The 72,089-nt window shown below is 45.5% G+C and overlaps 1 protein-coding gene and 1 long non-coding RNA gene across 3 annotated transcripts; both read right to left on the bottom strand.

Moving 5' to 3' along the window:
- Positions 1-6,944: 6,944 nt before the first annotated feature.
- LOC149328647 (uncharacterized) lies at positions 6,945-13,163 on the bottom strand. Of its 2 annotated transcripts, none has more exons than XR_016285693.1 (3): positions 12,930-13,163; positions 11,943-12,146; positions 6,945-7,899 (listed from the first exon to the last, which is right to left on the bottom strand). It is a non-coding gene; the product is annotated as an uncharacterized LOC149328647 (long non-coding RNA). The 2 variants fall into 2 exon arrangements; XR_016285692.1 differs by having other exon boundaries at positions 6,947-7,899; positions 11,943-12,123.
- A 10,992-nt stretch (positions 13,164-24,155) lies between these two features.
- LOC149328648 (BPTI/Kunitz domain-containing protein-like) lies at positions 24,156-46,607 on the bottom strand. Its single transcript, XM_089559048.1, has 4 exons — positions 46,499-46,607; positions 31,677-31,829; positions 25,620-25,784; positions 24,156-24,220 (listed from the first exon to the last, which is right to left on the bottom strand). The coding sequence occupies exons 1-4, from the start codon at positions 46,605-46,607 to the stop codon at positions 24,156-24,158; spliced, it is 492 nt and encodes a 163-aa protein (XP_089415174.1).
- Positions 46,608-72,089: the final 25,482 nt, after the last annotated feature.

The raw sequence follows: 72,089 nt of genomic DNA on the forward strand, positions 1-72,089 counted from the left end.
CAGAACATACACCTGAAGGTATGTCCAACTAATACAGGCACCATTATTTCCTTTAAAAAGTAGTATGTTCTTTCTAGAGCATTTACATCATTATCATGTTGTTTCGTTTTGTGATATTTCCGTACTGCAATTTCCGCTGTGGCTTTAACTGGAGTAGCATTTCAAAGAACACATTCGGGCCACTTTGCCTGTTTTATGGTTGCACGTTAAGCTCAGCTTGACTACTGCTTCGTTTATATCCTTACTTCTCTTCCTGTCCGGCTTCTGATTTGGGTTATTTAAGGCTGTGACAAAAACATGTTTCCTCAACTCCCTTTTAAATGTGTGTTAGACTTCATATTTGCCTTCTGAGAGTTCCTTTCTTGTGGTCAACCTACAAAAAAGTTGTCTTGGATAGGAACACAAAACTAGTATTGAAAATAAACAAATATACAGAGTGTGTCAATTCGGATAGCAAGTGACTTACTAAAGAAAGAATTTATAAACTCACACAGCGCTTCCTTTGGCACGGTTTTTTATATGCTGTTTTGCATCGAAACACACATAAAACACGGTAACTTCGAAGCCCGTTCACTAATATGCAGCCGTTTCATTTCTATGCTTCTGTATTTATTTTCCTGTTATTTAGTAGTAATTTATTTGTCATGATTAGGCTTCCAAGGATCATAAAGCTTTGTAGCTCAGTGTGCAAAACTCCCCTTATTATATTTACATTAGTTTCGTTTTATTTCGCTTAACAGGCTGTCTTCGCAGTTCCAGCGCAGTAAATTTTCGGCCTGCGCAAGGGCCAAACCGGATGGTCGTGATCGAGCGTCGAAGCAACGCTTTCAGGTATCACTGTGGATGGGCATCTCAGAGTGGTTCAGGTGCAGGTGCTGAATTCAATATTCCCATGTAACTTTGCCACCCATGTAACCCGTTCAGCAAGGGAGAGAGAAAGAGAGTTGAGTTGTTCAATGTTACTGGTGGAATTAGCCTTGCTTATTCTGCCGGCAATTGCTCCACCGTAGCGTCACGTATATGTTGATAATGTCCTAAAACCTGTCAGATTTCCCCCTATGTAGCCAGTCGCTTATAATAGAACATAGGCTACTCCCGCAGTCACCATGTGTGCACATACACTCACAGCACAACAGGATACACTCCAGAAGTCACCATCTATACACATATTCAGTAACAGTAGAACATAGTCTGTTGCAGAGTCACCATCCATGCACACATTCACTCGCAGAAAAACATAGACCACCCCAGAAGGCTCATATTCAGTCACAGTAGAACACAGTCTATTGCAGAGTCACCAACCATGCACACATTCACTCACAGAATAGCATAGACTACTCCAGAAGACACCATATACACACACATTAAATCACAGAAGACCATAGACCACCCCTGCTGTCAGCATTTAGAGTAAAGGTCAGTGCCCTGCAGGAATGTTAAAAGAAGGCGTGAAGCCTCTATTCAGCATGTCTGATTTCCACTCGGGTAGACAATGTCTTGAATTGTACTGTGAAAGGCTCCTGTCCTCTTGAAGGAAGTGAACATCACATTCCTTTCCGCGTTGTACTCTGGGAAGTACATAATATAATGTTCTATATCCTCGCACACACCACATATAGAACATACAGGAAACGATGCATCTAGGCAGGAGTACGAGCACAGCCCGTTCGAATTCGATACCCGTTAAGGAGTCCTTCCGCACTCTCGTTGGTGTGCCTACGGACGCTGCTCGCCGATGGGGTTTCGAGTTGGCTCGTGAGCGTAACCGAAGTTTCCTCCGCTGCACATGCGTGTGATAAGACTCAGAGTTTCAATATCATAAATATTAATACCTCTTTTGCATACACTGGTTGGTTAGTTGGTTTTGAGGATTGGAAATGGAGCAGAAACTGTATCACTTGTCTTGCTGGGCACCCAAACCACGGCGGAAGTTAAATGACAAAGGACGGAGTGAAAGAGGAAAGGAAGAAGCTTCTGTCTGAATAAGGAAACTGCTTGTTATAGTAAATGAGATGCCTATCTCGGGTTACCTTACCTATGTTCCAGATTACACATCTTAGCATCATTCTGAAGCACACTATAGCTAACTACATCATGCTGAAGGAAGAGGTCGTTTAATGGGGCAGGCTGTGCTGAAAGGTTGGCTTCTGAATCAGAGCACCTATATTGATGAAAAATTAAAAGGTGGTGTGTCGTTAGAGTATTAAATTACCGAAATTTGAATACTGTATCGATTATCAACAAAACTTAGTTGCATCACAGTGAGGGGGGACTTGGAAAAGATCAGGAAAACTACATTCAAAAAAAGATTTCTTAGCTTCATAGAAAAACTCACCTGAGGAAGGCGCCTTTTAAAGATAACAAGAGAATATGGTTGAACTGAAAGCAATATTTACGACGGCAATTCCGACCAACCCTCCACCTCCGTAGCTCCACCTCCGTAGCAAACTGGAGCCAATTGCATTCTAAGAATTCGGTCTCTCAGCGACAATCTCGTACTACATTTGCTCTCACTGGTACCACTCCGCTCATAAAAACCTATAAAGAGGTTTGACAAGTTTATGCATATCTGATCCATAAATGTATTTACACAAAAGTTTGGTTTCATTTTGGGAGGTATACGAGATAATGATTATTATAAACACCGCCGCTTACGAGCGAGACAAAAACTTACCAAAAGGGCTAGGGAGCAACGCAGCACTGCCGAGAGCTACCAGAGCAAAGAGGAGAAGCACCTTGCAGGTTTCCATGATCACACTTGTAAATTGACCTGGACTACAGAGGGGTATTTGTAGCCACCGACAGAAATCTCTTTTACAGGCAAAAGATTAAGGCTTTGTAGAAAAATGATATTGAAAATCTCTAACTGAATTCAATTGTTATCGAAACAGTGTAAATGGCTGATAAACCAATCCTGTGAACTGCATCTTTGAAGAGTCTGCTCAGTTCCTCCTCTATTTTGAATTCATCCTAATCTTTTTCTAGTTAAGTTCGCTTAGCAACAAGAAAAGTGGCGCACAACTTCTCTCTGTTAACAATACCACTACAGTCTAAAAAATAAAACTCCAGGTGTGGTCGTGCAGAAACAATGGCAAGAAAATTTTCTGACATAGCCCCTGACATTGCGGGGTTAAAGAGGTAAATAGGTTGTTCTCAACACCAACTGGGCTTACACAGGCGTGTTTCAGAGACACTTTCATCTGCACGTTTTGTTCAGCTGCGTATTTTTCGTCCATAGCAGCCTCTTGACACTAAAAAAGTATCGGTATGACTTTTGCGTTTTCGAAACCTACTATTGCGGGCATATTGGCTTCTATAGTGGCCGGTTTTCTGCCTCTTGAAAGGAGCAATTTTTGCTGAAATGGAATTCTTATTCACAGTCAGTTCCAGGAACCAACTGAAATAGAATTGGCGCACAGTAACGCAAACTAGAGATGTGTTTCTCCACCGCGCTTGTTCTCATTTAACAATAAAGTTTTAGTGCGCAAGCGATTCCATTTGAGAAAAAAAATGCTGCTTTCCAGAGACAGAAAGATTGCCGCGCTAGAAACCATCGCGCTAGCATTAGTTGGTTTGGAAGACACAAGCGTCATGCCGATATTTTTTGTGTCAGGAGGCTGCTCTGTGCGAGAAATATGCAACTGGAGAGAACATTTTCTACATTTGATGCAATTGGATTTCAGTTCGTAGTGCGCTGGAGTCGGGTTGTAATGAGTGGCCAGAAATGCCTCCGTCCTTGCATCATGTCGAAAAAGACTAGCGGCGAAAGCCGACATACTGAGCGTTGTGCTGCAGTTTATCCCTGTAGCGCTTACTTAAATTGGTTGCTAAATGCTGACACTCAACACTTTGTAGGTGATTTAGAAACATTCTGGGGCACTGCGCATTTAATCGTGTTTGGTATGATGTTTTTATGCATGTCAACACCAAGCTACCAGCGGCTGAGTTTTGTGAAGAAGTCAGCTGTTGAGAGCAGGGACGCCGGATACAATTGGGCCTTCTACATTTTGCGGCGTTCGTATTCACACTAGAAATTCACCTGATATATTCTGTGCCACGGTTGCCTCGCTTCTGTACAGGCGAAACGCCAAATGCGGCTGTCTGCTTCGCAGCATGTATATTACAAGACTGCAGGAGGTCGATATTTAAAAACCTTTCAACATTGCCTTGGTTTGTTCTTTCTTGCAGTCCTTATTTCGAATTATTTCAATGCTGTTGTGGCAAGGAATGCTGGAATACTGTTAATAGCAGCTGGCGCTACAATCCTACGCGACTGCCCTCTCTTGCTCTTGTTTAATTGCAGCCTCCTTCAGTATTCTTCGCACGGGGCCGCAGTGGTGTGTAAGATGTTAGAGCCCTCGGCTGCTAAGCCGGAAGAGCTTTGTCCAATCGAAGTCATGAAGGGTGGATTTTGCTGAAGGCCAAGCACAAAAAGTGCTCGTAGGCTGTGCAACGAAAATTGGTCAGTTGAAAGCAGCAGTCACTGTCGCACATGTCAAGCATACTACTTGTAATATCGCTGAATTGGGTGTATAAAATATAGCTGGCGTATGGGACATCGATTTCGTACCATCTTTTGCCATAGCCCTTCCTTATTGTATGAGGTACAGAGCACGGCATTACTTGAATTGCATAAGTGTTGCCGTACGTGTGTTCAATACAAAGCATAGAATAGCATACCGTTTGCCTGAAGCGTGTTAGATGTTTTGGTTTTTTGCATACACTGAGGCAAAAGATAGAACCATAAGCTGGCGCATTAGAGACAGTGCGCAGAACAAATGCCGCTCATTGCTGAGCGAGACTTGTTATCGAAGATATTTAAATTCTGATGACGTTGTATAAATGAAAGTGCAGGCCACCTTTTTCGCTATGTTATGCATGCCTCGCCTTTTTATTAGATCATACATATGACACTGTCTTTGCTTGATTGTGGTTAAAGAAATACATAATTCGTGGTTAGCCTTGTCTGGCTATCATCCTAGCTAAACGGCTTATATATTTCTGTGAAAGGACAAGCTATGGGCTTACCTTGAAAAATGCTTCATGCATTTTGCACCTCGTGATGAAGGTGCAAGATTTCTGACGTCATCAAATTCGTGTTAGGTTTCGTATATTTATTGCTACCCTTACAAAAATTTTTAGTAACATTCTTTAGAAAGTCTTTCGACAATTGTTAATAGAACCTATCAACATTGAATAGAAAGTCTTTTAAACGCCTCTGTACATTGTAGTAACAACCTATCAACCGTCTTCCGACAATTGGCCACCGATATCCAAAAGACTCAAGTACATAGAAAGTCTTTATACTTCCTGTCATCCCCTTATCGAGTTTGTATACACTTCCTACTGACCCCTTACCGACAATGTCTACCAACACCCTATTAACGGTCTTCCGACAATTGGCCACCGTTATCCAAAAGACTCAAGTACATAGAAAGTCTTTATACTTCCTATCATCCCCTTATCGAGTTTGTATACACTTCCTACTGACCCCTTACCGACAATGTCTACCAACACCCTATTGACGGTCTTCCGACAATTGGCCACCGTTATCCAAAAGACTCAAGTACATAGAAAGTCTTTACACTTCTTATCAACCACATACCGACAATGTCTACCAACGCCCTATCAACGGTCTTCCGACAATTGGCCACCGTTATTCAAAAGACTCAAGTACGAAGAAAGTATAATTCCTACATCAACTTTTGGAAAAGTGTATGTTAACTACACAGTACAACACTTTTACCAACATAGTTTTATCACTTCAAAATCATTTTGTGAACACTATCCTGGAGTGCTTAAAGAATAATAGAAGCAAAATGCAAATTATTACATTTATTGTGCACAAGTGTACATACGCGCTACAACACATGCATGATGCATCAAAATATTTTATGGAGAACAATAGAGGAACAGAATATTGCCTTCGGCACGCTTCCCCTCAGTTCCCTCTGAGTAACAATGACTGACACACAGCAATTGAAAAACATAACAGGTTTTAATTCACGATGTTTCGGCTGGAGGACCAGCCTTTTTCGAGTATAGTATAGCATTCGAAACAAAAGCTGTGCGCTTCAAATGCTGTAGTACACTTGAAAACGACTGGCCCTCCAACCAAAACATCGTCAATTAAATCCCGTTAGGTTTTTCTTACATATATACGAGGTGTTTCAGGGAAGACTAAGTAATTTTCAAAAAACAGGTATTTTGAGATGAATGTATGGCTTTTTCAGCATAGTATTACCAGTGTTGGCAGGCACCAGAAAACTTGTGAAGAGTCTTACGTAATAAGCTGGTTAGCTAATTTTTATTAATGAACCTTTTCACTATCAGAAACTTTGTTAAAACATTAAGTTGTGCTAGTTGGTAACGGCTTGAAGGAATCATACTCTTAGCGGTAAGAACACACACAACACCAAGACACACACACACAGGACACCCGCTAGACTTCAACTATCTTTACTGGACACTTGTACGACATAAATATGTATCACTGAGCACACGCAGGTGCCTCGTCATCGGCATCAGGTCTAACTACGCCCTCCCCTCTCCTCCAAGGCATACGGTTGCGCCGATAAACAATCCCTTTTTCTGCCAATGCCAAGGAGGGAGTGCTTACACACATGTACGTCACCCGCCTCTTGAATACGAAAGGCCTGGGAGCCGAGAAAAAAGAAAGAAAAATTATCGAAGTCTTTTGTATTCAAGAGGCGGGTGACATGTGTAAGTACTCCCTCCCTGGTGTTGGCAGAAAAAGAGATTGTTTATCGGCGCAACCGTATGCCTTGCAGGAGAGGGCAGGGCGTAGTTAGACCTGTTGCGGATGACGAGGCACCTGCGTGTGCTCAGTGATACATATTTATGTTGTACAAGTGTCCAGTAAAGATAGTTGAAGTCTAGCGGGTGTCCTGTGTGTGTGTGTGTCTTGGTGTTGTGTGTGTTTCTTACTGCTAAGAATATGATTCCTTCACTATCAGAGTTAGGCGTCTAGTTGCCATTAGAGATTTGTAGCAGTTACATGCACTGGAGGGGTTTCTTTCCCTGTGTGCTTTTAAAAGCGCATGTACTTTCGCACGATGCAGCCAAATTTTGTCGAGCCACAGCGGCGAAAGTAATCATGTTTTGTACATTCCAGAAACTGATATGGCTACTACGAACAACTGGCTAAAAGTCTCTAACTGCAACCAGTTGCAAACCTGTGTTAGTTAAAAAGTTAATTATCAGAAATTAGTTAACCAGCTTACTAAATACACCTCACTGGCTTTCTGGTGTCTGCTAACACTGGTAATATTATGCAGCAAAAGCCATATTTTTGAAAACTACTTATTCTTCCCTGAAACACCTGGTGCATATAAATACTGCTCACTTTCCTGTACAACACAGAAACGAAATAATTTCTTCTGTAACATGAAAGTTCCATGAGCCACATAACAAACCCGTGGAAAAAAACTGCATGCATACACACACATCTCTCCAAAACAGCTAAAAAATCCCACACAGTGAAACAATGCTTACACTGTCTTAAGACCAACATTAAAGGCTGCAAACACTAGCGAATTAAAAGTCAAACAAATGCCAAACATATGCTAAATGTCCCCATGGATGTAGATATTAAGCTATGAGCTGATTTTAATAAAAATGCATCAGCACAGAAATGCTTAAGAGACTTTGTTGGTGCACTATCCTGACACTTGTCCTCAATATCAGGCAGCCTGCTTGTTGTTCATCATCATCATCAGCCTGACTATGCCCACTGCAGGGCAAAGGCCTCTCCCATGCCTCTCCAATTAACCCTGTCGTTACTTGTCTGCATCACCAGTGGAAGAGGTAGCGTCCTAGTGATGAGACGTGTGCACGAACAGGTAGCCTTCTCCATGGCAGAATGCAGCAGCAAGAGAACTGCACAAGAAAACATTCAAAGTATACAGTTATAGTAGCTTCTAATAGAATCAAACACGGAGCAGCAACAATCAGTTAAATGTGCACTAAAATGCAGCACTCCGAGTGAGTTTGATAAGGCTGCTGAGTAATAGCATAAGCAGCAGTCACAAGACTAGAACTAAATGTAATGCGTCCTTGAACAAGAAAAAGCTATAACATGCTGTTGTGTTCAATTCTGCCCCCACATTCGAAGACTGAATGATATTCACAGGAACTGACATTAACGTGTTACACCTAATTAGGCAGGCTCGAGACAAGGCGGTAGGTGACTACAGGTTCTAGGAACAGTAGGAGAGAGTTATTAGTAGAGTTCGCAGATAAAAATAGTTTACAGATTATGAATACCTTCTTCCGCAAACGAGCAAACAGGAAGTGGACGTGGAAGAGCCCCAATGGTGAGACTAAACATGAAATAGACTTCATACTGTGTGCACACCCTGGCATCGTAGAGGATGTGGAGGTCCTCGGTAAGGTCCGTTGTAGCGACCACAGAATTGTAAGGTCTCGTGTTAGCTTAGATTTGAAGAGGGAACGAAGGAAACCGGTGAAGCGAAAGGCTATTAACGAGTTAGCATTAAGAGGGAAGGTCGCTGTCGCTGCAAAACAGATTTTCCGCTTTAACTGAAGAAGACGACCGCAGTGTTGAAACAATGAATGATAATCTTACAGCTATCGTTACAGAGTGCGCCGCAGAAGTAGGTGGTAGGATGGTTCGACAGGATACCAGCAAGCTATCTCAGGAGACTAAAGATCTGATTAAGAAACGCCAAAGCATGAGGACTTCTAACTCCACAGACAGGATAGAACTAGCAGATCTATCGAAGTTAATAAATAAGCGCAAGGTAGCCGACATAAGAAAGTTTAACGTGGAGAAAATCGAGCATGCTCTAAGGAACGGAGGTAGCCTAAAATCAGTGAGGAGAAAACTGGGCATAGGTAAAAACCAGATGTATGCGCTAAAAGACAAACAGGGCAATGTCATCAGCAATATGGATAAGATAGTTGAATTAGCCGAAGAATTCTACACAAATCTATACAGTAGCGAATGTAATCATCAAGTTACTGAGGGAGGCAGTTGAGCACAGCAATGGGACATCCTGCCAGTAACGAAGGAGGAAGTAAAGAAAGCCTTAGGAGCAATGCAAAGAGGGAAAGCAGCTGGTGAGGATCAGGTAACAGCAGATTTGTTGAAGTATGGAGGAGAGATTGTGCTACAAAAACTAGCCACCCTGTATACGCAGTGCCTTGTGACCTCGAGAGTACCAGAAGCTTGGAAGAACGCTAACATTATCTTAATTCATAAGAAAGGAGACGTCAAGGACTTGAAGAATTACAGACCAATCAGCTTATTGTCCGTTGCCTACAAGGTATTTACTAAGGTAATCGCTAATAGAGTCAGGAAAACCTTGGACTTTAGTCAACCAAATGATCAGGCAGGCTTTCGTAAAGGATACTCGACAATAGACCACATTCACACTACCAATCAGGTGATAGAAAAATGCGCGGAATATAACCAACCCCTATATATAGCCTTCATTGATTACGAGAAAGCATTTGACTCAGTGGAAACCTCAGCTGTCATGCAGGCATTGCGGAATCAGGGTGTGGAAGAGTGTTATGTGAAAATATTGGAAGATATTTATAACGATTGCACAGCTACTATAGTTCTCCATAAAGTCAGCAATAAAATTCCAATACGGAAAGGTGTCAGGCAGGGAGACATGATCTCGCCAATGCTCTTCAATGCCTGCTTACAGGAGGTATTCCGGGGACTGGAATGGGAACAGTTAGGGATAAGAGTTAATGGAGAATACCTGAGTAATTTGCGATTCGCTGATGACATTGCCTTGCTAAGCCACTCAGGACAAGAACTGCAAAGCATGATCAACCAGTTAGACAGGCAGAGCAGAACGGTGGGGCTAAGAATTAACATGCAGAAAACCAAAGTAATGTTCAACAGCCTAGCAAGGGAACAGCAGTTCGCAATTGGTAGCGAGGTGCTGGAAGTAGTAAGAGAATATGTCTACTTAGGGCAGGTAGTGACCGCAGATCCGGATCATGAGAGGGAAATAACTAGAAGAATAAGAATGGGGTGGAGCGCATATAGCAGATTCTCTCAGATCATGATTGGTAGCTTACCAATATCTCTGAAGAGAAAAGTATACAACAGCTGTATCCTACCGGTACTCACCTATGGGGCAGAAACGTGAAGGCTAACAAAGAGGGTTCAGCTTAAGTTAAGAACAACGCAGCGAGCTATGGAAAGGAAAATGATAGGTGTAACGTTAAGAGATCGGAAGAGGGCGGAGTGGGTGAGGGAACGCGGGTTAATGACATCTTAGTTGAAATCAAGAAGAAATGGGCTTGGACAGGGCATGTAATGCGAAGGCAAGATAACCGCTGGTCCTTAAGGGTAACGGAGTGGATTCCAAGAGAAAGCAAACGCAGCAGGGGACGGCAGAAAGTTAGGTGGTCGGATGAGATTAAGAAGTTTGCGGGGATACAGTGGCGGCAAGTGACAAAGGACAGGGTTAATTGGAGAGACATGGGAGAGGCCTTTGCCCTGCAGTGGGTGTAGTCAGGCTGATGATGATGATGACCAAATTAGGCTACCACGAAGAGATATTTAGCCATTCCAGTCATATGAAGATAACATGCAGGCCATAAAATATAAAAATTATTTTGTGTTTCTGATTTGTCTGCACAAAAATTCAGGCAGCTTTTGTTTTCAAAAGTGATGGCACAAAGACATTGCAATATAATGCACATGTTGCTGTAGATAATGTATCATTTGGAGCTATACCAGGTGTTAGGGGAAAATGTATGAACAAAGAGTACAAAGGTGAGCAAGTTCGTCAGGGCAAGAGTGGCACACTCTAAAGCAAATGAATCAAAATATTAAGGCACACACTGCGTCAGATACAATACTTGTAAGTAAAGCTGCATAGAACTACAAGCGATAAAAGCCTCAGAAACGTGCCCCTAAGGGAGCAGCTGGACTGGTAGTTTTTTATTTGTCCCGCAGCACATCCCTCTAGTGCTGAGGCCTGCTCATATCTGTTTAAGTTAAGAATACAAGGGAAACAAGCAAACAAGTGTTCCAAAGAAGATAAAAATGTGCACTTAGGTTGTTCTTTAGGAAATTACCTGTCACTAATTGCAGCAATAAATACCTCGAGAAAGAAAATAAGTTATTTACACAGCTTATTACAAACCTTGATGGCACGGGAGAAAGGCAACATCAAATGCATCGGTTCAAGTAAAGCCAGGGGTCTTGTTAAGGTCACAGCAATATTTGTTGACTTAGGCTCAGCTAGTGTAATGCAATCAGTAACTGAACGTCGGCATGAATAAAAAAACAATGCACCAATACTCAATTCCAAATGCATTTCAACTCTACAGTGCAGTCATTTGTGACAAAGGGAGTGTGAAAGAAAACCTCAGCAATGCTCATGACATCGAATAAGCACCTTTCTTCTGTACAGCTAAAATATAAGCTTTGCAGGGTTTCATGTAATGCAAGGATAACCTGGTAAGGTATCAATTATTGATGCTAGCAACAAATATGCTTCTAAAGCAGAGTGCTCCTCTTGAACGCCAATATTCAATTATGCATTGCCCGTTAGGCCATGCCTATCACATCACTGGTTCACTTCAAACATGCCATACCTTGTAAGAGGTAGGTACTGCTGAAGTAAACCTATAAAATTTATTTGCTGCTTTTAGACTGCTGTATAAAGGTCATGAAGCAGATAATTGTTTTAATTTGGTCTATACAGTGGTCAAGATTTCCAAGCACGAGAGGCATGAGGGAAAAATCTATAGAAAGCATTTCACACTATAACACAATGCACTTGACTAGGGGAGTGCTTTCATGACGCCCGCAATATCTTTTCCCTTTCTTTTGGTCCTCTTTTAAAAGAAAAAAAAAACGAAAGAGAGAGGGAGCCTGGACCAGAAGATTTTTGGCAGGCTAAAAAAGACAAGGAAAATATACCCACTTGTCTACCTATCCTTTTACAAGTGGCACATGCTTGATATCCAGTGTCAATGGCTGATAGGCTGAACCAGCAGGTCTTGATGTCATTTGCCTCTGGTTGAGGTAGCATTGGCTCGATGACAGATGAAAGCTGGTGCAAAAGTAGCGTGATGATACCGGTGGAGCAGCTGTACAGGGCTTGACTGCGGGTGCATTTGAAGAAAGGCTGCATTAGAGCCATGCTTTCATAAACATCACAGAAGCCACATCCCATTAAAACCTCTAGCTGTTCAGTCCAATGTGTTCATGAGTGGAGGCTAATTATTAATTACCTATGCCTCCAATAGTTAGCAAAAAAATGGTTTACAAAGCTTGTCATACTTTTCTTAAAGCTATTATTCGCGAATCACGTTATACTTTTATCGCTTCAGACTGAAAATGGGGCAATGACATAAATGTAGTGAACGTAAAAAAATAAAATGACAACAAACCTTCCATTGTGCGATTACCTCAGCTGCACTGCAATGGAATGGTTCTGCTATTTTTAATCGTCGTTTCGTTGACCAGAACTATCAAGAAATACAGCACTTGATGTGACTGCGACGTAGAACGGGCAATGCTCCTTATCCAGTAAACACTCAGGCAGCAGAATCAAAAGACGCACGCCGCTACAAGCACTTTTCGTTCTTATGGTCTCCTTTTCACGCGCTGCTCCTGTTCAGTCGGAATAACGAATCAAGCAGCACCCCATAGTTCTCGGCGTGCAACCAAATTCTATCACATAACTCCTGCGCCGAGGAGCTGACGCAAACAGCGTGAGGCGGCGGGTTAAAAGTTGCATAGTTGGCAAGCGAGCGTGTCAGAACACCTTCTCTCTGCAAACGATCGCGTGGTGCCCGCATTTTGCACCTCACTGCGAACAAGACGTGAAGACCAACCCAAATGCATTCGCAGCCCTCAAACATACCCCCGACACATCGCAGAAGTCATTTTCCAGTTCTGTACTTACATTTGTCAACGTTCACGGCAAGCCGTTTCTTCTATCGGGCATCGGGCGCCGGCCGCTCTCGGCGTGGTTGCGTGCAGTACGTCAGAGCAGTTTTTGAGCACTGCGTGCGCGTAAGAACGTCTTCCGCAGCACTGGAGCCATCTGTCACCTTCCGAGTTCAGTCACACTACCACAACACTAACGAGGCCGCACATTTAACACAAACAAACTGAAGAAACGCACCCACATCATAACCGTCGCACCCCGCCAACAAAGAGTCGTTTCAGCGTCCTAAAAAAGATAGTGTAGTGCGCGGCAAACATGAGACTCGCAATCCGCCGCCAGCGAACGGAAAGGTGGCGCTAATGTCGCCTAACTTTACACGCGTTAAAAAAAGAATTGATAAAGCCCTTTCTGCCACAAACTTGTTGCATTAAACGACAAAATATTTTGTTTCAATTACAAAGTCAGCAAATTGGAATGATTGCGGTGAAAAAATGCGACTACTCACAAGCATATGTTTCTGGCGGCGCTGCGAACGAAAGCTTGGAAAACCGGGCAGCATGCCGGGCAGCTACAGGCGACGCATCTGGGGCCAGGAAAGCCGCAGCCGCTGCACGGCTGCACTGTCTGCCTAGTTCTAAGGCTATAACTCAGCTCCCCGTAACTGCGTCGCAGAATAAGGAATGATGATGATGTTGCCAAACGCTACTGGTTTCGGTTTTTATTTTCGCATATTGTGTGGCTTAGCGTACTCTACACAGCTTGGCTCATGCGATTTAGTGTACGTGTGTGTACCTAGGGAACACGAGCGTTCGCACGCCGCTCTAGCGTGACGCGCGAAACTTTCAAGGCTGCGCTGCAGCATCGCCTCTGTTTTGTGTGTGTTTATATCACGTCATTGGACACCTTGCACGCTCTTTGCTCGAGCGAGCCCCGCCGACAGTCGCGCTACCGTAGTCTTTTTGTGTGCTTCCTTGATTGCTTTTTGCCTCTGCCTTATGCGGTCCTCGGCTCGGCCTCACGTCCGCTGATGGCAGCAAGAAAAGGCGAAGACTGAACACATGCTTTCGCGCGTCTACTGCGTATGACTACGTTAAAACCCAACACTTTATTCCAGGATTCCTTAGTCATTGCATTACGGGAAGACAGAAAATACAGCTCTCACCACGTTTTCCCTCGCCACAGCTTCGTACCGTGTTTGCGTTGAAGGAGATGCAAGTGAAGATGCGGAAGAGGCACTGCGCCTGTGTTTTAGCGGTGCTCAAAGTGGGGGCTGCTCTCACCCTAGCTTTTTCCATACTGGAAGCTCCTCTGTGGCTCAGTACTACCGAAAAATGTAACAAGTCAAGAATGAGGGCTTATAGTGCTCCAATTGCCGTGCACCTTCCTCATGCAAAGCCCTTGTTACCGCAGTTGAGTACAGCGGGCCGCTGTTACCTGTTTTGTTTCTCTATACTTCTCTTTATAGTATCGGCCGCCGAACATGAATAAAAATTAATATTGCCTTGCCTGAAATTTCGCATGTACAGTCGCTGAGGAACGAAGCAACTTGAGTTCTCGAAGCTGTAAGCCTGCACACGTTACACAGAATTTACTCAGAGCGCGAAGCGGTGCGGCCCTTTTCGCGCGGGGTTTTTCAGTCCCGTGCGATCAGCCATTGCTGGTCGCTCGAGGAGGAGGGTAGTGCGAGGGTTTAAATTGGGCGCTCCCACGTGGAGTGGCATAAAGTATACCGGGCACTTTTGCATGGCGGGCAGTGTGCAGGGAAAGTGTGCTTGCGGTGCAGGTTCAGGAAGCTGGTGATATAATTTGGGCGCCATTTGGGCTAGCGAGAACGTGTCATTCAATGAGTGTGGAAACACATCGGTGCAATGCTAAACTTGAATTTTTTTGTAGCTCGCAACAATAATCCCTCTGAAACCTCAGAGCGAAACGCTCTTAATGCTAGTGTGTTTTAGCACCGTCGTACGGTACATCACTGTTCAACTGCACGTTAAAATATGACCTATCAAGAATTACAACAATATCAACACCAACGTGTTTCGAATTGGCAGAGTTGTTGTACAGCTCTGCTGAAATTCTTTGTTAGTTCTGAAATGTTAAATCTGTTTAATGACTGCCTGAGTACAGAATTTAAGGACGAATACGCAGCAGAAAGCATTGTTTTCGTGTAGAATGAGCCATCAGCGAAACTGATTCGCTGTAACGAAGTCATCATTGCGCTTATGTAACACAATATGTCACTAGCTCCTATTTTTTCTTAAAGTTCTTTTAATTTCCTTGAAGTGCAAGACAATAATACTTGAGTATTCTATGAATTCATTCACTTTGTACCAAAATTATTTCGTTTGCTGGTAACTTTTTTCGTAGACTTTATACAATCAAAAATTGTCACTAAATGTCTTCAATTCAAGGCACGTTTCTGAATTTCGGGATAAATGTTCTGTTATGAACTTTGCCCTTTTCCCCGCACTCGAAAATCCGAAAGCAGTAAATCTAGTATTGAGAAAATTGAACTGAAATTTCTAAAAATCCACAGCGTGCTCGGCTATGGGAATGTGATTGCAAATTTTTGTTTCGTCTTCAAGGTTAGTTAAGTTGCCGGTTTGAAGTTGTCGGCTACAGTACTTGATTATTTTTGGCTTTTATTTGTTTATTCGCATCACCAAAATGCTTTCTCGGTTCGTAGTATATTTCTATTGACAGCAGTATATAAGCATTAAGAAAATTGTATGAACTTTCTATCAACAAATGTTGATAAAATATGCCCTAAGAAAATGTGACTGCAAATGTTTGTTTCGTGTTCAAGGTTGCTTTAGTTGCATTGACATGTTAGGCTAGAGTACTTAATTAATTTAGGCATTTATTCTCATTATAAAACGTTCTGTCGGTGTCTATAGTATGTTTCTACTGACAGCAGTACATAGAAAGCAGTAAGGAAATTGTATGAACTTCCTATCAACGAATGTTAATAGAATATGCTTGGCTAAAGGAATGTGAGTGTAATGTTTGTTTCGTGTTCAAGGTTGTTTTCATAGCTTTGCAGTGTTCGCCTACAGTACATGATTTGAGGCATCTATTCGCATGACCAAAAATGTTTTGTCACTTTCTAGAGTATTTCTGTTCACAGCAGTCCGTAAAGAACATAAAGTATTAAAATGGAATATATCTTCTGTTTTAAAACGTTTTCCCATATCCTGATTACATTCCAAACGCATTTGCTGCGAATAATGTTGGTCGCTTTTCGATATAGTGAAATTGTTGACTAGCTGCAACAGATTCCACCATGCAATCAGGTAAGATGTCGTCACGATTATGCGAACAAGATAGCGTTAATCACCTCGAACACCATGCAGTTTGTTCATTTACTTCTCTCAACGTGTCAAACTGCACCCAGCTTTTCTAGTAACTTTCTATTGACAGGAGTAAATACAAAGAAGTAACAGTCTACCAACATTGTATTGACAAAGGTACATAGAATGTAAAAATTATTTTCTAGTAACTTTCTATTGACAGGAGTACATACAAAGAAGTAACTTCTATCAACGTTGTATGAACAATTGTTGATAGAATGTAAAAGTTACTACAAGGTTACTAGAGTCAATAGAATGTTAATAGAAATTCTAAAGAAAGTTGATATCCATTTTTGTAAGGGTATCTTTTTTTTATGAAAATCAATTCCCTCGCTATTCTTATCGGCCGAGGCCCTCCTCGAAAAGCAGAACGATGGTTAGTGGGCTTTGCGCTCCAGTACAACTATTTTAGTCACTGATTAAACACTTATCATGTAAGATAAAATTGTACCTATATGATATCGGGACTCATCTGTGCGGTAGAAACGTTGAGGCTAACGAAGTGAGCTAAACTTAAATTAAAGACAATGCAGCGTCAGAGTGGGTCACAGAAGAAACGCGAGTTTATGACACCCTAGTCGAAATCTAAAAAAAGACATGCTTGGGCTGGTGAGGTAATGCGAAGGCTAGATAACCGATGTCCCCTAAGGGTAACGCACTGTATACTAGAGAAGGCAAGCGTAGTAGGAGGGGGGGGGATGTAAGATGGACGGATAAGATAAAGAAGCTTGGAGGGTATGGTGCGTGTAGCTAGGAGAGGACAGGGTAATTGGAGAGGTATGGGAAGGAATTTGCCCTTAAATAGACGTAGTCAAGCTCATGATGATGAGGATGTGCTCTCTGCTTCGCGGGCTAAATTCTGATGGCAGGGAAGCCCACCGAAGCGCAGTAACCGACCGCCATTTTTACCGATATCGCTGAGTAATTTGGGTCCCGAATAGAGCGCATGCTTGCGATTGGCTATTGCGATACCTACTCGATTCATGCTGTGCGAATTCTTTCCGAATACATTTTCTGCAGCTTCGAGACTCATACCGCAGAGAAGGTCAGCTCTCGGGACTGCTAATGCCGATGTTCCTTTGTGTTGATTACCTACGCATGGTAGAAAAATGGGCACCAAGTAGCCATAAACACGGAATAAAAATAGTCTCATATCTCTGCTTGCCGTTGTGCTAATCACACCGGCTATGGAGGTATCGTTTTGTTCCATTCGTATCAAAATCACCAAAAATTATAGCTTCAGTGAATTGGCAAATGATATAATTGTCCGCATGAGTGCGTGTTCATTCGCAGTTTTTAGCAAGAGATATTTAAGAAACCAGAGCACGGTGTATTATCGACACATCGACATTTGCCTTGGAAGGCGGCGCTGTGACTGGAAAAAGCTTCTTCCATCAGGCACGCAATACGTATTCCAAGCCCAGAAGAAGGAAATCCCAGAGTGTGCATCGTGGCAAAATAGTGAGCGTCGCGTTCAAAGGCTCTGTCCTTTTACGGCCGGTGGCCTGAAAAACTCAGATAAAAGAATTGGGCCGCATGCAGGACAAAATATCCGCCAAAAAAAGGAAAAAGAGAAAACACGGGAGCAAGTTAAGAGAAAGCGTGAAAGGAAGGGGAAAGGAATGCAGAAGCTAAGGGCTCTTGAGAAATAATAGCAGGTGATGCAGGGCAGAAAGTAAGGATAAATAAAGACAAGAACAGGTCCGACTGGAGGGGTCTCGCTGGAGCGGTGGTCAATGATTTGAGCATGTGTAAAAATTGTTTAAAAATTACGTCGCTGTAGGAATGCACCTTCTAAGTTTACTCTCGATATATTGATCCCTGCTCAATGCAAGGTTTTACATGGATGTGTTAGGAAGGTCTCTCTATTTTCTGTCCCTCACGGACTTGAAGCGGAACTGATGAATCGACAGTTTAAGTTAATTGATGTTGTGACCGCGCAGTTTAAAATGTTTCGACAGTGCCTTCTGTGCGTTCCTTGCTGTGGAATCTCAATGGTCATTTATTCTGGCGCTCATTCGGTGCTTGGTGTGTCCAATATATTGTTTCTCAAAAGAGGCGATTGTAGCATGCAGATAACATGTGTTTCTATCGAAGCTGACGTTTATTGCAGTGCTTCTAACAGTAGTGTCGCATTGTAAATGCTGGTATGCCTTACATCTATGTTGAGAGCGTGAGCTTACTGTCGGAAGGGTTTCTTATCAAGTTTAGAGTCTACTAGGATGCCTTTCAGGTTTCTGTTGCGTTTTTATGTTCACCTTACGCATGTTAGCTCGCAGTAGAGGCAACTCCAGACACTGGCACACTCCATTCAGTACATCACATTGTCACAAAGAACTTATTATCAAGTTTATCGACGTGTTATCAGTGTACAAAACACATACCCGCCATTTAACTCTTTAGTTCCTTGCCGAAACATAGTGCTTTCAACTGAACGTGTTTTCGGATTCACTCTGTCGTTTAAAGTATCCTAGAAGGGACACAAAAACACCTTTACATTATTTCACCTGTCATGGAAGGGTAGGCATCTAACGGTCTATTTAGAGACTTGCTAAACTAAGCGTGACCGCGTGCACCTAGTTGGAACACTGATTCACAGGAAAAAGGTCTTGGAACCATCGAACAACACTCCGACTTCGCTTATCACATTAACACATGGTTTATTGCAGTTTCGAAGTACTGGGCAAAAATGTTCGGTTTTCATTCATCTGTACGTAGCGTCAGATACAAATGCCTGTAACTATAATAGAAAGCGCTTATTTTTCGCTCTAAATGTAAATTCTGATTTCATTCTAATATTGCTTTTGAGGCTCTGTTCCGACGGTCTGCTGTATGCCCCACATTCTTTCTTAAAAGCAAGGGGAGGAGTTACAGTATTCACAAATAACTAAATTAAGTGCGCAATATATGTTTGGCAATGGTCACGCCAGATAGGCGAGCAGTAAATGGAACATAAAAATGGGGTGACATATTAACGTTATAGTGATCCTAAATAAATATGAAGCACATAAATGACCAGCTAAAGGAACACAAAATCATAATGTCCTAATAATATTTATTATTTTTAAATTGCTTGCCAGAGCAATAAAGTTAAGAAAGGGACTAAACAGATAGGCGCAAAAAATTGCGGTCATGTAGACTAAGTCAGTCACACCGTCAGCCTCTCAGTAACGCTGGAAGTCAGTCCACTGCTATTTACTTGTTCACTTTCCAGATTCGTAGCTTGGTCATTCCTTTTAGTGTAATATCTTGCGACTGCAACTGATACTGCTGTCGGAGAGAAAGGGCACCTATCGACCACGGAGCTAACTGCGAAAACGTAGCACTACTGGTTTTCTTTGAAGGGTCCGAGCGATGTGTGACAGCTATTGAGTGCTCCTACGAGAAGCTACTTGCTATGCATCTTATGCGGTGTAAAAGCCAAATGCACTCAAGGGGTGTTGACTGTACTTTTCCTCTTAAGGTTAGGACGTAAGCGATTCTCATGACGATGCTTCAGTTTGGCAAGTGTTTATGGTGAACATGCAGACAGTTTCGGCCTCACCTTACTCACCTTACTATTTACCTGCTCGAATAAGAGCGCGGCAGATCACCTTCACATATAGAGCACTGTTCTAGGTGCTCACAAAATATTATGTGTATTGCATGCGACTATCCGTTAGGCTTCGAGTTGACGCCTCAAGACTCGTCTGTGAAACTCGAAAGCACAACAATTCTGCTACTGCCGCTTGTTACAAAGTGTTACAAGTGAGCTTTCAGAAACATCGTCGTCCTCGTCATCAAAGTAGGGAGAAAAAAGGGCCCAGACTTCTTTTGAGCGGGAACACATGATCAGATGACCGCGTAGAAGAACCCGTGTCTGTGTTTTGCTCCTTCGTGTTTCGTCCCGTTCCTTGCGCTGTTTTATTTCATCAGAAGAACGCACTGACGCTTCCTAGCAGCTATGTACACAGTCTTTTAGAAATGCTCGGAAACTTAGGTTAATGCATATGTCAGTTGGCGCTCAGAAGAAATTTAAGCAAGCGTATTCTAGAATATCGCGTGTTGCGTAAATCAGAAAAAATCGAAAAAAAAATTCTCTCGGCATAACCGCACGTTTGTTCGGGCTCAAATTTCGCCCAGAGGTTGCATATGGTGGTCAGTTTTGTTTTATATTTCATTCAGGTGGGGTACTTGCCTGATTCGGTCAAAATTATTTGAAAATTCCCATCGTCTGCGGCGTCGACGAACCAAAACTGAAAGGCTTCGCAGCAGTGGTACCCGTGGCGCCATCTTGCACTGACCGGAGAAACCCAGCTGTGCTAAATGCTTGGTGGTCTCTGCTGCGAATCAGCGAAAAATCGAGGTCTCGTTTCTCCGGTGGGTGCGAGATGGCGCCACGGGTACCAGTGCTGTGAAGTTTTTCTGTTTCGGTTCGTCGTCGCTGCAGACGATGGGGATTTCCAAATAATTCTGATCGAATCAGGCAAGTACCCCACCTGAATGAAGTATAAAACAAAACTGACCATCATATGCAACCTCTGGGCGAACTTTGAGCCCGAACAAACGTGCGGTTAGTCCGAGAGATTTTTTTTTCGATTTTCTCTGATTTACGCAACAGTCGGTACACTTTTCTCATCGAGCACAAGAAATTACTGCCGTGAATACGCGAACGATGGCGCTGTTTATTTAATGAGTGTTCAGCATTTATTTTAGGCTGAGATTTTTTTTTTGGCCTTTGATTGCAATAACTGGAGGGTATCTTGCTTGCTTTTTGCGCGAGCATGGCAACTTTGGTGGGTTGCAGCGCGGGACTAAGTTTGGGTTAGTTTCTTACAAGCGTTCCGATGGGCCGTTGAATTTCGACTATAAGTCAGCTCAAAGAGGTCACACGTCATAGTCACTTATTCAGGGCGCTTTAAATCCACATAAAGTGTGATAAACTTCTTCGTTTCCGTGTATCTTGCAGATCTGCGCAGATTTCACTGCTATCTTAGTGCTAAAAATGTGTCGTATAATAAATGTACCGGACGTTGAAAGCTCCATAGTTGTTTGAAATTAACCGGTGTATGGCATCCTGTCTAGCGTTGCCACTTTATACGGGTACATGCCACCAAATGTGATCGCTTATCTGGAATTAAGACCCCTATGACACAGAGATACTTTGCCAATTATTTATTGTGTAGTGTAGCAGCCGCGCTCTCTCACTGTGATGAGCTGTGGTAGTGAAAGAAGACGACGATCCTGAGGTGTGACGCTCGCTCGCAGCCCGAACGTTTGGCTGAACCTTTGCTGAACGTTGCAGAGCGACCTAGGTTCTGCTGAGTCACAACCCCCATCCTACAATTGAATTTTTCCACGCAGTGAAAAATATTCGGTGCATCTATTCATTGAAAGTCAGGTTTGCTGCTTGCTGCATGGCGGTATTCACCTCAATTTAAACTGAAGTGCCAGTTGAGAACCGCCATTGACCTTTAATCTGTAACAAAAAGATGTCTTCTTTATTTCAAACGCAAAAAATTAATCGAAAATCTCAACATCCCGTCGCATTTAATAATTCGGAAAGTATAATTTTCAATTATCCAATATATTGCAACAGTGAGCTGAGAACGGCAGAGGAAATTCAGACTTTTGCAAAGAATACCAGTCAATCATTGTCCCAGTAAGTCAAATTAAGTCGGCCTAGGTAAATTATTCGCCTGAAACCTAGACAAAGGGTGCGTCTCTTTCTCAGGCACTGAAGTTTTTAAAGAAGAAAGAATACTTCCATGTGAGTTGCTGTGCCGTTTTTATTCCCTATTGGAGGGAAATTCGAAAAATCTCGGCCTAGAGAGGGCTCCATTACTTTTGATAACAACTATGCTATGTTTAAAACAAGCATCAGTACTGATTTTTACTAAAAACCTATATTTGACATGGCTAATTTGATTGGTTTTCAATTTACTAGGCTAAAAATCTCGTAAAAATGTGGTAATGTAAATGCGAGTTGGATCCCGAGAGCGGCGATCTGATTCCAATCAATGCAAAACGTTGCAGGCTTGCGTACGGTGCGATGTCAGTCCTACATCATGGCATTCCTCTCAGCCCGAGTTTCTCAGGGAATTAGTCACCATAAACAGGATACCGCTATCTTATTTACACTAGACGCAGGGAGAAGTCTAGGGTAAACAAGTCAGCACATCAAGTGAAGCGAGTAAAAAATTGTGACTTGATTCTATACCTCTTGTCCCTACCATTTACCAATCCCTTGCAAAAAAAAATAGATTAACAATAAAACATGGTGTTTCACTCCGATATTAACGAGATGCAAAGTAAGCGATCGCACAGCTGCGGCGTTTTTTTAAAGATCTTAGGTGCTGACGCCACGTTTTGCTTGTACAAGAACTCAGTTCTCTCGTGGTCATTTTGTTTTCTTCTGAGGTGCAATGTTTCCTGGAAACCTGCTTTACTAACTAGTCCTTTGTTCCCTATCTTCAATACTTATGGCTGCGCAGGTTTTTTTAGCCCCTTAAGTTGCTATGTTTTTAGTGACTGTAATAAGCGACTAATTACTCATTGACGTCCACCCGAGCGCAGCCATACGGCCACAAAGGAAAGCTACACAGCTTTCACAGAAACCTCGTAGTTAAAAAAAAATTCGTCCTGGTCCGGGGTTCGAACCCGGGACCACCGCTACACCGGAGCGTGACTCGTAGTGACTCATTTCACCGCATGAGTGAAGAAAGAAGTGAGAGCGCTATACAGCGCTTGGTAGCCGCTCTGTGAAAAATGGTTACTTTCATTTATATTTCTTGGTTTGGAAGAGCCATTATTCTTTCTCCGCACTAAATAACCCTGGAGTTCGGTTCAGCACGAGTTTGAAATCTTCCCAACAATACTAACTTCCTGAAAGCAATGCGAGGTGCTTAAGCAAAAATTATCAAATATTCCTTCCAAAAACCTTGACGTATTGCAGAAAGACGTTAAACTAATTATATGCCAGCACTTCTAAATTTTGAGTAAATATAGGGAAACTGGAGAATCCTTACTTTTCTCTGAAAACTCGAACTTGCCACCGCACCAAAGAAGTTCTCTGCGTGCTGCTTTGGTTAGGGTTTAAGGGGTTTAACTTCCTAAACCGACGGAGGCAATGTGGGCAGCGTAGGGGGTGATTGATGTTCCTGTCCTCAATAGGTAACATCATGCGCAACGATTAGGAGTCGGCTGGAATTGTGACATTCATTTTATAAATGATCAGGTAAATTCAGTGTTTCTATTCATGACTATGTTCTGTAAGAAATAACGCACGGAATTCTCGTTAGTTTGCTACATAACAGCTTTCACTAGTTCTGCATCCAGGAATATAAACCTGAATGGTAAATACAAGCATTTATTCATTATTCAATACGTGGTCTTTCAGAAAGAACCCTACCGCATGGCGTCTATTCTTCACCCTGGAAATATGTTCTGAGCTGTGGCCAGAAACGAAATGATTTCTCGAGGGCTAATATGTGGCTTTGGTTTCGCAAAGAAAACATACTGCTTGCTTTAGACAGGATTGTTTGTCTCATCAGAAATTGTTGTGCTGTCATATACCCGAGTTCTCTTGAAGATTATAAGTGTTAGCAAAATGTTCGTCGTGTTTATAGGCACTAGTTCAGGAGCTTTCATCTGCATTTGCAATTTTAGATTTGTGCGCATGATCTCACGCTGCTGATATGACACCAGCGGCCGTTAAATATGCCGCAGCTAGCGGCCAAGTTATAATCGCTCCTAAAGTCCTCATCTATAACGTTTGAGGAATCTACCAGGGTGGTTTTGTAGAAATGTAAACCAGCAGCGTAAATGCAATAATTGTGAATACCGGTGACGGACAGTACCCATTGCCAACCGACTGAACCATCTGTCATTGTAATTCCTCTACTGCCTTCGTTTAGGTGTTCCAGGTTGCAATGACACTTAGTTCACTCTTGCTGACAAATCCCAGAGTACCCGATGCTGGGAAAAATATACAGATAAAATTTGAATAAAAGAGGCAGTTCGAAACAGCAAAAAAACGCGTTAGGGTAAAAAAAGTCAGCGGTGCCACACTAGAGCTAGTGTAAAAGAATAAGTAATTCGGCACTAAATCAAATAAAATTCAATGTTGTTTTTAATTCTGATTGGAAGTTCCACTCTATGAGGAACAAGAAGCCTTGTGTAAGTTTTAAAGCGATGAAACCTGATGGAACCAAATTGAGACCCATCTTAAGCACAAAAGCAAACTTAATAGCATAAGTTTGCCAAAAGGCCGACGCAAATGCAATCTGTGCTAAAGGCGGATAGCAGTGCAATGTGGCAACCATTTTCATTCGAACACAGCGCTCTTGCACCACGAGGTGGGCACTTTATTTTGTTCGCCCGTGGCGGGTAAAGAAAAGAGCGTCAGTGACAACCATGCTGTCTGCTGTCTTTAGAGGGACGAAGCAAACGAAATTACTTTGATTGGTGCAATGTAACAGAGAGGACTTCTTTCCTTTGTCATTGCCACACTTCTTCAGTGGGGTTTTGCGCGTCGCTATTCGGTTATGTCCCATGTTGTGAGGAAATAGGCTCGTTTCCTCGCGCCGTAGAGCATTCAGGAGCGATGTGTTTTTTTTTTAATTTTATCGCGCATTGCAATGGCCTTTAATTTGAAGTCCTTATCGGCACTAAGCGAACTAATTTGCCTTTTGTAAAGGTTAGTAGTGAAGCTTTGTTATCATCTGACATATCAGAACGATTTTTACAGTAAGTGATGTCTCCCGCAGCTGACATTAGGTTGCTCAAAAGTTTTTTGTTTATGCTTTTAACTGCCTGGCTTGAAGATATTTTGACACGTCTTCAAGGCCCGTTTTCATGTCGTGTACAGAATGATTTGTGCGAGGTATGGAACCGACTAAAAAAAACTAAAGAAAAATCAATGTGCCTGGCTGTGCATTTTGAGATGAAATAATTTTGCGGCCAACAAAAATCTTAGATTGAGATAAAAAGATCCTAAAAGAACACGCAATAGACGTGTGGCGGAAGGAAAAAAAAGAGGATCCTTATGAATCAGAGTAAAATTTTTACATCACTAACAATTCTGATGATCTGCAAAATCTCCCATAACATGAATAGTTGGAGAACAAAATTCTTGAACCGGACACCAAAGGCTAATTAATGGCTTTGCCATTCACACTCACAACAAAAAAGAAAAGCGGAGTACCGAAGGACAGCACAGCACCTCGTTGAGTGTAGGGATTAAGCTATTTGATAGTGTAGCGGCTGTGGCTGAAGTAAGAAAACTAATTTTACCTGGCTAAGTTGCCTCAGAGGTATTCAGATGAATAGATGAAGAAGGTAAGGATACTCACTACACAAAGAAAAACAATCTTACCTGCTTTGCAAGTGCACCGACACTCTTCTACTCCGGGAAAGTTGTTGTCATTGTAACTACAGCCTCCGTTGTCCAACAAGCACTTGCCAGTCGACTTATCAAAATAGTAAACGTTCCGAGAATGCACGCAGGTTTCAAACGGCCTCAGCCAATTGCAGACCGCCGCTGAAATTATGAAGGGAAAAACATTGTCAATATAAATTAGTTTTGGATCTTGGCATAACAATTCCTATTTTTCCTCTTTTCAAGAGAGTTCGAATGGTCGCTGTAGGGATGAGGATATTTTCTCCTTTATGTGAAAATATTATCAAGTTGTACGTAACATATTCAGGTTCTCATACTGAAACAAAGTTATGCAGCTGGCTTCAACACCCAGAAGTAACTCGCTTAGCCTTGAAAAAGCATGTGTGAACACTTGCCGCCTCGGTTAAGCAAGTATGCATTGTCTCAAGTGCCGTTCATGACATTTCATTTTATAGTTCTTGTCTTACAGGTTCGCGAAACACAATCCTAGCTAAAGATTACTATTAAATTGCATAAATAAAATCTTAGTAGGTAAAGGCAAGAACTAGCAAGATGTGTAAACTAACAAAGTATCTGATCTTGGCTGACGAGTGCGTACTTGCAGTTCGAGAGAATGCAGGACACATTTTTAGGATTTGGCGTTCCAGTGAAAATGATGAAGAAAGAGATTATATCTGAGCTCATGCAAGGAAAATTGCTGACGGTATTCATTCAAATGGGTCCAAAATTTGGGAGACTTAAATCAATAGCTCACAAAGGTGTAGATTCAGTAAAAATTACAGGAAACTTGAAATGAAACTAAAGAAAGGCGCCTCTCTATGTGAGCTTAATATATCAACGTAGCTTAGCGCTTTTGAGTCATTTTCTGCAACAACGACCAACCAGCTCCAGAAAGCCGTCTACCTGAACAATTCGAGACACCTCTTTGCGTCTCGCCATCCGCTGTCAACTTTTTGGCGGTCCATGCTTCGACTGCTGTTCCTCGCTAGATATTCTGCGTTATATATCAGGGTTCACAAGGCATCACCAATACCTACATCTCTTGCAGCTGGATAGAGAACTTGGTGCTCGTCGCCTTCTTTCGAGCGTTTCCTGCAGTAGGAACAAGCTGGTTGTCTTTCTCCTTCTGGTCACTGACGTGTTCATCTCACGATTCGCTGTTTCATGCCGAATAGTACTTCACCCATTCACCTACCTTAGAAGAATTTCTGCATGTGGCTCAGAACAGACCTAGTGCAGATGAATATGATGTAATTGAACTCACATCGACCGAGAAAGGCGGTCAACATGACAGAAGGCGGCCACAAAAAGCTTGTGATGGTGATATAGGCGAGCGTTTCTATATAAAGGCTGAATCTTATCCACTTGCTCTTCATGGGCACCGCTGCCACCATCGAGCATTTAGAGACGCAGAAGAACAGAATAACAGGGCATAAGATGGCACAGGTTGGGAAAAGGAAGGTGTGCCTTTGGTGACGGCATTCCGGCTGCTTCACAGCCAGGAAGATGGAATGAAAACTGAGTGCGAGTGGAGGTTGTTAATGTGAAAACACAAAGAATTGCACGATTTTATTCGAACAACTCAGATGTTCCAGAACGGAGTCGCTGGCCGTCGTGTCACACAAATTACACACGCGGCGCGCACAATCTACGTCCTGCAATGACACCGACGCAAATCGCTTACACATGCTTCAGATATGCCCTCCGTACAGTGCACGACAAGCTTTTGCAGTGTGTCGAAGATTTAGTCCAATATTCTCTTGAAACACGAGCTCCAAAATACAAAGGCAGATATGTCCCGGCATCACGCGTATGCAACGCTTTGTGGGCAGTTCAAATTGCCTTGGCAATGAACAGCTTTCTGATAGCCTGACTTCAACAAAACCTTGAGGAGAACGAAGGGGAGGAGCAAATGCGGGGAGGTTAACCGGTATATAAAACTAGTTTCTTCAGTGCACTGGGGGAAAGGGATGCGGGGATATAAAGGTGAGGCCTGTCTTTAAAAAAATGTTGAAGGCTGCTTTCATCGCCCACCAGAGCGCATGCAGTCTTGCCCTGGAGGCCTAGAGAGGAATCTCGGAAATGGGACGAGAGTTGAATTGATTTTTGTAAGCTTCGGGTAGTCTCATGTCATCGCAGTACTGAGGACACTCCGATTCAATGTGACGATTTTTCTCTGGAATGCCTCAGTGCAAGCAATTTTATACAATGTTCCCAACTTTCTGTGGAATGTCTCAGTCGAAGCAATTTAAGCTACGTTGAAATCAATCCTGTGGACACAGCGTTTGGTGTGCGCAGTGCATAGCTTTAAGCGACGATACACGGCCATTAAGAACCTGAAATGAATACATTTCAAGCGAATCTCAAACCTACGCAAAAATAGCTAGGTTCCTACGTCCGTCCAGAACCGTGATACAGCCCCTGAAAGAAATTGGCGTAAGCCATGTTTCGGTCAAGCATGAGAGCGTCCATATCCCACTGTGCCGCAACATCATCATCAGCCTGACGATGCCCACTAGAAAGGAAATGCCTCTCCCAAGTCTCTAATTAACCCTCTCGTCTGCCAGCTGCGGTCATCGAATCCCCGCATACTCGATAATCTTATCCGCTCGCCTGACATTCTCCCGCCCCCTGCTACGTTTGCGTTGTCTTGGAATCCACTCCAAAGAAGCGCATGTTTAGCAGTGGCTGGTTATTTACTCCAGTCAAGTTGGCCGCGTTGAGCAGCATCATTTAGCGGTAGCTAGCTCAATTTGGCCGCCTAGTTCCTCGCACATTAATAACATCACGATTATTTTTGTGACGGGTAATGCAGACCTCGAGTCGCAGAATTTTATAAATTGTTTTGCAAACCAGTCAAGCGGATGCCTTTCTGTATGTCTGCCAATTCTATTGTCGCGACAGGTATTTTATGCGGGTGCTTTAAACGGTAGCTTAAGCGGCTTCCAGGCACTATCGCAGATATCGCTCAAGATCTGTTCGTCACTGATCCATCTACGCAAACATGCACCGAGGTACTATACGTTGGTGGGAAATAAGACAGGGCCACATGTTGGAGTCCCTGTTGTGCGGTGTGTATTTTGTTTGCTGACCATGGGAAGGGCGTTGTTAGGTTGGGCTTTAGGACTACAGACCGAGGCACCTTAGCAATGTAATCTTGACAAGTTGTCCGTAGGAAATCCGCCGCACAGGCTCCTAATTGCTTTGAAGCAGACTGTGTGTGCGTGCGCTTCTAATCTTCATCAATGAGTGATTTCGATTCCTGGTTAGATATGGCAGATGCGCTTACTCATAATACCTGTTGCTAGAAATAAGTGCAGGCTCCGCTGGCCTCATAAAATCTATGTCATCTCGAAGCTACGCGGTGTAAACCCAAGTACCCCCTAAAGGACGTTCTTCAGCGCTTTTAGTCGGTGACAAGGCCAGCAGTCCTAACCCCGAGAAAGTAGGTACACTGTATCAGATGCAACCTATCACAGTGCGTGATACCTCTTCAGTAGATATCGGTCGGGTGGCCCTAAGGGTTTCACACCTGATACACGGTTTGACATTTGCATTGCGGCATAAGTTGAAGCCCCTGACGATGCATATACGCAGGAAAGTGGACTGAATTTTCAGAATGTTTGGTGAACTTCGTGAATTGCGACACACCACTTCCACATCAAGATGTCGTGTTTTTACAAGAATATCGAAGTTGAAATCACTAGTGGTTTCAAAAGGCTGGTAAGCCCGAGATGAAGAAACTTTGACCTGAACACTGTGAGCGACACCTGTATTGACTGGAAAATTTGTCGTGCCACCTCGTAGATTCGCCGTATAGACGCCATGGTCCTCAAACGACTTCAGGTTCATTAATAAAGAATTCCACGAACTCCATATTATTCCATAGCATCTAACTTTGAGTCGAGCTAAACATTATCGAGTGCGCCTTTGATATCGCGGTGTAGATGAGCTGTCATCCTCTGGCGACATTTCTTATGCTCTAGTCTTCAGGAGACCAATAACGATGCTGGTAACACATCGATAATTGCGAACTCCTCACATAGCATCTTTGTATCGGCTTCATGTTACAATGAGGTAAGTTAAACGTGTTGTATACCTCAGTCCATGTTCTTACTACTAGAATCAGTGAGAGCTACAGGTCTGTAAACTGTCATGTCACGTGGCGATTTCCTTCGTTGCAGCAAAGCCGCAATACAACTTGTTTTCCATTGTAGCAGAATGGTGAAAGTCACCCAGTTTTCGTTGCACTAGATTAAGAGGGTTGGTTATTGTGGCCACAGGTGTCAAAGCTAAGCGCAGGCGATTCCTTTACACCTTCGCCAAGAAGGCTGCTAACAAGAACACATCGCTGATTTAAGTTACTTCCCCTGACCGAAAGGAGAATGTCAAGAGGGCCATACAATGTGTCAGAATCTCATTGACGCTGCGCGGCTGTGTACTTTCTGTCAGCGATTAACGGGAAAAATCTTCGCCTGACTTTTCCCAGTTCTGCAAAGGTGCCAGTTCACGGAAGGGATATCGGTAATCTTGAAGGGCCGGCATTGTCTACATGACATGGTAGCGCATACTAAATAGCTTATTTGCCAGAGAACATTACTTATAAAGCAGCATTTCTGGAATTTATAGCACAAATTCTGCTTTCCTTGCTTGCAGAAGTTACCGAAAGACACTTTATATGTTTATTTACCGTTTTAATCACATTACTTTCCATACCTATCGGCTTTCAATTCCTTGGCGGCTGTAAAGCTTCCACCATAGCACTGCAACGAAGCTGGACAAGTCATGAGGTATAAAGGCCTGCATATGTCGTGAACAACACCTTTCTCTAGCCTTACATAAAGGCGATAACACGCATTTTCAGAAATCAATAGCTTATAACGGGGTATTCTATATCGGCCTCTTACGGCTTAGTTTAAACCTTTCATTACCTTAGCGATTTGGAATGGATGGTATAAATATATTTGCTTTATTTTCTGAGCCTAAAAAGTTATAGCTATCGTCCTGCCTTTTGTGAAGATTTCTCTGCATACTAGTGGATTTCTTTGGCAGCAATGAGGACTGCACGATGATTACTTCGTTGTAATAGTGATCCGCAATGCAGAAACAGCCAGTAATCTGCACGCATTCCGCTACACCAGGAGATGCGCAGTATTTTTAGTTTGCTTGCAGTGATGTTATTTGGAGACATATTATGTTCCGAAATCCTGCAATATACTATTCAAAGTTGGCAAAAACGTGCACATTAAACAAACTGTTTCTAAGGCTACCTTTATCTAAGGTGCAGGAGATAAAACGTTTAGGAATCTCCGAACCTGCAGTTCGTATTTTCGTTCCCGAGTACTACTACGCTTTGTCATTTAAGTTTGCGCTTAAAACTTGGAACTGAAACATGCGCACGAGATCACACACCATATTTGGATTGGTACTGAAGAAAACGGCCACCTTGAATAATAACGGCGGTATGTGCTCCCCACCTTTTAAACAATCATTTTCAAACTGGCAAAAATGAAAAAGATATAGATAACACTTTGCACACGCCCTCGTCTGCAACTATGCATGCGATCCTCAGGATTCCTAAATTTAAGGTACAGGTAGAGCTGAAATATTTATTTTAAAGGTGTCAAAAACTGACAGCAGCAAAAGAATATAGTCATACTTGTAAAAACACTTCGCGAAGACAAAAGATTTTCTTAGGGAAGTGTAGCAATGCGCATCCCAAGAATAGTGGGTGCTTACGAAGTATGCTAGAGGCTGACATTCCTGTCATAATCGAATGAGAGGAAATAAAATTATTTTCATATGGCCAACCGATGTCATTGTCAAGTAGGGTTCAGAAATCTTTGAAGCATATTTTAAGAAATCGTTTCTGTCATTAATACCATCTTAAGATTCACAAGAGCACTGTTTTGTATGCTTTTTGTTATGAGCTAATTTAATAAAGGATCATGAAATCAGTGACGTGTTTTAAAGAGAGGTAGAAAAGAAATAATGAAAAACAGACAAGAAATCAAAAATCGCATTAGTACTCACGAGTTTGACAGGCTCTGTCGCATTCGTTTCGGGTTCCAAAGGGGCCTCGTCCACATGTCCACGCGCATTTTTTCTTGGCAGTGTAGTACACAAAGCTCTTATGGGGGCATGGTTTAGTTTGCAGCGGCTTGTAGCTTGACTGGCACCGCGGATCTACGGAGAAAAGCACGAACTACATTGAAAGGTTAATTTTATGGTGCTTTGGCCAGCGTGATAACTCTCCCGATGCACTGTCACGCAAAAGATATTATAAATCCCACTTTGACATCTTTTGAATGGTCATTGTATCATTAAAAGGAATATATGAAGTGTTAGATAACTTATCTTTGCTGGTATGCAAACTCACAGAGGGAGAAAAATAGTTACACACTTCATGGGTTGCAGCTTAATGTTGTTTTCACAGGGCTAGAACACATCTTTTATAAAAATAGTCATTTGTCCTTAAATTCATGGTACATTAGAATTACAGTGGCACTGATTGGATAAATCAGCCCCTCACCATGCCAGTATCTCCAGATTCAATAACCCCATCGACACATCGCCACGGTTCTCGCACCTGTTACTTCTTGATACTTCGAAATACATTAAGGAAATCAACCGTTGCAGATGAACAAGCAATGGTGAATCTCTTCGCGAATCCCCTTTCAGACGCAATACCTTTCCACCGTTCCTTTTATTCTTAAATAATCGAACACACGTGATGCAGAACTGACAACTCAGACCACACTTCAAAGTATGTCCAACTCATACAGGCATCACTATTCACCCGCAGAAAACCAGTACATCTCTTTTTAGTGCAATTTGTTCAGTATTATGTTGTTTCTGTTTCTGACGTTTCATTCCAGCCTTTTCTGCGGCGGAGCTTAAATATAGGATTTGATAGAACTTCTTTGCCAGTTGTATGGTTGCACGGAAAGCTAAGCTGTTCTTCTGCTTCATTTATATCCTTTCTTCGCTCCTGCCTGCCATCTGATTTAGGTTATTTTAGGTAGTGACGAAGACATCTCTCCCAAGCAGCACATGACAGTGGTCCAATGTAGGAATTGAGTTGGCAAACTACGGTCCTATGAAGGCCCCACGTTGCCAATGTTCTTTCCGCCTTGGCTCAGTCATTTTCAAAAGTTAGCAGTATTGGACCAGTTTCTCGGGCGTTTTCCCCGTCTTGGCTCAGCCATTTTTAGAAGTTGGCAGTAATGGACCAGTTTCTCGGGCGTTTTCCCTGTCTTGGCTCAGCCATTTTTAGAAGTTGGCAGTATTGGACCAGTTTCTCGGGCGTTTTCCCCGCCTTGGCTAAGCCATTTCTAGAAGTTCGCCGTATTGGACCGGTTTCTCGGACGTTTTCCCTGCGTTGGCTCAGCCATATTTCGAAGCCGGCACTATTGGACCAGTTTCTCGAATGTTTTTCCTGTCTTGGCTGTGCCATTTATAGAAGCTGGCAGTATTGGACGAGATTCTGGAATGTTTCCCTTGCATTCACTTTATCATATTTCGAAGAGGCAGTATCTCACCAGTTCGACAATCTCTTCCTGCAATAGACAGCTCGACTTCGTGTCGTAGGCAGCGTCGCGCTGCCTACGACATTGAGAGCAGTCTTGGAGCGGAAAAAAGGGTGGGTTAGATAAACAAAAATAAAAAATCTTCATCCCCGTTCTCAAGTCGTGAAGCTATGTTGGAAAGGTTTTTCTGAGATATGGAGATTAATGGGGCATTAGCCCTCCTGTAGCTTGAAGAAGAATTATTTTGGCGAGAACGAAGGCTCTCTAAGAAGAGCTGCGCGTTCACATAAATACCGCAGTAGCGCATCGTAATTCAAAGTGGCGGGGCTAGTTGGTGCTGCATCTTCTTTTCCCGAAATTTCCTCGCGGAGGGGAGACGCCGTGCTCGCATGTAAGCATACGGCACGCGGATGTAGGGGGAGGGGGGGGACACGACTTGAGCGTAGTCTGCTTTGTTTTCCTTCCGAGAGGTTATTGTGTAGGCGCCCAGGGCGGAAGAGGGGCCCCGAAACTAGGGTGTCTCGATGCGCGGGAGGGGAAAGCGGAGAGAAGCGCACGCACATCTAGGCGCCCTACGAGCACCTGTTTCTATTCACGCCAGCACTCGACTTGCACTTGCCGATCTGCGCCCTGCCTGTGGGACTAGTGGATTTTCCTGGCGCATGTTCCCTGTTTACATGAGTGGCATGCACGAGAAAGTTGACATGATACGCTGCTCTCGCGCTCATGTAAACGGAGCTTATCAGCCGTCCTAGTGTTATGCGCTTTTCTTACAGTCTCACTGTAAAAACTAGCCGTCACTTTGACGGTCACCCTTTGGTCTATTTTGACGGGTCCCCGGTGTATTCCGAAAAGACGGTTCCTTCGGCGTGAATCAGGGGGAGAGGGCAGAGCAACGAGAAGCACAAAAAGTAAACAAAATTCTCGGCCTTCTGATTAGCTCTTCTTCGCAAACGTCATACGACCGATGACCTATCGCGATACGGTCGCGTTTGGCGTCGCGCGGACTCTGCGTACGAAGCATTTTTTGGCCTCTTTGTGCGATCTTGGCGTGGTCGGTGTGCGCGGGCCTTTTTTTTTCGTGTCCTCGCGCCATTTTGTTTTTTTTTCTCGTTGGTGAGAAGACGGCGAGGCTTGGATTCACGGAAGCGGCTGCTGTCTCAAACTAAGTGCCCCTAATTACGGTAGGTGTACTGCATGTTTACTATATTTGCTTACATTTTTCTTTCGGAACGTGGTGTATGACACCAGCGCGGAGAGACTTGTTCGAGCCGTCGTGGCGTGCACACCGCGGCCGCCAGCGTACGTATGTTTTTCGCTTCAAGCCCGTCGTGGATTCGTCTCGCGCTGTGCTCGTCCGCTTTCCTACACAAGGGTTACCATCTCTGCAAACTTTATTCTGTGCGTTCTCTGTGAGCCCGCTCCTTCCTAACGCAAGAGGTGGCCTTGTATGCTTCTACACACAGGTGAAGGGAACACGCAAGCCGATAGCGCACTTGTGGCTGTTGTAAACAACGCACTGTCGTGCTTTTGCGCGGCCTGCTTAGACTGCTGGTCGCGCGGCTGTTAAGATGTGGTGTGACAGCTATTACCCCATAGTGTTCCTTCGGTGCATATTCGGCTTTCGAATTAAATCGTCCTCAATGTTTTTAAAACTCTTACTGTTCCAAAAGTATAGCACGCACGATCGTATTGCGCAAGACGTGGCCTGCCTCCAGTTTTTAGAACAGCCGCAGGGGTTCGATCGGCCCGCATCGCGATGATCCCGCGTGTTCGCTGCCGTATTGCTTCTACCTGCACTAGGTGCGTTCGCCTTTCCCTTCGTTTTTTGCGGGGACATCTCGAGCACGCCTGTATCGTTTACTTTCGCACTCTGCCGCGCCTATTTCGTCTGTCCGGAACTGTCCGGCAGCTCTTCGGTCGGCTGTACTCGCCCCGGCTCCTAACGCTGCAGCCGTGCGAGGCGGCGGCGGTCGGCCCGCTGGTTGTGTATGTTCCTGCTGCACTGGCCGTAGTTTGACGTGATAACTCCGAGGTCCGGTGTGCCTGCAGCAAGCTGTGATAGCTTCGTGCAAGCGGGACCCGATTTTCTAGAACGAGCATGTTGCTAGGAATACATATTCGAAAGCAAAAGATCAGGCCAGACCGAGAGCCTTCGCTGCCCTGTAGCCTTAAGGGTGAACCGAGTATAATCTCTGATGTCTTTCCTATGGCACCAAGCTTGCCGTATGCGTAGTTTGTATTAGTCTTGAAATTACAGAGCAAACCGTTTGACTCAATAGTATTACGTGCTAGTAATTTTGTTTTCATGCAGGCTCAGGTGTGGGCGACATCCACCTACTTGCCCTTGCAGTCGACAGAGAGGAGTGGACAAGCGGACAAGTCTGGACAAGGCAGTGGGACTCCTTCTTGGAGCCTTTCTTGGTTTCAATATCTGTGATCCACCCGGCAGCCCTCTCACTATGGAACGTTTGCAGAGGTAAATAAGTGTGAAATAATTAGAAAGACTGTTTCTATAAAGGTTGGGATTTCAGGAGCAGTAAAAAATTTATTGAAATAATATGCGTGACTTAAAATACAGTACTTCTTCTAAGTACAGTACAGTACAGTACAGTACTTCTTCGAACGCTTGGCTTTGTGGGTTCTTATAGGGTGCTGCAGTAGAAGGTGCAGGACTGAAATCTTTTCTTTCAGGGATTTATGGTTTATGCACTAGTGAGTAATCTCATAACTTGGCAGCCCTTAGCACAGCAAGCTGGCACCATTCATATCGTGCATCATCGCTTACAGCGTTTACCAAATTTGTTACATGTTATTCAGAGTTCTAGCAAAAAAACAGTAAAAACTGAGACACAGGTCGATGAGACGGTACACACACTACCGCTGAACTTACAGCTGATTTATTTTTGCAAGGGCACATGCAAATGAAACAAGCCCAGTCGTCATTCCATTCCTGATAAAAAGCGCCACTCTTTTTCTGTGATAAGGACAGAGAACCACTTATTCTTTTTTATAATTTGTTAGAAGTGTTTCAAGCAGCTCTTGCTCATGCCTGGACTTACCCCTGCTAATAAGATTTGCACCACTTAATCTTTTTTATAATGTGTTGGAAGAATTTCAAGCAGTTCTTGCTCATGCCTGACTTACCCCTGCTAATAATGTTCATGCTTTGAAACAGAGGCTGGCATCTGCTACAGTCGTTCACATACAAATCAAAGTTGCTACCAGTGCCTGCTTGCAACTTCTTGCCATGTTATCTGCGACGTTCATTCAGGCATTGCCGAGTCTGCCTGACGTATGCTTTCCCACTGGACATATGGATTTAATACACAACCCTCATTACACACACTGTGAACTCCAATTGGTGGTTGCTCTTGCAGGCTGAAAACACAAACTGGATACCAAAATGTTCGGACACACTTTCAACCCGTGGGAAATTTTATGGAAGTATGGGACAAGAAACACTGAGGTGATCCTGTTCTACCATAAAATTTCCCATGGGCTGAAAAGAGCGTCCGAAAAATTTGGTATCAACATGGTGTTTTCAGCCAATCATGAGCTATCTGGTCTTTTCACCCGCATCTCTGGCTGTGCAGAGAACACGCATGCAAGACCAACCACCAAACGAGGTTCACAAAGTGTGTGGTGGGAGTTGTGTATTCAACCCCATGGGCTGTGGGAAAGTATACATCGAGTAGGCTGGGCAATGCCTGAAGGAATGCCCCAGGAAACACATTGCGTCCGAGCACAGGGAGTAACCTGGCATTGCATGTGAGGGACTGTAGCAAATGTTTGCCACTGTTTCACCGCACGAGCATTACTAGCAGGGGGAAGTCCTTGCACGAGCGAGGACTGGTTGAAGCATTTTTAATCAAAAAGAATGAGCAATCCTGCATACGTGAGCCATCTATCTTTAGCATAGTGAAGCACTGCTGTTTTTTTTCTGGGATGGAAAGATGATTGAGCTTGATTTTTTCAGTTGCATGGGCGCTTGAGCCAGAAAATGGCTTCAAGTACGTGGATGAGCCAAAAAATAATCATTTGTAAGTCCGCCAAAAGTGTGTGACTTCTTCTGGTCCTGTGTCACGGTTTTCAGGATATTGCAGGAAACACCTGGTATAATTGATTATGTAATTCAAAATATCTTTGGTCATCTAGGATGCTCACTTAGACTTGAAGCAAGTAATGCGTAACCCTATCAGTACATGTGTTGTACACCTTGTGGTGTTTACAAGTGCTTCCTCCAGAATGATGTATTGATCTGCCAGAGTTGTCCAGTTGAAAGGAATGCTTCTGATACCTTCCACTTCCAGACCTGCCCTCCTAAGACCGCCTAGATTGGTTTATGTGCCGTTGCCTGCTGATCAAAGCTTTGCTTTGAGGAAATGGGATGTGTACTCTCATTGCCAAATTAAAGTATAGTGACTGTGTTGGCTTCAAGTGGTAAATGTAAAGGTGATGTCGTGTATATAGCCTGAATGGTTGAATCAACAAAAGGATGACGCAATAAGGGAACAAGACAGTACACCTTTTGAACTACAGTGTAAAATTTTTCCGCAAGGTGCGATATATTCCAGCGGTGGACTTTCGTCGCAACTTGACAAAGCCCATGCCTTGCAAGCCATGTTAAAGAGTTAGAGTCAGGTTAAAATTCATTGATGTGCATGACAGTTGAAGCGCAACACAGTTCATAAATGGAAGTTGGACAGATGCGTTATCTCCATTTTATAGAAAAGAGAATTATGTTTTGATTTCATTTACAAGTATTTAATGATGGCAACAAATTCTAGCTTTAGTAAATTGTTTTTCATGTTCCCTTTAATTAACATGCTTTCACACTTTTATTTTATTGTTTGGAAAGCTTATTGGAGCTGAAAATGCCCTTCGATCCTGCGGTGTGTAATAGAAGCTGCAGTCACTTGCCCTCTATCTATAGGCATCTATGATGCCACTTAGCAGGTGCAAAGTGCTCAATCGCAACGAGAATTCAGTGTCAATGGATTGAGGCCCCTCTAGTGATTTTTTGCTTCATTGTTTAGTTGTGTCAAGGTTTTGTATGTTGCCTTGATTATGAGGCACGTAATAATATATCGGTTTACTATATTTTTTACCTGATGTCCTGACCCAGGTGCTCAGCTACTGATTCTAAGTGAGGGATCAAACACCATCCATAGTAGCTGCATTGCTCTGGAGGCTAAATACAAAGAAGCACGTGTGCTAAGCGATGTCGGTGCATCTTAAATTAAGAACTCTAGGTGGCCAAAATTAATCTGGAGCCCTTCAGTACAGCATTTCGCATTGGCCATTTCCTGGAATTTATTTTCTTACCTTTTTCTAAAATTATGGACATGATTTTTGTGTGCCTGGAAATAATATCTATTTTCTTTGTTCACTTTTCCTATGCAGATGCCATTTGCGAAAAACTGCATTTGATGCATCAGAGGCACAAGGATTTATTCGCAGGTGCCTGCCCGGTTCATGTGATAGAGGGGGTGGAAGGAAGAGACGCTTTGTGAAGTCTTCTCCCCCCTCCAACCAAGCACGGCACCTGCGAATGCGGGGAAAACCCCCCTACACTGTGCCCGCATGTGTGCCTCCCAATCCCCTGGCCTGTTCCACTTCCCGAGGGCCCTCCCTCCCTACAGCCCCTGCCCCCACTCACCCCACAGCCCCTGCCACTATCCCACAGCCCCTGCCATCACCCATCCGACAGCCCCTGCCACCACCCTTCCCGGCCCCTAACGATTAATTCTATTTGGACTTTTTCGTAAAATAAATTTTCTTTTCATGAATACTTTGGTTGTCTCATTTTATGAATATTTGCATGGTTGCTTACGAGTGAACATTTGCATTAATGTTGTCCACTGAAGATAAAAATTAACATAGGCTTTACTGGCGAGTAGTAAATAGAAAACGGCAGTGGCATGCCAGTTTTTAAGCCACTGATGTGACAGGTTGTATGCACTGTCATGAATGGAAAAGCCTGTGCTTAGACTGCATTGATAGTGCCAAATGGCTGAACATATCAATCTTGGCATCAACAGTGGGATATGAATGGAGTAGCGGGTTTTCAGTACAAATTGGTAGGGCCAGAATGGCTATCCATGGGACTAATATTGGCATCAACAATGGGATATCAATGAAATAGCTGATGTTCAGTACACAGTGGTAGTACCAGCATGGCTGAACATTGGACCGATACTTGCAGGACCAATGAAGTATGAGTGGAAAGGCCAGTGATATGCCCATGCTGGTAGTGCCACAATGGCTGAACAATGGAGCAATCTTGGTGTGAAGTATGGGCCAAGGTTGGAAAATGTAGCAATGTGCTTGTATGCCAATGCCAGCCCAATATTGATGCCACTGTATTCCAACAATGAGCGATTGTTGGTACAATCCTGGCGTGCTGCCTGGGCTCCTAACCCCTGTAGTGTGTGCTAGAGTTCACCCTTGCGCTATGGCAGCTCCTGTCTTGTGCTCACCCTGCACAAAATTGAGATTGGATTAAGACTGGATTGGACTGAGAGTGTATCAAGAAAATAAGCAAAAATACACAGCGTTTCACTTACGATAGGAAGTGACAAAAAAGTGCTTTCTGAGCAAAAACAGCGCTCTCGTCGGCGTGGTTTTGTATACGTTGTTGTGCATAGCATTACAGATAAAATATAGTAACCAGCATAACTAATAAGCAGCCATTTTGTTCATTTATTTATTTTAATGTCAGTCAGGAATTTACCGATCAAGGTTAAGCTCCCCAGTTTTTGAGAGCTGTGTTGCTCAGTGTACATTATATCCATATTTGTTTTGCCTAATTTTTGAATTTTTGAATTTACCGATCATGGTTAAGGTCCCCAATTTTTGAGAGCTGTGTTGCTCAGCGCACATTATATCTATATTTGTTTTGCTGAATTTTTGAATACCAGACACTCTTCGCAACTTCAGGGCAAAAAGAATTTTCGGCCTTCGGAAGGACTAAACCAGATGCGCGTGACCGCGCGTCAAAGCAGCGCTTTCGGACGTCACTGGGGATGCGCATCGCCGAGTGGTTTGTTTGTCAGGTGCTCAATTAAAAATTCCCATATAACTTTGCCAACCACGTAACCCGTTAAGCACACCTTTCGCGTCTTCGTAGGCCTGTCTGTGGACGTTGCTCGCAGATTGGGTTCCAGGTTGGCCCGTGAGCGTCACCGAAATTTCTTGCGCTGCAGGTGCGATGACACCCACAGTTTCATAAGCACAAATATTAGTAGTTATTTAAACATAGTGCTCTACAAACTTCCTTTCCAGTTAGGAACCTAGTCATTTTACCAAATAAACTACCTATCTGGGATTAGTTTACATCTGTTTTAATTTACACATCTTAGCTGCATTCTGAGACACATCACCGCTAACTACACCATGGCGAATAAAGCGATCGTTTAAATTGACAGGTGGTGCTGATAGGCTGGCTGTTTTTTTGTTCCCGAGCCTGACCACTTTAATCAGGCTCTCGACGACGGACGTGACCGTGCTCTCTGAGAATCCAGGGTCGCGCACGCGAGGAACTTGCTGCTGAAAGCTAAAGTTAACCTTGTGAACTCAGGATTTTGGAAGTACAGCTCTTAAGCGACTCAAAGTCAATCCTCGCTTGACTACTTTCAATTGGGTCGAATTGTATTCTAGAGTAGGTTTTTTGAGCAAGGTAAATCTGTCCAAACGAGCGAACTGTTAATATAGCTGTTGTTAAGATCAGGGTATTGGAAACAACATTCGAGTGTAACCTCGCAGGAAAATTTCAAATTCTTCCCACACTCTGTAAGAACGTTGAAAACGCTCTCTACAATGTCTTCTCGTCCTTCAGGCGGTAGCAGTGACACTTCTCAGGGATGTCCCGTCGCTGTGCCCAGCATGAACAGCTTGTCCCGTCGCCTCAAGAAGGCGGGAGAGTGCGGCGTTCGGGTCATTTCTTCGGCACAGTCAAACATGGCAGGGATGTGCAGCTTGGTTATTAGCACCGGCGAAGGTTAATCTTAGCGCATTAGGCACGCCACAAAATTTGTAAACGGCAGCGTCGGAGTGCTTTACCTTGTTCCAATTTCCTTCGGCAAGTGATAGGCCAGATCGGCCAGTGCCTCAGTGAAAGGCTGAGGAAGCACAAGACAAGTTTCTCCTCCGATGGCCGTAGGCCATTTGGCTACCCATTGCCGTAAGTGCGAAATTGTCAACAATGGGAACAAAGTAGAAAAGTGCACCGCTCCCTTTTACCGCACTCGGCTGCTGAAGCGACTCCGGTAGGCTGACAGGGAAGTTTTTAAAGCTTTTTGCATTGATAAAGCAGGAGACGAGTGCGTAAGCGCTCCTTCAAGTGCCCTCACTGCAAAAGAGTTGTCATGAATAGCAATTAAAAAACACGCGCATCAGCTAGCAGTAATTTTTGTGACTGCTTGATACCAAAAGAAAAGAAATGGCAAAGTTGAGTTTCTTGCGCGTGTGCGCATGAGATTTGGCGAATTGAGAATCTTATTTTAAATATCTATTAACTTCAATTTATGTCTAGCATGTGTAAAGTCTGCTTCTCTGTCTTTGAGCACTGTTTTATACGTGCTACTTAACATGTTGCAGGCAGTGTCCAGCACCAACTAGCCGAACTTTCTTGTTAAATTAGCTCCCATAGTGCCAAAGACTAACAGTGCAGTTTTCTATGTTTGCCAACTACTCAGACTTAAAGCAGTAACATTTATGATAGCAATACGGGGCACTGCTAAACCGTCAGTTGCATGTATTAGGTTTATTGGTGTTTAACGTCCCAAAGCCACTCAGGCTATGAAGGACGCCGTAGTGAACGGCTGAGGAAAATTCGAATACCTGGGGTTCTTTAACGTGCACTGACATCGCGCAGTACACGGGCCTCTGGTACACGGGCCTCAAGAAGCGCCTCCATCGAAATTCAGCCGCTGCGACCGGGGCCGAACCCGCGTCTTTCGGGTCAGCAGCCGAGCGCCGTAACCACAGAGTCACCATGGCGTGGCTCAACAGTGTATATCAAAAGCAGTAAAATTCCAGCCAGTCACATTCTAAGAATTCGGTCTATCAGCCGCAATCCCGTACAACGTTTGCTCTCAGTGTTTGCACACCAATAACAAAAACCTACAGAGAGGAAGGAATGAAAGAGGCTTTAATGGATAATGGATAATGGAGAGATTTGAGAGATTTGAGAGATTTGACAACTTATGTATATCTGATTCATAAATGTATTACCATAAAATTTTGGTTTCTCTCGGGAGGTATATCAGATAACATTTCATACAAAGACCGCTGCTTAAGGTGTAAAACCGGCGGAAATCATAGTTAATGGCAATACTGTTAGCCTTTAAAGAAAAATGATACTAAAAATCTGTTTCTCATGGAATTGTTACCGAAATAATATAAATAGTTAATACAACAATACTATGAACTGCATCTCCGCAGCGTCTGCTCAGTTCATCTCCTAATGTGCGTTACTCCTACACTTTGTCGACTTAAGTTTGCTTAGCAACGTGAAAAGTGGCGCACAACTTCTTTCTGTTAACAATACGACTACGCCCTGAAAAATGAAACTCTAGGTTTGGTCGTGGAGTAACAATGGCATGAAAATTTTCTGACATTACCCCTGACATTGGTGGTTAACAAGGTAGATAAGTTGTTCTTAACATCCACTGGCAATAAAGAAGCATGTTTCAGAGACACTTCCATCTGCACATTTTGTTCAGCGGCATATTTCTCGTACATTGCAGCCTCTTGACACTAAAAATATTGGCATGACGTTTGTGCTTTCCAAACCCACTATTGCAGGCACAATGGTTTCTAGCGACGCAGTCTTTCTGTCTCTCGAAAGCAGCATATTTTTTTTTTCAGAACATGAATTCTTTTCTATGGTATGTTACACAAACCAAGTGAAATAAAACGGGCGCACAGCAATAAAACCGAGAGAAATGGTTATTCGTCGCGCGTGTTCTCACTTAACAATAAAAATCTACGTGCGTAAGCGACTCCAGTTGTGCCAGAAAAATGGTGTTTTCGGGAGACACAAAGGCTGCCGCGCTAGAAACCATTGTGCCTGCAATAGTGGGTTTGGAAAGCACTAACTTCATGCTAATAATATTACTGCCAAGAGGTTGCTCTAGACGAGAAATGTGCAGCTGGAGAGGAGATTTTCTGCATTTGTTCAAACCTCTTTGCAGTTCGTGTTGCGCTGGAGTCGGGTTATAATCAGTAGCCAGAAATGTCCGCTTCCTTGCTTCAGGTCGAAAAAGAATAGCGGCGAAAGCCCGCACACTAAATGTTCTGCGGCATTTTATCACTGCAGTTTTCACTTAAATGGAAGGTTTAGTCCTGGCACTGAACACTTTTTATGTGATTTCAAAACTATCTAAGGTGCTGTGCAACTGAATGTGTTTGATTTCGTACTTCGGTGCATGTCAACACCGAATCTACCTGCACCTCAGTTTTGTTGAAGCAGGCAGCTGTTGAGAACAAGGACGTGGGATAGAACTCGGCCTCCTACATTATGTGGTGTACTTATTCTGAACAGAATGTCACCTGATAATATTTGTGCAGCGGATGCCTCGCTTCGGCACAGCTGCAAGACGCAAGGCGGCTGCCAGCTTCGCGTTTACAGGGTACACAGGTCGAGGTTACAAAAACCATTCCACACTTCCGGGCTTTTTCTTTCAATCTGTTTTCAAATCCTGTAACTAATCATCGTCATCATCACGAGCCTGACTACACCGACTGCAGGACAAAAGCCTCGACCATGTCGCTCCAATTATCCCTGTCCTCTACCAGCTGCACACAACGTATACCCGAGAACTTCTTATCTCATCTGCCCACCTATCTTTCCAGACAACCCTGCAACTCTCGCTTTCTCTTGGAATTTACTACGTTACTCTTAAGGACCGGCGATAATCTTGCCGTCACGTTACATGCCCAGCCCAAGCCCATTTCTCCCTCTTGATTTCGACCAGGATGGCATTAATACGCGTTTGTTGCGACACCCACTCTGCCCGTTTGCGATCTGTTCGGGTTAAAGCATTTTCACTGATGTTCAGCCAAAAGATGGGTAAATATTGTTAACAGGAGCTACCGCTACCTTCCTTTGCGACTCTCTTGCCTTGCTGTTCTTTCATCTCAGCACGCTTGAGTATTTTTCGCACGGTTTCGTATGGGTGTCTTCGGGGTTAGAACGCTCGGTTGCCGAGCGGGAAGAGCCTGGTCCAATCCAAGCCATGATGGGCGCATTCTGATAGACTCCAGGAAAAAAAGCGCTCGCGGCCTATGCGACGAAAAATTATTCAGTTGAAAGGAGCAGTCACTATCGCACATGAAAAGAATACTCAATGGCATCGCATAGAAAAATGCAAAAAATTACTAATCCTCTCCTCAATATATAATTTCGCGGATTTTGGTGTATAAACTGAACTCGGTATATCAAAATAAAATTTGAAATATTAGGAACAAGAAGCAATTATTCGCAGCTCTTAAATTTTCACAAAGTTACATAATAATTTTGGTGGTTTCATAGCAGTCTGCCCGTATCAGAAAGCGCCTACTAGTATTAACCTATGGGACATAGATTTCTCAGCATCTTTTGTTACATTTCTGTCATATTTTATGCAATGCCATTTTATGCATTTTACGCAGTACGGCATCGACTCAATTGCATACGATCTGCCTGATGTGTTTTTATATGCAGAGCATAGAATCGCATCCGACTAGCCTGAAGTGTATTGAATGTAGGGGAGATAAAGTTAGAAATGAACGGCGGCGCAACAAGAAGAACACAACAAGAGAGGGGACACCACATGCGCACACTACCAACTGTTTATTGCATGGAAAGGTGGCATATGGAAAGGTCCATGCAATAAACAGTTGGTAGTGTGCGCATGTGGTGTCCCCTCTCTTGTTGTGTTCTTCTTGTTGCGCCGCCGTTCATTTCATCATGCACCAACTCGCCCCTCAGGCCATTCTTCTGTTATAAAGTTAGACTTTTAATCTAAGATATCGTAACTGGAACTCTCCAAGAAAAAGTAAAAAAGTTGTGGTCATATCAAGAGGTTAGTAGTTTACAGCAAGCAATATCCGTGCACCATTTTGTGGAATTTTGCAGATCTCATTGGCGTCACCGTTTGAGAGCAGGCAATTCTATGGTCTCGCGAGCACGAAGGTCGAGTTGAAGTTCCAGGTTATTTTCCTATCTTACAAAGGAGGAGTCGTAAATACAAGCTATAGTAATAGCTAGACTGAAGGTCGCGCTTTCTTGAGATAGTGGCAGTACAGAAGGAAGGCGAGGATAACATCATTCACACTAATTCAACGTGTGATGGGTAGGCCATACAGATTCACACTTACGCGAAGCACGAACACACATGCAAGAAATCGCAATACACGCATAAATTTAAAGCAAATGTTTGCAAATAACTGAAATATGTAGTGTATATATCACAAACTAAGTATAATATATTGTATTGATATCGCAAACATTGAAGAAGGAAATTCATATGTCTGCTTCTTTCAAAGACAGAAATTGTCACGGCAGTAGTCACAGATTTCCTGTTTTCAATTGATGGTAGTATCAAAATGGTTTTGGCCTAATTATTTAGCAAGACGGGAAGGTTGCAACGTAAAGACTGGTTCAAAGAGTAAGTTTTTGGTGTAGCAGTGATCCAAGTTTTTTTGTGTCTGGTGTCAGAGCAGTTGCTGTTTTATCTCAGTTGTCCAAGTACAATGAAGGGATTATGACGTTGTCGTCAAGAGTATTTATAGCATAATAGAAGCCTGTAAATGTATAGTGCGAAGATTGAAAGGATATCCTTATTTATAAAGATATTTCTTGTGGGCAAAGGGAATGGTACATTCGCGATGGACCAGACAGCTTTTTTCTGCAGCAAACGCATTCTCTGAAAATTTGTTACCCGTGTAGCGAACCACGACGGCCGCGCATGTTACCGCCGGGGCAGATCACTGACGACTCGCCGACGAAGACGAAGCGCCAGTGAAAGACGAAGAGCCGCCGCACTGCACGAGATTGGTTCCTGTGAACTGACCACGAAGCGCCAGTGAAACACGAAGAGCCGCCGCACTGCACGAGATCGGTTCCTGTGAACTGGCCACGAAGCGCCAGTGAAAGACGAAGAGCCGCCGCACTGCACGAGATCGGTTCCGGATAACTGGCCATCATCTGCGCTACCCGCCGTATTGCTCTCCCAATTTGTATCGCTTGCCGTGAAACCCCCTTTTATTTGGTGGTGGTTGCGGTCTTCTGACGCCCTGGACATTCGCAGCCGTCCAGTCTTGCCCCACCCACCCCACCTTTCTCTGCGCTAGAGCGCTCCGGCAGCGCGATCCGGATGTCTTCAGTGGCACCGGCGATCATGACGTCGAAGACTGGTTGGCATCCTACGAACGGTTCAGCACCCATAACAAATGGGATGATGCCCTCAAGCTAAATAACGTCGTATTCTACCTTTCAGACGTCGCGAATCTATGGTTCCGGAACCACGAAGCCGATATCACCACGTGGTCAGCCTTCAAAACCCATTTTTGCGACGTATTCGGCAGGCCTGCGGTGCGCAAGCTGCGCGCGGAACAACGCCTGCGAAATAGGGCTCAGCTGCTTGGTGAAATTTCACCAGCTACATCAAAGACGTCGTAAACCTTTGTACACACGTGGATGCCTCTATGTTTGAGAGCGCCAAGATTGAGAGCATCATGAAAGGCATAAACTTCGATGTGTTTAAGATGCTTCTAGCACGCAATCCCATCACAGTCGCCAACGTCATTACCCATTGTCAGCACTACGACGAACTTCGGAAGCGAGGCATCCTCACCCGTTCTCCGCTCTCGCAGCAGGAGTCCCTTGCTTCCCTCACGTCTGACACCGACCAGGCGCAACTCTCAGCGCAGATCAAGCAGTTTGTTCAGTAGGTAGTCGCGCGTCAGCTCTCGTTCGTGCCCTTCAGTCACGACTCTGCATCTCCTGTGGTGGCGCCAGTACAGGAGGTCATCCGCCAAAAAGATGCCGAGGCTCTTCCTACTGCGCATCAAGCAACTTCGGTCGCTCCGTCACCTATGCCGAGGCTCAATATCACCAACAACCTCCGATACTCTCACGGATGGCCCACGCAGAAGTGCCGGCGCGCTCCGTGCCCATGAATATTCCACCTCGTAATGCCGTCCTGCGCCCGGCCCAGTCTTTCCGACCAGCACCGGTTTCTCCGCCGTCGCCGCAGCGGCTGTACAGCCCGTGGCGCACATCGGATAACCGTCCCATCTGCAACTCCTGTGGGTACCCGGGACATGTCGCCCGCCACTGTAGCCGTCGCATGGTGGCCTCGCCAGCCATCTCAACCACTGTGCATCCATCTCAGCTGCTTCATTCGGCTCCTCCGACCTCGCCTGTGGACGCTAATCCAAAGACCGTCGTCCTTACGAGTCCCGAAGTTCTCCATCACCACGTCGCCGCTCACTGTCACCAATGCGCCGTCGCCCTCCTTCCGTTGAAGCGAGGAACTAAGTTCCACAGTTCCGGAGGCAAGACCTGCGCACTGTTCGAATAGCTCAAGGCTTTCGTATTACCCACGCAACGTTCTTCAGCTCATCGTCGACGGACTGCCGGTACAAACGCTTATCGACACGGATGCATCGGTATTAATGATTCGCGAAAAATTCTGCCGCCGTTTGCGCATAGTCACGACATCATTTACGGTTCTCTCACTCCGCACCGCAAGTGAACAGCACATCGCCCCTCTGGCCTCATGCACAGCGCTGGTCATCATAGATGATATATTGTATCCTGTCGAATTCCTGGTGCTGTCCTCATGCTCACATGATATTATTCCCGGGTGGGACTTCCTATCACACAACAACGCCGTTATCGATTGCGCCCGCGCCGAAGTTGAATTTTCTGCTTTTTCCGACGAGCTTACTACTGAAACCTCTGTCCCCTGGCCACTGAAGGTCACCATCGTTGAAGATGTCGAAGTTGCGCCGGAAGCAACTGCCCTCGTTTCACTGTCGTGCAGTGGCGCGTCGGATGACACCGTTTTATTTACGCCATCTGCTTTCTTTGTACGCCGCAAGAACCTACCGCTACCTTCTGGTGCATTCGACCTGTTTGCCTTCTCTCTGACCTTAATGTCCACGAGGTAGCCAGCAGTCTCTCAGTAAACGCGATGTATTCCGAGCCCGCTGCTGAACCTGAGCCTGTCGAACTTTTCCGCGCCGCCATCGACGATAGTCTTTCGTCCACCTACCGTGCACAGCTCTCAGCCCTTCTCCACACATTCCGCTCCGCTTTCGATGCCGCCCATCAAACTTTAGGCCGTACATCCGCCGTGGCTCATCGCACTGAGACCGGCTTCCACCCGCCTTTTCAGCAACGCCCCTATCGCGTGTCTGCGGCTGAGCGTCAAGTGACAAGTGAGCACGTTGAGGCCATGCTGCACCGTGGCATCATCATTAGACCCTCTCACAGCGCTTGGTCTTCTCTAGTGGTGCTGGTCAAAAAGAAAGATGGTTCTATCAGATTTTGTGTCGAATACCGGCGACTCAACAAATTTACCAACAAAGACAATTATCCTTTCCCCACATCGACGACGCTCTTGAATGTCTCCAAGGCGTAGAATACTTCTCCTCAGTTGACTTCCGTTCGGGCTCCTGGCAGGTCCCGATGGCTGCCCCTTACCGTGAGAAGACTGCATTCGTTACTCCTGATGGCCTTTACGAGTTCACAGTTATGCCATTTGGCCTGCGCAACGCGCCAGCGACGTTCGAAAGAATGACGCATAACGTCTCACGCAAGCTGAAATGGCACACGTGCCTCTGTTACTTGGACGACATCGTTGTCTTTTCGGCAGATTTCTCTACGCACCTCACGCGCCTGCACCAGGTTCTGACTTGCCTCAACGACGCCGGACTGCAGATTAATCTCAGGGAGTGCCACTTCGGAGCTCGGCAGTTCACCATCTCGGGGCACATCGTCTCCATGGAAGGTATTCTCCCTGACCCGCCCAAGCTTCGTGCTGTGGCGCAATTTCCTAAACAACTTCGAGGCTTCATAGGTCAGTGGTCCTATTTCCGGCGCTTCGTACACAATTTTGCGTCCAATATTGCGCCACTGACGAACCTACTTGGCGGGAACAATAACATATCTGGCTGGTCGGCCGAGTGCGGCGAAGCGTTCACTACCATGCGCCATCTTTTGACTTCGCCGCCAATACTCCGTCACTTGGACCCCACAGTGCCTACCGAGGTCCATACGGATGCAAATGGCGTTGGGCTCGGAGCTGTCTTGGCCCAGCGAAAAGATGGTTTTGAAGAATACGTCGTCGCGTATGCGAGTCGCGTGCTTACCAAAGCTGAATCCAACTACTCAGTTACAGAGAAGGAATGTTTAGCTATTTATGGGCGCGAACAAAATTCCGACCCTGTCTACACGGCCGCCGGCTTGACGTCGTCAGGAACCACCATGCGCTCTGCTGGTTATCGTCCATTAGAGATCCATCCGGTCACCTCGCTCGGTGGGCTCTTCCCCTTCAAGAGTTTTTCCCGTATTTTCTTCTCTCACCAACGCTGATATGCCTGCGCAGCAGCGGAAAGACCCGTGGCTCGCGTCCCTCATAGACGCCGTGTCTTCATTACAAAACGTTGCGCCTTCTCGCGATTCCCTGGCCATTTACGATCAGAAATTTGCGCCTCTTACCCCGCTGACCCTCAGTGTGCGCACACTGGTGTACTGAAGACATTCTAAAGAATTTCCCAGCGTTGCTATTATCATGGCATGTACGCCTATGTTCGAAAATATGTCCATTCTTGCATCGCCTGTCAGCGCCGGAAAATATCCTCGCCCCGTGTGACCGGCCCCTTACAACCACTCCATTTCCCAGCACGTCCTTTCGATCGCGTTGGCGTCTACCTTTACGGCCCGCTTCCCTGTACGGTCTGTGGGAACCATTGGATTATCGTCGGCGTCGACCACCTCATCCGGTATGCTGCGACAGCCGCCCTTCCTGCGGCTACTAGCCGCGAAATTGCTATGTTCCTGCTCCATCACTTTGTTCTTCGCCACGGCGCGCCGCGCGAGATGCTCAGTGACAGAGGCCGTGCCTTCCTTTCACACGTCGTTGAAGCTCTGCTCGCCGAATGCCGCATTGTACATCGGACCACCACTTCCTACCATCCTCAAACTAACGGGCTGACCGAGCGCTTCAACCGTACTCTCGGTGACATGCTCACGATGTACGTCGCGGAAGATCAGGCCAACTGGGATGCCGTCCTCCCTTTCGTTGCATACACGAACAACACCGCCACGCAGTCAACCACCAGCTTTACCCTATTCTTCCCTCTGTATGGGCGTGAGCCGTCCTCCACGATGGACACCATCTTTCCTTATACACCCGACGCCTGCGAGTGCACGCCCCTCTCCGAAGCCGCGAAGCATGCAGAGGAATTCCGCCAGTTGGAGCGCTCTTTTACCTCCGAATCCCAAGGCCGCCAAAAGCATCACCACGATAACGTTAGCAGGCAACATGTTTTTCCGGTTGGATCCCGCGCACACCACCATGACTGTCGTCAAAATTACGCACGGAATACCACGGGCCTTATCGCGTTCTCCAGCAAACGTCGCCGGTAAATTACATCGTGCAGCCGACAACGCCTCTTCGGACATGCGCCATCAGGGCCGGGAAACCGTTCACGTCAGCCGCCTGAAGACATACTACGATCCACTCCTCTTGCCCTCGCCGTAAGTCGCCAGGGTGGCTCCTCTTCGTTCCCGGGGCAATTGTAGCGAACCACGACGGCCGTGCCTGCTACCGCCAGGGCAGATCACTGACGACTCGCCGACGAATTTCGTCCCAAGAGTTGACTGCACTCTTTCCGCTTACTCCGTCTATCCGCTTCTCGGCTTCTTTTCATGCGCAACAAACGCTCAACAGCTCACCTCTTATGTCCAGCGTTTCCTAAAGGTGAGCGCTTTCCAACCGCTACAACCATTATTCGATCCAGTCCTCTCTTGTAACCGCACCGACGTCATAAAGTTCGCTCCTCGCCAGCCGCCGCGCTGGGCCTCGCCTCGCTTGAGGCTAGGCCTATCACCGGCAGCGCACCTACCCCAAAAGCAATGGAGGTGCAAGCGCAGGGCGACAACCTCGACCCTGAAACGTCCCGACCCAGTGAGTGGACCGCAGTGCTCCGCGCATACCAGGTGCGAGAACCAAGCCCGAATACCCTGGTTGGACCCACACAAACAGCCGTGTCCGCCGTCGGTGCTCAGGCCGCGGCTGCCCCTGCGCCCTTTAAGCCGACTTACCGTGCCCAACAGCAACAGCTGCGCGTGTCGCACGCAGTCTCGCAGCGAAGTAAACACCTTGCTTCGCTCCCGCCCGGCACCATACGGGTAGTTTCTCGACCGAGAGGCGGGCTCGCTTTGAACGGAGCCATGGCGCAGCCCCTTATGCAAGCCCTGCAAGTCACTGCCGATGGCCGGGACCTAGGGGACTTTCACCTCCGGATCAATCCTACGAATAACACATTCACCGTCGCTACCCACCAGGAGACAACCGCCCTGCACCTCGTCCAACTCAAGGAAGTGGTAATCCAAGGGACCAGTTACCCTGTCGCCGCCTACATCGCACCGCCGCCCGCAGCTGTACGTGGAGTCATCTCGCAGGCCTACTGGGCGGAAACCCCGGAGCAGATGCTACGAGACCTCCAGACCCGCAACCCGGACGCTCATATTATCGCAGCACGCAGAATGGGGAGGACGCTGTCCATATTAATCACTTTTGCGCATGGACCAGTCCCTCATACCATACGCTACATGAGTGTGGTTTATAGATGCACGGCGTACAAGGGCAGTCCAGATGCCTGCACCAACTGTCGCCGACCGGGCCACAGATATGACGTCTGCCCCCACCCCAAGACTGGTCTCTGCACGCGGTGCGGGGACAAGCATGACCCGCAAGCTGTTCCTTCCTGCATCCCGATCTGCATTCTGTGTGGGGGCGAGCACCTCACGGGTATTGGCTGATGCAAGGCAAGACAAACAACTCCGAAACAACGCAGCCCGCCACCACAGTAAACAAAGCCCTTTAGCAAGAAGGACTTTCCCCCGCTGCAAACGACCCTTCCCACTACCTCTACGTGGGCCTCCAAGGCCGCCAGGACTCAAACGCCGACCTCTCAGGACCACGAAGTGACTGCTCTGCGGGAAGAGGTTAGGTAGCTCAAGGCAGCCATCTCTACCTCCACCGCTGTACCCCCAAATCCTCCACCCTAATCCTCTCCACCCACCTCGCCACCTGTCGAACCTCCTTCGAAAAAGAGGAGGCCTGATGAGACGCCAGCACAACCCATAGACTTGGAAGCAAAATTTCAGGACTTCGCCAAAAACTTAGAAGCTAGGCTCGCAGACCGAATTACTGCACAGGTCACTGCACAGTGCGAAATTTTGATTGAAACTACCATTACCCGTTTAATGGATACCGTCATAACTAGCATCATGGCCAAGGTAGAGGAGCGTTTACATCACCTTGTTCCTAGCCTCTCATAGGCCTCTCCTCCCACAGTGCCACCCTCCACACCCCTCCTTCGCCCCTCTACGCTACAGCATAGCTCCTCCGACGGACCATAATTCTTTACACATTATTCAATGGAACTGCAGGGGCTTTCGGCGTCAGCGCGATCCTCTGCTGCAAATTATCGCTACTTCCTCATCCCCACCAGACATCATCGCAATTCAGGACGCAAACATTTGCAAACAACTTCCCGGATACGCTCTTATCCCCTCGGACTCTACTGATCTTCCTCGGGTGGTCACATACGTCTGCAACACTTTGCATTACATGGAACACACAATTACCACACCTATCGCTCACACGTTCATCGAAATTTTACCTCCAATCCCTACACAATCTTCCTTGTTCGTTCTTAACTGCTATCTTCTACCACGACAGCCAGTTAATCTACTCCCTCCACTCCTCAAATCCGTGGCGCAATTGGCTGGATCAAATCCCCTACTCATTGCCGGTGACTTCAACTGTGCACGCGTGGACTGGGGCTATCGGCGCACAAACCACAGAGGCACAGTTCTCTGCAATGAAATGATGGTCCTCCACTTGTCCATCTATAATGATTTCAGCCTGCCTACGCGTGTTGGTAACAGTGTTACTACAGATACCAGCCCAGATCTCACGCTTGGAAGAAATGTGGCCCACCTGCAGTGGGAAAGAACGCAAACCACACTAGGCAGCGACCACCACCTAATTCGCATAACACTAAGCTATCGCCGCCCTCAGCGCAAATTTACCGTTAGACAAACTAATTGGGACCAGTTACGAAAATTTCGCCAGGAACACGTACAGTCAACACAGGTACCCTTCGACCTAGACACCTGGACTACCCAGTTACAGGAGGACATTCGCCAACATACCCGAACGCTAGACACTACCCCAGACACCCCCGTAATTGACAGTAAGCTCGCGCACCTCCTTCAAGCTCAAGAACGCATAACACACAGATGGAAAACTCAAAAACACAATAGGAAACTAAAACTCAAACTCGCACAGCTTCAGACTCAAATAGAACACCACAGTGCCACTCTTTGCAAAGCTAATTGGAATCAGATTTGTGACAGTCTCCGCAGCAATCTGTCCACAACCCGTGCCTGGCACCTCTTACGCCACATGGTAGACCCCACGCAATCTAAAACCCAGACACGCCTTAGTATTCGCCGCCTTACTCATAACCACAGGCAGGACACGAACGCCTTCCTCGCGCAGGTGAAATCAACATATACCACCCCAGGTGACCCTTGTAGGCACCCCGAGTACATGGGTCCACCTCAAGCCCAGCTTGACGCCCCTATTACAGAGGCGGAATTTCGGACAGCCCTTTTGAAATTACGCAATACTGCACCCGGGGAAGATCAAATTACCAATGCTGCCATCCGAAACCTTGACGATGCCTCCATATCTCATCTAGTCACCCACTTTAACGAGTGCTGGAAGTCAGGTACACTCCCTGCCACCTGGAAGCATGGAAAAATCATATTTATTCCTAAACCCCACAAACCCATCAACATAGAGAATATCCGACCAATTTCTCTGACATCTTGTCTCGGCAAGGCATTCGAACACATAATTCTTGCCCGACTAACCACGTACATGGAAGACAACCACCTTTTTCCGCACAGCATGCTGGGCTTTCGTGCGCACCTATCTGCACAGGATGCCCTACTACAAATTACACATGACGTGCTTGATGACACGATCCCCCACCTCACTAAAGCTATTCTGGCGGTTGACCTCACAAAGGCATTTGACAGGATTCGACACGATGCCATTTTGCGAGAACTGCAGGCACTACAGGTAGGCTCAAATACCTACAACTACGTTCGCGCCTTTCTCTCGGGGCGCACTGCCTCCCTGCACATAGCAGAACTGAGCACACCACCTTATACACTCGGCGAACTTGGAACCCCCCAAGGCGCGGTCCTTTCCCCTCTTCTCTTTAATACTGCTCTCATCCCCCTAGCTCATAAACTCGCTCTCATCCCACACCTAAGGCATACCTTGTACGCTGATGATATTACCGCATGGACCACTCATGGATGTGATGGAGAAATTGAGGAAACTCTTCAATTAGCAGCTGACACCATCTCTGCTCATGCGTCAGCTATTGGGCTCGAATGCTCCCCCTCTAAATCCGCACTTCTCCTCATAAGACCGAAATCTGCAGCTAACTCGCCCATTCAAATCGCTTTCCAAGGAACCCCTATCCCCGTCACCCGAACCCTCCGTATCCTTGGGCTTTACTTGCAGGATTCAGGACGCAACGATCATACCCTTAAAACACTCAAGGCATCCACGCAATCTGTGTTGCAACTTCTACGCCGCGTATCCTCCCTGCACAAAGGTTTAGACGAAGCGGTCAGCATGAAAGTTGTGCATGCTTTTACACTTAGCCGCATTTTATACGCCACCCCATATCTTAAGCTCAACCGCGTGGAAACAGAGCGAGTGAACGCCATGATTCGTCTAGCAACCAAGCCAGCCTTAAACTTACCCCGCAGCACTAGCACAGCCAAGCTCCTTGAACTAGGCATGCATAACACCATTCAGGAACTAGTAGACGCGCACCTCCAGACACAGTATCTGAGACTTGCCGCGAGCGCAACTGGCAGGCATATCCTCGCTTCCCTTCGCATCAACATTCCCGCTAATCAGACATCCCTTATAGCTATTCCTCGACACATTCATACCCCCCTCGTTGTGAAACCCCTTCCCCGGAACGTTCATCCCCAGTACCACATCCCTCGCCGCATGGCTCGCGCTAAGACCCTACACAAGTATTATGGACAAGCCCAGGACGCCATTTGGGTAGACGCCGCGTGCACAACTCATGAAGCTGTAGCTGTTGGTTAAAAACCAGCCCTAGCACAGCCCCTCACACACCGCCATCCCTCGGGCTGTACGCCTGAGGAGGCAGAGGAAACCGCCATTGCCCTAGCCCTTGTACATTCCAATGCAAACTACATCTTTAGCGATTCCAAAACGGCTCTGTTCAACTTCGCGAGAGGCAGGATTCACGCCCCTGCTTGGGAGTTGTTGAACACCCCCACCAAAAACTTACCACGCAGGGTAGAGCTCCAGTGGGTGCCGGCTCACTCTGGGAATCCAGGTAACGAGGCTGCCGATAAATTAGCCCGAGGTTTGATTTGCCGGGCTCAGGACGGCCTCGATCCAGGTTTCTCGACAGAACGGGCGCACACCTTTGCAGAGCTCACGCAAATGCACCGCTTGGACCGTCGGACTAACCCTCCTCCACACCCCTCTCTTACCCATTCCCAACAGATTTTCTGGAGACGCCTCCAGACCCGCTCTCTCTCATCCCCTCAGCTGCTATCCCACTACTGTGGCACCTCCCCTGCATGAACCCTGTGCGGCGACCCTCACGCCACACTCTCCCACATCCTTTTCGGCTGCCCTGCTGATCCTCCCCCGCAGGGACAGCCCTCGTTATCAAGCTGGGAGGACTGGGAGGTCGTGCTCTCGTCTCCGGACCCGCCATCGCAGCTTGCTGCGGTGCTTCGGGGTGCTGACGTCATGGACAAACACCACATGAACATTCCGACGTAGAGTGGGACCGTGCGGTGGTCCAGGGACCCAAGGGGGTCTAACACACTTGCCTTAATAAAGTTTTCTCTCTCTCTCTCTCTCGCCGACGAAGACGAAGCGCCAGTGAAAGACGCAGAGCCGCCGCGCTGCATGAGATCGGTTCGGGTGAACTGGCCATCATCTGCACTACCCGCCGTTTTGCTCGCCCATTTTGTGTCGCTCGCCGTGAACTCTGTCCCCGAGCTATCTGAGCAGAAGCCCCCTTTCACCCCTGTTGTTCTCCAAACCAATCTGCAGTTTTGGATATCAGTTAGTACTAACGCGTTGTAAAGCAACGTCTTTACCCTCACTGGAAGAATGTATCTAAAGCGAGCAAGTAAAATTAGAGCAGAGGAAATTTTCGAAAATGTGTTTTATGTGGGGGTTCCAAGATATTTTGTTTGAAAAGACAACTCCCAGTGTTTTTACAGAGGTTTTTACAGAGAGTGTTTTTACAGTGTTTTACAGAGAGAGAGAACACTATCGTCTGACTATTTAAGGCAATTTTGAGAGTTATAGATGTTTCTTTCCCTTAGAGAGGTATACAGAATTTGTGTTTTTGACCGATATATGCGCAGGGAGTTTGCCTATGCACATCAGTGCAGTTTATTAAGGGCATTGTTTCGTTTGCGTTCAACGTCGGCTTCGGAAGCACTGTTACAAAAAAAAAGGGTGTGTCCGCCGCAATGGGCCGAAGCCGAACATTACTCGCACTGCACATGTTATAATTTTGCATAAAATAAATATAGCAAAGGCCCAAGAATGCTTCCTTGCGGCACTGCAGTGTTATCGCAGGGTAGAAGAGGTTGCCGTTTTTATATCTGCATATTGGATTCTGTGAGATAAGTAAGACTGCAATAGGCTGCCCTAGGCCCCGTACACCATACCTTTGTAACTTAACAAAAGAATGTTATAATATATGAGGTCAACGGTCTTAGTGAAATGGATGTACATACCCAAGGTGAGCTTATTTTCACTAAATGTCTTAATTATACTTTCCTTTTAGTTATAAGTGCTATCTTCATAGATCTTTGTAGATGTATTATTTTCTCGGTGCCGTTAGGGAAAACGGATAGTATGGAAGTCGGTTGGTAGTTTGTGAATGGGTTGTTACCGCCTTTCTAAAAATGGGTATTACTCGAGCAATTTGCATTTCTGTAGGGAACAACCGATTGGGGAGAAGCAAATCATAAAGGTAATATTCGGGCACAGTATATCACCAACATATTTCAGAGATAACATCTGAAAGCCATTCACGTCCTGCGATTTATTATTCTTCATGCTACTTATGGAAGAGAAAACGTCTGCTGCTTCGGTCGGAGCCAGAGACAGCGATTTGATGCTATCGTTTCCTCGCACGTACTGAGCGTAGTTTCCAATGGTACCCCTGTCGAGTTCACTATATTTCGCTTGATGAATAAAAAAGTGATTGAAAGCAGGTGCCGATGAAACACCGGACAAAAATTCAGGGGGCACTTTGACTGTATAAAGTGCGTAGAGGCGAAAGCGTTTTCCGAACCACTTTCGATGCTTCTGTGGCACTCGTGGCGTCACATATAATTGAGTACTAATTACTAAGTGATGACAAATCACTAATTAATGGTTAATTACTCATGAATGCCTGCATACTAATTAACTGCTAATTAATGACGCTTAAGCTTCGCCTTTAGGAGTGGAACGTGACATCGTGTTGTAGCGCTGCCAGGGAGTCCACGCAACACCACCACCCGTTCGGCGCGAGGCGTTGCCCTTTGAACGCAACGCTTTTTGAGGAAAGGAAATGACGCAGTAAGTCTCTGTCATCTCGGTGGACACCTGAACCGCACTGTAGAGGAAGGGAGGAAGTGGGGGTGAAAGAAGACAAAGAGGGCCCGTAATGAAGGAAATGAAAATTGTATTTCAGGAAAGGAAAATACGCAGTAACTGTCTCACATATCTCGGTGAACACCCATCAAAATTCAGGGGGGCACTTATTTGACCTAAAGTGTGGTCACTGATGTGTGGCTAAGATGTTAAGCTTCGCCTCTAAGGGTGGAATGCGACAGCATCTTGCAACGCTGCCAGGGAGTCCATAGAACGCCATTGCTCATTGGGTTCTACGCCTCGCTCGTCGGTAAATTGCTTTTTGAGGAAAGGAAATGTATCTGACTCTGATATCTCGGTGGACACCTAAACCTCGCCGGAAGGGAAGGGAGGAGGATGGGAGTGCGCGAAGATGATGATGAAAACTTTATTTATAACAAGGGAGTTTTGGACACGTCGGTCCTTGGGCCCCCGCACGGCCCCACTGCACTCAAACGTTCATGTCCCGGAGGCTCATGACGCTGGCAGCCCGGCCGGTGGCGATGGCTTGCTTGGCCGGGTATTCGGAGCGCAGTAGGGTCTCCCAAGCCTCCCAAGTGGTAAGGTGCTCCAGGCCCCGCGGGGGAGGATCCGCCGGGCAGAGGAAAAGAATATGGTCGAGGGTGGCTTTGGGGTGGTGGCAGAGGGTACAGGAAGGGTTCGTGTGGACTAGGTGATATCGCGAGCGTATATAAGGGGAGGGCAAAGTGCGTGTTTGGAGCCGCCTCCAAAGTGTCTGATGGTAATTGTCGAGGGAGGGATGAGGTGGGGGGTAGAGCCGACGCTCGGCTTTGTAGGCCTGCGTCATTTCACTGAATGAGTGCATGCGCTCCCGCGAGAACCCCAGGTCGGAGGCCGCCGGTGCCCGGTTGAGAGAAGCTCGGGCTAAGGCGTTGGCGGCCTCGTTTCCGGGATTCCCGGAGTGGGCAGGCACCCATATCAGCTCCACATGGCGGGGCGGGTGCGCGGCGAGGGAGTCCAGTATGCGAAATGCAGGGACGTGAACTCTCCCGCGAGCAAAATTTAGTATGGCAGTTTTGGAATCTGACAGTATATATCGCGCCTCCGTGCGGGTGATGGCCAGGGCAATGGCGGCCTCTTCGGCCTCCTCCGAAGTGGCAGTAGGGGTTATGTGAAGTGTGGCAATGGGTTGGAGGGAGGGGTTCGTGATGGCGACAACCGCGTCCTCGCCCGTGCATGCGGCATCCACCCAAACGGCATACGGTTCCGTGCCATAGTATTTGTGGAGTGCCCGTGCGCGAGCTCTGCGGCGGGGTTCGTGGTAGGTGGGATGCATGGCGGAGTGGATAGCATGCTCGTCTCGCACGCCGAAGACGAGGGTTCGATTCCCGAGCTCGACCAATTTCTTACTCGATTTTATTTATTTATTTATCTGGCCTGACTAGAAAGGTTAATTACGCTAATTGGGTAATTAAGCAATTAACTAAGCTCAGTCCCACTTACATGGAGCATCACTATACGATCCCTGCAATTGGTTGCATGGTTACTAGGCAAAGTACAATTGGCCCCGTTTGAAATTCGCGCACTGTGACGTCACGGCCGTTTCGACCAATTGAAAAGCGTGACATTTTCTGTGGACAACTGCTGCTTACAACGATGAGGCATTAAAGGCTTTCGCCTTAATATTTTTCCTCACGCCTAAAGGTGCCAAGTCCAAATGGACAAGCACCGGGACGCACAAAGGAGTTCAACTTGCCCCAGGCTGCATCTGGCCGCAGCGTAGATTCAGCATGGACGATAACTATTAAGTATGCATCCATAGCTTACCTCAGCGTAGACGTAAGTTTATTCCGGCAGTTCCTCACTTCTGCAAGTGTATTTAGATCTTCTGTTCTCACAAATTTGGCGTGCAACACATTTCTATTCTTGACCATTTTGAGGTGTTCTCTTGTCAACCATGGTTTTCGCGCTTACCTTAAGAAAGTTTAATTTGCAGTGGGTTCTATAGATCTTTAGCGACTATTTGGGATAAATGGCTTCTTACAGGCATCCACGTGTGTACAAAGGTTTACGACGTCTTCGATGTAGCTGGTGAAATTTCACCAAGCAGCTGAGCCCTATTTCGCAGGCGTTGTTCCGCGCGCAGCTTGCGCACCGCAGGCCTGCCGAATACTTCGCAAAAATGGGTTTTGAAGGCTGACCACGTGGTGATATCGGCTTCGCGGTTCCGGAACCATAGATTCGCGACGTCCGAAAGGTAGAATAGGACGTTATTTAGCTTGAGGGCATCATCCCATTTGTTATGGGTGCTCAACCGTTCGTAGGATGCCAACCAGTCTTCGACATCATGATCGCCGGTGCCACTGAAGACATCCGGATCGCGCTGGCGGAGCGCTCTAGCGCAGAGAAAGGTGGGGTGGGTGGGGCAAGACTGGACGGCTGCGAATGTCCAGGGCGTCAGAAGACCGCAACCGCCACCAAACAAAAGGGGGTTTCACGGCAAGCGATACAAATTGGGAGAGCAATACGGCGGGTAGCGCAGATGATGGCCAGTTCACCGGAACCGATCTCGCGCAGTGCGGCGGCTCTTCGTCTTTCACTGGCGCTTCGTGGCCAGTTCACAGGAACCGATCTCGTGCAGTGCGGCGGCTCTTCGTCTTTCACTGGCGCTTCGTGGCCAGTTCACCCGAACCGATCTCATGCAGCGCGGCGGCTCTTCGTCATTCACTGGCGCTTCGTGGCCAGTTCACCCGAACCGATCTCATGCAGCGCGGCGGCTCTTCGTCTTTCACTGGCGCTTCGTGGCCAGTTCACCCGAACCGATCTCATGCAGCGCGGCGGCTCTTCGTCTTTCACTGGCGCTTCGTGGCCAGTTCACCCGAACCGATCTCATGCAGCGCGGCGGCTCTTCGTCTTTCACTGGCGCTTCGTGGCCAGTTCACCCGAACCGATCTCATGCAGCGCGGCGGCTCTTCGTCTTTCACTGGCGCTTCGTGGCCAGTTCACCCGACCCGATCTCATGCAGCGCGGCGGCTCTTCGTATTTCACTGGCGCTTCGTGGCCCGTTCACCCGAACCAATCTCATGCAGCGCGGCGGCTCTTCGTCTTTCACTGGCGCTTCGTGGCCAGTTCACCCGAACCGATCTCATGCAGCGCGGCGGCCCTTCGTCTTTCACTGGCGCTTCGTGGCCAGTTCACCCGAACCGATCTCATGCAGTGCGGCAGATCTTCGTCTTTCACTGGCGCTTCGTGGCCAGTTCACCCGAATCGATCTCATGCAGCGCGGCGGCTCTTCGTCTTTCACTGGCGCTTCGTCTTCGTCGGCGAGTCGCCAGTCATCTGCCCCGGCGGTAACAGGCGCGGCCGTCGTGGTTCGCTATTTTCATAGAGTGCGTTTGCTGCAGAAAAAAGCTGTCGGGTCCATCGCGAATGTACCATTCACTTTGCCCACAAGAAATATCTTTATAAATAAGGATATCCTTTCAATCTTCGCACTATACATTTACAGGCTTCTATTATGCTATAAATACTCTTGACGACAACGTCATAATCCCTTCATTGTACTTGGACAACTGACATAAAACAGCAACTGCTCAGACACCAGACACAAAAAAACTTGGATCACTGCTACACCAAGAACTTACTCTTTGAACCAGTCTTTAGGTTGCAACCTTCCCGTCTTGCTAAAAAATTAGGCCATAACCATTTTGATACTACCATGAATTGAAATTAGGAAATCTGTGACTACTGCCGTGACAACTTCTGTCTTTGAAATAAGCAGACATGTGAATTTCCTTCTGCAATGTTTGCGATATCAATACAATATATTATACTTAGTTTGTGATATCTATACTACATATTTTAGTTATTTGCGAACATTTCCTTTAAATTCATGCGTGTACTGCGATTTCTTGCATGTGTGTTCGCGCTTCGCATAAGTGTGAATCTGTATGGCCTACCCATCACATTTTGAATTCGTGTAAATGATGTTATTCTCGCCTTCCTTCTGTACAGCCACTATCTCAAGAAGTCGCGACCTTCAGTCTAGCTATTACCATAGCTTGTATTTCCGACTCCTCCTTTGTAAGATAGGGAAATAACCTGAAACTTCAACTCGACTTTCGTTCTCGCGAGACCATAGAACTGCCTTCTCTCAAACGGTGACGCGAATGAGATCTGCAAAATTCCACAAAATGGTGCACGGATATTGCTTGCAGTAAACTAGTAACCTCTTGGTATGACCACAACTTTTTTACTTTTTCTTGGAGAGTGCCAGTTACGATATCTTAGATTAAAAGTCGAACTTTATCTCCCCTACATTCAATACACTTCAGGCTAGTCGGATGCGCTTCTATGCTTTGCATATAAAAAGACATCAGGCAGATCGTATGCAATTGAGTCGGTGCCGTACTGCGTAAAATGCATAAAATTACATTGCATAAAATGTGACAGAAATATAACAAAAGATGCTGAGAAATCTATGTCCCATAGGTTAATACAAGTAGGAGCTTTCCGATACGGGCCGACTGCTATGAAGCCACCAAAAATATTATGTAATTTTGTGAAAATTGAAGAGCTGCGAATAATTGCTTCTTGTTCCTAATATTTCAAAATTTATTTTGATATATCGAGTTCAGTTTATACACCAAAATCCGCGAAATTATATATTGAGGAGAGGATTAGTATTTTTTTTGTATTTTACTATGCGATGCCAGTGAGTATTCTTTTCATGTGCGATAGTGACTGCTCCTTTCAACTGAATAATATTTCGTCGCACAGGCCACGAGCGCTTTTTTTCCTGCAGTCTATCAGAATGCGCCCTTCATGGCTTTGATTCGACCAGGCTCTTCCCGCTCGGCAAGCGAGCGTTCTAACCCTGAAGACACCCATACGAAACCGTGCGAAAAATACTCATGCGGGCTGCAATTAAAGAACAGCAAGGGAAGAGAGCCGCAGAGGAAGGTAGCGGCAGCTCCTGTTAACAATATTTACGCATCTTTTGGCAGAACATCAGAGAAAATGTTTTAACCCGAACAGATCGCAAACGGGCAGAGTGGGTTTCGCAACAAACGCGGATTAATGACATGCTGGTCGAAATCAAGAGCGAGAAATAGGCTTTAGCTGGGCATGTAACGTGACGGTACGATTATCGCCGGTCCTTAAGAGTAACGTAGTGGATTCCAAGAGAAAGCGAGAGTAGCAGGGGTGTCGAGAAAGATAGGTGGGCAGATGAGGTAAGAAGTTCTCGGGGATACATTGGGTGCAGCTGGTAAGGACAGGGTAAATTGGAGCGACATAGTTGAGGCTTTTGTCCTGCAGTCGGTGTAGTCAGGCTCGTGATGATGACTATGATTAGTTACAGGATTCGAAAACAGACTGAAAAGAAAAGCCCGGAAGTGTGGAATGGTTTTAATAACCTCGACCTGTGTACCCTGTAAACGCGTAGCTGGCAGCCGCCTTGTGTCTTGCAGCTTTGCCGAAGCGAAGCATCCGCTGCGCAAATGTTATCAGGTGACATTCTGTTCAGAACAAGAACACCAGATAACGTAGGAGGCCGAATTCTAGCCCACGTCCTTGTTCTCAACAGCTCCCTGCTTCAAGAAAACTGAGCTGAAGGTAGATTCGGTGTTGACATGCACCAAAATACGAAATCAAACACATTCAGTTGCACAGCACCCCAGAAAGTTTTGAAATCACATAAAAAGTGTTCAGTGCCAGGACTAAACATTCCATTTAAGTGAAAACTGCAGTGATAAATTGCCGCAGAATATTTAGTGTGCGGGTTTTCGCCGCTATTCTTTTTCGATCTGAAGCAAGGAAGCGGACATTTCTGGCTTCTGATTATAACCCGACTCCAGCGCAACACGAACTGCAAAGAGGTTTGAACAAATGCAGGAATTTCCTCTCCAGCTGCACCTTTCTCGTCCAGAGCAACCTCTTGGCAGTAATATTATCTGCATGACGTTTGTGCTACCCAAGCCCACTATTGCAGCCACAATAATTTCTAGCGTGGCAGCCTTTGTGTCTCCCGAAAACACCATTTTTCTTGCACAACTGGAGTCGCTTACGCACGTAGATCTTTGTTGTTAAATGAGAACAAGCGCGACGAATAACCATTTCTCTCGGTTTTATTGCTGTGCGCCCGTTTTATTTCACTTGGTTTGTGTAACTGACCATAGATAAGAATTCATGTTCTGAAAAAAAAAATATTGTCCTTTCGGGAGACAAAAAGACTGCCGCGCTAGAAACCATTGTGCCTGCAATAGTGGGTTTGGAAAACACAATCTTCATGCCGATATTTTTAGTGTCAAGATGATGCGCTCAACGAGAAATATGCACCTGAACGAAACTTGCAACTGGGAGTGTTTCTGAAACACACTTGTTTATGCCCAGTGGGTGTCAAGACCAACCTATTATACCTCGTTAACCACCAATGGCAGGGGCTATGTCAGAATATTTTTTCCCATTGTTACTCCACGACAAATCCTAGAGTTTTATTTTTCAGTGTGTAGTCGTATTATTAACAGAAATAAGTTGTGCGCCACTTTATATTATTTCGGTAACAATTGCACTGAGATAAAGATTTTTAGTATCATTTTTCTTTAAAGCCTAACCGTTTTGCCAGTAACGAAGATTTCCGCCGGTTTTACACCTTAAGCAGCTGTCTTTGTATTAATTGTTATCTGATATACCTCCCGAGAGGAAACCAAACTTTTATGGTAATACATTTATGAATCAGATATACATAAGTTGTCAAATCTCTTTGTAGGTTTTCGTTTGTGGTGTGCAAACACTGAGAGCAAACGACATACGACATTGCGGCTGATAGACCGAATTCTTAGAATGTGACTAGATGGAATTTTACTGCTGTTGATATACACTGTTGAGCCCCGCCGCTGTGGCTCTGTGGTTATGGCGCTCGGCTGCTGACCCGAAAGACGCGGGTTCGGTCCCGGCCGCAGCGGCTGTATTTCGATGGAGGCGCTTCTTGAGGCCCGTGTACTAGAGGCCCGTGTACTGCGCGATGTCACTGCACGTTAAAGAACCTCAGGTGGTCGAAATTTCCTCAGCCGTTCACTACGGCGTCCTTCATAGCCTGAGTGGCTTTGGGACGTTAAACACCAATAAACCTAATACATGCAACTGACGGTTTAGCAGTGTCCCGTATTGCGATCATAAATGTTACTGCTTTAAGTCTGAGTAGTTGGCAAAAATGGAAAACTGTACTGTGAGTCTTTGGCACTATGTGAGCTAATTTAACAAGAAAGTTCGGCTAGTTGGTGCTGGACACTGCCTGCCACATGTTACGTAGTGCGTATAAAACAGTGCTCAAAGACAGAGAAGCAGACTTTACGCACGCTAGACATCAACTGAAGTTAATAGATATTTAAAAAAAAAGATTCTCAATTCGCCAAACAACATGCGCACATGCGCAAGAAACTCAACTTTGTCATTTCTTCTTTTGGTATCAAGCGGTCACAAAAATTTTTGCAAGCTGATACGCTTGTTTGTTTGTTGCTATTCATGAAAACTCTTTTGCAGTGAGGGCACTTGAAGGAGCGCTTACGCACTCGTCTCCTGCTTTATCAATGCAAAAAGCTTCAAAAACTTCCCTGCCAGCCTGCCGGAGTCGCTTCAGCAGTCGAGTGCGAGAAAAAAGAGCGGTGCACTTTTCTACTTTGTTCCCCTTTATGACAATTTTGCACTTACGGCAATGGGTAACCAAATGGCCTACGGCCATCAGAGTAGAAACTTATCCTGTGCTTCCTCAGCAGGAGAGTTAACAACCAGCAACTTCACCGTCGTTGTGGGCAAACGCACAGTAATCCCCATGTTCCTTGTGCCTCTGGTGTTGTGTACTCTGTGCCCTTATCCTGCGGGAAGGAATACATTGGTCAAACGGGAAGGTGCATCAATGTCAGACTTCAAGAACATAATATCAATGTATGTAAGATTGCCATCACTGGAAATCTTGCCAAGCACTGTAAAAAAAGGGAAAGCAAAACTTGCGCCCCAATATTTGACCAATGTGCAATCATTGGGAAAGGACGAGATCGTACGTCGAGAGAAATAAATGAGACTTGCAACATACGTCGTGCAAAAGACCACTGTGTCAGCACACCATCCATTAGTTTATCTCAGAAAGAATTGGATTTTCTGAGAACAGCCGGGCATGCGTTGTGACTCTTTGCGTTGTTTGATTTTATCCTACCCTGTTTTTATTGTTTATTACGGGTTTCCGTTCTTTTAATTGTGTCATAGGGTTAGCTTTAATTCGTCGCAGGGCTTTTGCTCCTCCTTTTAGTAGTTTCGTGCTTTTAGCCTCCTTTTTTTGCCTCCTTAAAAATTGATCTTCTGTGAGGCCTTATAGTTTTTGTTTGCCGGCCCTTTACACCTAGCAGCCTACCAGTTATTAATGTTTTTAAAGTGTTTTTTTAATTATTCTTAACGAATTTTATGTCTTTAATGCCATCATTTCCGTTAATGATTGTCTTAGCTTTTAGCCCTTTTTTGGTGACCTTGTCTTTCTTTACCGATCATCCGTTATCTTGCGCCATGGCCCAATACACCCTCCGCTTCTCCATATCGTCTTTCCCCGACACTACATTTACCAATAAGTTTTACCTACTGACGTGGCTGTCTTCTGGATTCCTGTGACCGAGCAGCCCTTTGATCTATGGTACAGCCCTTTATGACACCTATATATTCTCGGTATTTCGAAATAAAAATTCAGTTTACAGTCGGCGCCTGTGTTCGTCCTTCCTTGTTTTTTGCGGCCCGTCCTTTGCGCTGCTCCAACACGATGTGAAGGAGGGGATTGACGTTCTGTTCGGAGTAGCCTTCGCTCTGGTGTGCCTATTTTTCACGTGACATCTCTGTCATTTTGTGCATGTGGCATTCTATGCAGTATCTGAAAATGTGAAGAGAAGTTCGTAGAACAAAAATGGTTTCGCTAATGTTGCCTCGAACGCCAACTATATATTGACGGCAACTTTTCTGCCATCTGCTTTTCGGATCATCTGTCTGATGCTAAGTCTCGTATGAACAATTATCGACAGACTGACGCATTTTTTCACTCATTCCAAGTCAGATGTAGTCAAAATCGACTGTGATTATATCCCTATGATGTCTGAACTGGCGCGCGACACATCAAGATATTTGAAGAAACGAAAATAAATTCAGATTACGCTTGCCCGTAATCCTGGGAAATCAGTGAAAACCAACGTGCACAATCAACAGTGCGAAACATATATGTTGTCGCAGACCTCTCCTCTATCTCTCCACTTCGCCACTGCCTATGTCACCATCTTCAGTTTCTCCTTTCTCGGCACCACTGATGCGTGTCTTCTCATCTCAACATTGGCTGGACTTTTGCGTTGTCCATAAGGGCGCAGAGCACCAGCTTGTATTGAGTCGCCTTCTTCCAAGTCTACCTAGATTTCCAAATGATACGTGCTTCGCGTCATCGGATCATATGCCGACATCAGATGGAGGTGCCACGTTTCTCCGAAGGATAACGTACGAGCTGAAAGCATTTCTAAAACAATATTTTGCCTATGTCAACAAGTAGCATATCGAAACGAAAATCAAGGAATAGTCCACCAAAAGGCTAAACGACAACCATCGGGGCGCAAGGTCACGATCAGTTGCCGCATATGATCTAACAAAGGCTGGTAACAATTAGCATACTAGAAAGTACTTTAGCCATGAGCGCTACATTTGAAGCGCCATTTCAATCATTGCTTAAAGAGCCTGGCAACTCTGCTTTTTAATTGGGTTGCGTCACATTGGAAATGATTTCTGACTTCAGTGAATCTCCAGACGAGTTCTTCAGTTTTGAATTACACGGGAACCAAAAGTTGGGCTTTTTTTTTTATCACGGCCAAATGTGGCAGAAAATTTGCAATGGAATTATCTGTGTCGCATACTGCCCTATGACCGATGGTTATTCCAGTTCTGTAGATTTGGTTTTTGTGGTGGTGTTACTATTTTTAGCATATAAAGAGAGATTTCGTCCAATAAATCTTGCCACGTTCTGAAGCGCCACAGTTCTCCTGCTTTCTCCTTTCTTTTACATCCAGTTGTTTTGTGGCTGCCACTTAAGATGTGGTAGATACCGTGGTCGAGTGTGTGATATTAAATAATGAACATGACAGTGAAGTTTTTGCAACGATTTATTACTCTTCCTTGAGGAAAGGAACTATATAATGCATAGTAGTGAAATATTGTCATATTTCCTTCCTATATTTAAGTTCCATTTGTCTTCCATAACTGGACTCCCAGGAAAGAGAGGATCGTTTTTTATTTACCTGCAAGAAAAAGGCGCCATGGTTATTTTGCACCGATAGTGACTCCTCGAGACTAGGTCAGTGGTCACCATAGATTTTCGGAAAATTTATTTCTCTTCATTTGTTGCAGAGGGATTAATAATTGAAAAGAATCGAAAATACAAGTCTATTGTAAATATTAATTGTTCGTCATCTTTGAATGGCTGAGAAAATAGGAGGCTTTTCCGTCGCATTACATAATACATACTCAACTTCCCTTTCTGGGGCAGCTCAATGTTTCCTAGCATATTTGCGCATAAAATACTCTGGAGGGCTAATGCTATAACGGGACGAAACCCGAATAGTACGCACCTGAGATCTTACAGAACTTTTCATACCCACTTATTTACGTACAAGGAGTCCCTCAAACTTATATGTATACAATGCTTCATTGGTGCACGTTGATACAAAATAAGGTGCACGTTAGAGCACAAAAGCATCGGGTAACCTTCGATACTGAACGCTTCTTAGCCCTGTAGACATCTTGCCGGCACGTCGTCATCACTATCGCGGTGCTGTCCAAGTTAGCCATCGTTAAATTTTTTCGCCTAAGTGGGGACGGGGTAGAGAACGGTGTGAGGTGTTAACGTGTACACTTGAGGCGTATCGTTTGAGCTGAGAAACAAGCTACGGGAAGATTCTGTGCACCCTATGCTGGCCATGCTCGGATTAGTCCTCGAGGCGGTATGTCATGGACCCGAGGCAAGAGCTTCTCTGTAAGTCCAGTAGCGCGTACAGTGGGCGAACATGGCTGAGCGGCCTGAATGTCATCTTGCGCAGGTGCATGAGCCATGAAGAAGTTTCATTGGGGCCTTGAGGTGGCGAGACGAAGCCGTCGGGCAGAGCCAAGTGGGGACGCTGTAGGACGGGGCAGGCCTACCTGCGTGTCTAGCAGAATGAAAGGCATTCTGCCATGGACTACAGAAAATGGCGTCACCGGACTGGTTTCCAGCATTGCAGCACTGAAAGTGTAAGCTGTGGCTGGGACAAAGCGAAATCAGTTCGTTGGGGACGGATCTGCGTAGGAAGTATGTCACTTAGTGGTTTATCGCATCCATGAAGTCATTTTACTGTGGGTTACTGCCAGTCGTAGTAGCTTTTAGATGTTGAAACAACAGAGGGCTCGTTCGAATTCGGAAGGCCTGAAGGAGCTCCCACGGTTTGTGACGTGCCGGCGTACGCCATGCAGGATAAGAAGAATCCGCTCCACAAACAACGCGGAATGATGCGTGACGTACCGGGTACACGTAGCGCTTTGACCAACTTGAAGAAGGGGTGGGTGGCAATAAGAATATTCCTGTTGCCGTAACGAGGTGGGAAACTCGCCTAAATCGTCTAGCCCAATGAGTCGCAAAAACGAACTCGCAGGCGAAAATGCCTGTAGGGGGGAGCAGCTTCAGTGCTGTCAAGGACGGCTTCTTGTACCGGCTCGTCTGGCATGATGGGACATATTCACTGGTATTGCTGAGCATATGCCATTTAAAGTGCTTCCTACATGCGCAAGTAGGCATTGCTAATACCAAGGTGGCCTGCTCAGTGAGAGTCGTGCAAAGTGTGCAAGACAGGGGCCGACTTCTCCCAAACCATTGGCTATCGTAAGACAAGTCGGCAATTGAATTGCTTCACGTGATACAAGAGAGCACCGTCTACGAGAGAGAGCCGGCTCAGCGTGCGGTAGAGCGATCCAGCATTGGCGCTGAGGAGATAGAGAGAGAAAGGAATTTTAATTAGGAAAAGGTAAGGAGGTCGGCTGGTGGTGACATAGCCCTTGCCTGCTACTCCACATTGACGCTGAGGGACAGGACTATGGCAGCGTGGTTGACATCTCGGGGCTTCGCAGCCTTCAGATGTGTGGAAGGCGTCAGAGCAGTACACTGACAAGATAGCAATTCGGCGTGTTGATGGGCAGAGCTGCGTCGATGCACTATAGGGAAATCATGTCTTGAATTTGGAGGTGCTTACGGGAGAGTACTTACGGCACATAACAGGATGCAATGATGAGCGGATAAAAGTTAGAAGTAATCAAGGAGAGATTATGCTAATTAACACCTGCATCAGTTTTCTCCTTTACCCATCTCGTGTGGCTGCAAAAACTCTTTATGACTAACTAATCGCCTTTCATGACAAAACAAGATATTTAGATCGCACACGCGCGATTAATAGAAACCATTATTATTCTCGGAACTACTCGTTATCTGCAGAGAATTGCCACTATTTGTGTGAAGCAGTGCACATTCTTCTAAATTTGTAAAATTAGGTCGCGTAGAAAGTATTGCTATTACTTCCAGCAGGCAGAATAGAGAGATATAGTCGCAAATCTTCGCACTTAAGCAAAATACAACACGCTGAACGGCGTAACTCACAACAAAGATTCACCACTAGAAAACGGTAAGCTCCACTTGTAATGAAAAATTAAAGAACAAAATTCAGTATAGCTAGACAATTAATTAGCTGGAAGAATCACCGAACGTTTCCGAAGAGGCACTCGCGTTATGAAGGAAAAATAGGGAGAGAAACAAACGCAATGACAAAATATTATATCTCATAGGTACGAACATGTAGTTAGGTTATTTGTTGATACATTGTAGCCGTAGCCGCTAAAGGTATAAGAAAGCTAGGTTTTTCATTCTATGACATCTTCGTGCTCCGATTGGCATCGAGGTCGAGGGTGCTATCTCTAAAAGCAAAGGTTATCTTAGCAGCTTTGCATGTGCTCCGGCATTCCGCTAAAGTTGGAAACTTGTTTCCATTGTAGGTACAGCCCATATCTGAGTGGCACCTGCCGGTTAATGGACTAAAATAGTAGACTGGAAATACCGTCCCAGCGCAAATGGCAAATGGCCTGGGAGCAGTGCAGACGGCCACTGAAAGTTAGAAAGGAAGGAAGTTATCACGCAGATCCTCAGAGCGGCCAGCCGGCGCCCTTCTAAAATTAATTTAAATTAAATTAAATTAATAAATTAGATTTAATGAGATTTAATTCAACATCGCAACGTACATTACAACGCTGCGGAATCAGGCAAAGCAATCTCTTAACAGTTGACGGGACCTACACCCTTCAACAAACACTTCGGAGAAACGGCAGGGATAAATACTATACTAGGAACGAAGGAGAAAGCAGAAAGGAGTTGTGGCATCTGCTTTCACAACACAGATATACATTCCGAGTTAAGCGTAGTTGGCAAACAGTATTTTAACCTTTGTGGCCCATAATTTGTTCGGGTGCGAGGAACTACAATAACATCCAACGTCTCCGACCCCTATCCCGCCATTCCTTATGCGCGAAACGCCTGGTTGCCAGTTGGTATTTTTCTTTTGTTTTTAGGGGGGGGGGGGTTGTCTCAGGCACATTGAAGCAGCTTTTTTTCAACCCCTATAAATACTCGCCTCATATCTATATATCTATATCTATATATATATATATATATATATATATATATATATATATATATATACATATATATATATATATATATATATATATAGGAAACAAGGGAAGAGTAAAGAGGGGCTCGTTATTAATTTGAGAGAAGCCAAGAGCCACAGAAACCAGGGGGACACGGGGGATTTTTTAAATTATTTAGTTATTTTATGCTCTTGTTCGATTTAGAATAT

The sequence above is a fragment of the Amblyomma mixtum genome, chromosome 9, assembly GCF_055824585.1.
Source record: "Amblyomma mixtum isolate Tamu chromosome 9, ASM5582458v1, whole genome shotgun sequence".
In the NCBI taxonomy this organism is placed as follows: domain Eukaryota; kingdom Metazoa; phylum Arthropoda; class Arachnida; order Ixodida; family Ixodidae; genus Amblyomma; species Amblyomma mixtum.

Bases quoted from the DNA above. Each gene is read 5' to 3' on its own strand.
- LOC149328648 (XM_089559048.1), bottom strand. From the start codon at position 46,607: ATGGGTGCTGAACCGTTCGTAGGATGCCAACCAGTCTTCGACGTCATG. The intron at 31,830-46,498 runs GTGGGGTGGGTG...TTTTCTCCGTAG, and splicing joins GCGCTCTAGCGCAGAGAAAG to ATCCGCGGTGCCAGTCAAGC. The intron at 25,785-31,676 runs GTGAGTACTAAT...TCATAATTTCAG, and splicing joins CGACAGAGCCTGTCAAACTC to CGGCGGTCTGCAATTGGCTG.